Source organism: Nicrophorus vespilloides, unplaced genomic scaffold (assembly GCF_001412225.1).
Source record: "Nicrophorus vespilloides isolate i.1.1-1 unplaced genomic scaffold, Nicve_v1.0, whole genome shotgun sequence".
NCBI lineage: Eukaryota > Metazoa > Arthropoda > Insecta > Coleoptera > Silphidae > Nicrophorus > Nicrophorus vespilloides.
The window spans coordinates 266,389-336,317 of NW_017095559.1; the positions used below are offsets into that span (position 1 = coordinate 266,389).

A 69,929-nucleotide genomic window follows, 5' to 3' on the forward strand; every position below is an offset into this window, starting at 1 on the left:
TTTTTTTTTGTGTGTGTGTTATTGCAAATCGGATTTTCATTAATCGCAACTTAAACCGACTCCGCCGGAAAAAGCATTGGTTCGTAATCAACACTCCGCAGCTTATTATTAATCCTGTTGCTAACAAAATAATTCATTATATTTGTTCAATCAACAACTGCCAATTCCAAAATAATGTTTTCATTTCAATTATCTATTTCCAGTTTACTTTCATTGTAAATTATAACTAGTGGTGGGAAAAGCCGTAGCAAGGAAATCTTTCGTTTGGGGCTAAATATATAATTTGCGCCCCTACGCTTCATGCGCCTGTGGCCGTCGCCCCTATCTTTACTACGGCTCTGGATGGAAATAATGTTTTATTAGTATATATCTAATTATAAATATTTTTTAACAAATACACTTGCTAATTCTTACCTAAAGTAATGTTAAGTGTAAGTTAACTTATATAATTTAATTTCTTGACTAATCCACTCAATCAATGCAATTGACTCCAATATATTACATCATAATATAATTGATGCAATCATTTTAATATGATTTGGCGTAGCAGATGTGCCACCACTATATCGTAGTAGTCTATTAATATATGTCACATTACGTAATGACGATGGTGACATATTGTGGCGATAATAACATTTATTATAAAAAAAACTTACCTCAAATAATCCAATGCAATGTGAAAGCTTTTACAGCTATCAAATCTTCAAGTAATAATATTATATTGGCTTCAGATAAAAATCCAGTAGTTTCATCATATCATCAAAAATCAAGAATAGAAGTAACCTAAAATAAATCAATACTTTTATTTTGCAAATTAGCTTAAATTAATTACTTACGATTTATTGTTTTACTTATCAACGGAGTTTTCTAAATTTTTATTCGATTTTCTTATTGTTATTCAAACTGATTATTTTCGTTACTTTTGTTTCATTAGTGACATAACATAACAAACAATTCACGTAATACCAATTGTATTATTAATAATTAAAATACTGAAGTTGTTAATATGGTTGCCGATGCATTCAGGAATTTATTAAACGATTTAATGGAATTAATTCTATTTTGTTTTATAAATTCATTAATTAAATTTTATTTTAATTAAATAAATTGTTTAATTAAATCAGATTTTTTTTAATATAATTTTAATTAAATTTTTTACTACTTTGTAATAATTTATTATAACAAATTTAAAAAAATCTGAAATTGATTTTGTAGCTAAGTTAGAGTTAAGAGTAGTTAAGATAGAGAATAATTTCTTATTCATTTCGTTTCTATATACTGATTCAGTTTTAATGGATTTTCTTTATTTTTCTTCTTAAGAAGGAGACATAATGAAATCTCTTGTTTTCCCACAGATTAAAATGCTGATGTCGTTTCAAGTTTAATGCAACAATTGAAACCAAAACGAAGACGAAATGAAAAAGAAAAGAAAAAACCTATACACGGGTCTAAAATAAATTTCTCGCAAAGTGTTTTTTAATTCGCGTCCCGCGCCGGTACAGAAATTACATTCCGCTTGTTTCTTTTTCCCCCTTACTTCTTCTTCCCATCGTTCCGTATGAATAGCGGAGACTTAACGTCTCCCCCGGGGAGAAAGCGGATTACGCAACAGAAATTCAGTGCCGTAAGGGCAAATTAATTTCGGAAGCAAATTAGAGTAAGACGAAAAGAAAAAAAAAGTGGATGTTAAATGGCACCTATGGCATGAAGTAAAAAAAAAGAGAGAGAAGAGGAAGGCAGATGTTCAAAAGGAATATTAAATTTGATGTTGGGTGTAGAGAGAGTGAGGGTTTTTAGAATTTGGGGGAGGAAGAGATTCCATTTTGCTCCATCCTCCGCCGATATAATCCTTTGTAATGCAGAGCCCAGACGTACCGTCATCATATATTTATAGGAACACAAGAGATTCGCTAATTTCGCTGCTTCTGCTGTTACCGCCGCCCTCACGAAAAATTGGAGGATTCGATAAAAGCTCGCTCTTGCGCTTAGTTAAAACATCGCCGCCGCCGCCGCCGCCTCTCCTATTTAGTATTGCAATAATAATAAGTCTTTTGTATCTTTTGTGCTTGAGAGAGAAAAGGGGAGGTGTTGGGTCCTATTAATTTATGCACGTTCCGTTTGGGGGGAGGCGGATGGGGCGCGCCTGTACGTGCGACGGCGGCAGCCAGAATCAGTAGTCTGAGCGTACAATCCAGCAGTAATAAGTGGATCCTTGTTATCGTAGTTATAAACATAATATAATAATCAGATTTAATCAAGTTTGGATTGAGTCGAGTGAATTACTATGACAACCGGGGATCTGGGGCACACGGCACCAAAACCCCTTTCCATCCTTTCACAACCAAAGCCCCCCCCCACCCAACCACCCTCGTGCGCTCGCAACAAACCACCTTATCATGTACACACACAATGTATTTTCAAAGGACGACGTCGCGGCGCACTAATACCAACCCCTTCGAGCGAATTAAACTACCCCCCAAATACGTAATGCTCACTCTTTCCTAACTCCCCCAACCACCATTTCGTCATCTCTTTCGCAGATCAACGGCAACTGTTAGAGCGGCAGAGAAATATCGAAAATCGGGAGACGATTAGGTTTTGAGGACAAACAAGAAAACTCCCTGTTTGTTTATTTATTTATTTATATTTTTTTACTCCATCTCTCTCGCTCCCCTTTTTTTGCAGTCTACTGTTTTAATCCGCTCTTTGTAAATTCTTCCATCCGCTTAAACCCCGGCGCCAGGAGGGTGGTGTTGGTGGAAAGGGGTTTTTGGGGGACGGCGGAGCCGAAGAAAAACAACAGCAGCAACAAGACGGCTTATTTTACTAAACTCGGTGCGATATCGTCCCGTTTTATTTGCCCCAAAAACACACGATTTAACCGAACCTGATTCCACCCTCCCCCACAAATACAAGCAATTCAATCCTTTTTTTTTTCTTCGGTTCATTTGAAACGAACCCCTTTTACTTCGACGATTCTCAAACGCTAAATCTCTCGCTTTCCACTTCACAAATGATTCTGGATATTTTCACAACAGTTAAGACATTAAAAAAACAAGAAATATTACAACTTCAATTCAATAATTTAATTATTATCATTAGAACTAGTTAATACTTTTTACAGTTTGTTTTAAACCAAATTAAAATGCTAAATATTTTGATTTAAAATTTACAAAATATCCAGATTTACAACAAATAATTAAAAAAATTACATTATAATGAAAGAATTAGTAATTATTTCTTGAAAAGAAATTGATTGTAAATATTATTATTATAAGTATAACTAATTTAATTAATCACGTAGAGAAAAATATATATTTGATGTATTTATAACGTTTGAAGATATTTTATATTCAATAATTTAATTATTACCATTAGAACTAGTTAATACTGTTTACAGTTTGTTTTAAACCAAATTAAAATGCTAAATATTTTGATTTAAAATTTACAAAATATCCAGATTTACAACAAATAATTAAAAAAATTCATTATAATGAAATAAGAAGTATAACTAATTTAATGAATCACATAAAGAAAAAATATATATTTGATGTATTTATAACGTTTGAAGTTATTTAATTTGATTGAGATTTAGTGTAAAATAACTTAAAGTAATACCGATTAAAGAAACCTTACTGCTAAACAGGCTTTAAAGGTATTCCACATATCATATTTCAATTTACAATTAATAAGCGATAAACGTTAAATGCGATTTGACCGAAGCCATACATCTTCCACATTATTCACATGAAATCAATAAAAATTACTTTACTACACGAAAACCAAATTTATATTTTATGTTTATTTCGATTCAACAACAAAAATTAATATATTTAAAGTCTATGATTTATTTTCAATGTTTTTTTTTGTTAGTTTTGACAAATTATTACACGAAAACTGTGATTACCACAAAAACAGAAATTAATTTCGTTCCGATTTACGGTTACGTTCCAAGTAAATGTTTATCGTTCCAGATTCGGTTTTGGTTCGTCCAAAAAATTTCGGTTCAGTTCTGATTCGGTTCCGGTTCAGTTCTTTAATTTCATTTAAAATCGAAAAAAAGCAATTTAAATTGGTTAGTTAAAATTTAAAATCTAGTACAATATCAAATTTTGATTTAATTTTATTTACCTTACTATTGATTTCATTTATAAAATTGCTGTTTCTTCAGACATGATTACAGTAATCACTTTCATTTCAGTTTCTTCTAATGTTAGTTGCGCAAGACTTGTGCTTGCCCTTTCTTCTTCAAATTTTCTCTTTTTAGCCGGTGGTTGATTGGTGGTGATTGAACATTTATTTATATTGATGATTAAGCGTTCCCACGGAATTCCCCTATTCCTTGATGGTTTTGTATATTATGTATTTGTTTATTTGAAAAAAATAATTCGTAGTATTCAAAGAGCATACATGAAATAAAGCGATTATGAATTAATTTAATGAAAACAAAATATTAACTGAAATGTTTACGGTTTTTGGTTCGGTTCCGGTTCGACTCTCAGGTTTTAATATATAATCTATTTATATTAGTTTTCTAGTAATTAAATAAAATGTGAAGATACTGCTTATTTGAAAATTATTCAAATATCCTTACTTTTGTCTTTAATACTGATAGTAAGTATTTAATCTAACTTTACTATTAGTTTTACAATAATTAAATAAAGTTAAAGCTTATTTTTAATACGACAAAATATTACAGCAAATTTATATATTTTGGATGAATTAATTCTATTTTTCTATAGATTTTTTATAGTAAGATGAAAATGGATCATATTACACAAGTGCATCTAATATAGTTTTTTTTTCATCGATTCAAAGAAAATTGTCTTAGCAGAAGTGAAGGCAATATGAAGCAGCAGTTGAGATGTCGCAGGGTACTCCAATTGCAGAAGAAAATTGCAATAAAACCGTACAAAGCACGAAGATGCAGACTGTAAAAAGCGACGCGCCGGAATTGGATTGAAAAGACACGCCATGCCGGTGCGCGCTACAAAGCGAAGACCGATTGATCCAATACCATCCGGCATCGAAATGCAACAACGTTAAAAGTGTTATTCTAATAACTAGAAGAAGAAAAAAAAATTACAAATTTTGTTTACCAACGAAATCATTCAAGTTTTTCTTTTCTTGTTGTTTTATGCGCGAAATTAATTTGCTTTTAAAGCATCAATTCGTGTAACGTAAGCCGGGACGGATTTCAAGCTTTATTATACCGGGGTGGAAGGGAGGTAAAATGCGTGGGAGGTGGAACAGAAAAGGGTGGATGATGATGTTGATGATGATGAACAATGAAAAAAAAAAGGAGAATTAAAAAATAAAATAAAGCAGGAAGTTAGTGCAACACAGAGGGCTTCCGCTCTATCGGATTAATTACGATCGATTATTAATTCATCCGTTTGTAAATTATCGCAGGAATATTAAAACGCGTGGGGGGAGGGTGGTTTGTTGCAGACGCAAGCGCGTATCATCATCGTCCGGCCTTTCCCCAATTATTTCCTGTCTATAGCGTTTCCTATAGTTGTTTTCGCTACTTTTTATCGGATTGTTCCTGCATCCTCTTTTTTTATTTTGCAACCCCCCATTCTGCACATGCACATATATCCCCTTGTATTCTCGTTTTAGTCCGTCCGGTTTTTTTTTCTTTTTTTTTGTAAATTTCGTTTTTATTTTTCGGTTGTGTCAGAGGGAAAGGGTCAGAGGCAGTATGCAATAATGGAAATTGGCGATGCCGAGTGCGAAACGGTAGAAGCGACGGAGCAAAGGGAAAACCACACCACTGATTTTCTAATTAGATCAAATGATACAAATGGAAACTATGCGGGGTGGTTTCTGTATCCTACTACTACTACGATCCTCATTCATTCTCTCTCTCTCTGCCCTTTGCATATATCTTCCTCTCCCTTTTCAACGCACGCACATGCAAACACTCTCTTAGTCTCCGGTGGAACGCAAATAGGGGTTTCATCCATCCAAACCACCCCCCATTTGCAGCCTTCGGACATATTTTACCGATTGCGCTGTCCCTTTGACACACGAAACTTCCGACGTTTAACACCTGACACAAGCGTTCTGGATCTCAATTATTATTCTGACCCCGCACATCCACACCTCTTCTGCAGACGCACTCTCTGCACATACGGCATTATTACACTGCAGCGCGATCTCCACTCGAACAACTTTGATGATTATAAGTTTCGAATACAAAAGAAAAACCTATCTCTCGCATATCGTTATAAATACCGTAACGCGAATTTCACTTTACATTTGCGACAACAAATTTATTTGTTAATTAACGCATCCCTTGGACACCTGAAAGTTCGAAATCCCAATGGTCGCAAACCGAAAACACAGGATTTGTTGACAAAACAAGTTTTAATCATCATTTGCACAGTTTCATGAATATACCATTTTTTTAACAGGTTTGATCCTCTGAATTGGTTTAAATAATAATGGTTCTCGAAATGACAGCTGTCAGCTTGTGTCAAAGTGAACAAAGTTACGTTACAATTCAAGCTTATTGAATATAATAAGTATTTTACAATTTTTTTTTTTCAATTGTGCAATTTTACTAAAATAAGTTTGTCATGAAAAGGAACTTTATTAATATATTGTTGAGAATTTATTTTTAATACTAATTTCTTCTTGTCCTTGTAATCTGTTATAGGTGGTTGCGAATTCCCGAAGCAATGGGCCGGCTGGTGGTTCCAATCCGGAGTACCTCAACCTTTGCCCATCAACTCGACGTACATCGAGACGAAGGGCGAATGCTACGAGGAGCAAGGAGACAAATATTTGGTCTACGACAGGTAAAAACAAAAATTTCTTTTATTCGATTGAAACAGTTTTAGAATCCTAAATTAGTTAGGTTCCTCGTTGTGTCTACAAATTGTTATCGCTTGAGCTTAATTAATAATTAATCTAATCGAATTTCATTTAAGTAAACAATCGCCACCTAATCTTACCTAATGTAAACTAATATCGCTGCGGCTTAATCTCAATCCGATTTGGGATTAATTGAAAATCAATGCGATTTAATTTAAATCACGATGCGAATGAGAGGGGGCTGTGGAGAGTAGGATGGACCATTAATTCTATGATTTCGATCGAAATCACGACTAATTATCGTCGATAATCGCAGTTAATATTTACTAATTATTGTTGTTTGTTTTATGTAAAATTTGCTATGTAAAAATTGTATCTTAATTTTCTATAAAAAGTCCAGGAAAGAGGAATTACAACAATCTAATCAGCAAATTCATTAAATTTTTTTACAAATTTAACTCCTAAAAACTTTTATTTTAGTTTATAACTTCAGGAATTTCTGTTCCTTCAAAGAGTTAAATAATTCTCATTAGTTACAATTTCATGTTCAATTATGGTGTATACATTAATTGAAAGGTTTTCAATAAAACTGATGAAATTGGTGTTATTTGGTATTTTTTAGGGCGGACAATTGCTACAGATGCATGGCGATTCACGTGAAGCACTCGAGCGTTCTGCAATATAAAGAGAGTGAGTGCAAGAAACGAAATGATCAGAGGTTTCAATAACTAATTGCGTTCGTTTGCAGCGTTTTGCGAGAGCAAAGCTTCTTTGCAGGAGATCTGCTACGGGATAACAGGAGACGCATCTTTGTACAGCATGTTTCGAAAGTCACCGGAAGCGAAGCCCGTTCCGTGTCCATTCAAGAGTGCTCCTTTTACCTTCTCCTACAATAGGGGATCAGGTGATTGCAAAGATCCACCGAGCAAGGCGGAAAGCTGCACCGACGATTCCCGTCTGGTCCTCAAGTATCAGGCTTGTTTGGATGATCCATCCACGGAAACCCATGGTGAGTAAAAGAAAATAAAAGAGAACACGAAATGAATGGAACGGTGTTTGTTGTATCGAGAAAATGTAATAAATTCGTTTCGTTCCAGTCGAGGAATTAGTGTGTTTGGCCACGTGGAAGGAAGGCTCCACGCGTTATTTGATCGGAAAGATATCGCAGGGGAATCGGAGGGCCCTCACCTCCGACGAGGATCAATACCGATGCTTCATTTACCTGAAGAGCACCGATAAAGGAAAGGTGGTCTACCACATCGCCCAGTCCGGCGATGCCAGCTGCAACGGTCTGCAGAGCGTCCACGAGGGCAGCAGGACGATGAAGTTCACCGCCGTCGATAACCATCATAACAGATGCAAATTCCCCACCTGGATCACCGATCATCACACCTGGCTCAGTCTGGATCACAAGAAGACCTACAAATTCTCGCAGAGAAACGCCACTCTGAAAATCCTCGACGAGGAGCCGAAACTCGGCAGGAACAGTCAGCAGACTCAGCAGCCGCAGCAACATTTCGCCTTCCAAGAGTTCGGATTCGTGTCTCAAGATCAGCACCGGCAGAACTCCGAGATGAGGGTGATCTGTCACGCGATTTTGGAGTCTAAGGAGCAGAAGAAGGTGCAGATCGTGGCGCACATCACCGCAGGATGGTACGTTGTTTCGCAAATCGATGCTCCCTTTTCGAATCGCTCAGTAAATATTTGATGTTTCAATTACAGCGATAGCGGATATGTCTGCATGGTTTTCTACAAGCGCGACTCTCACGTGATCGAGATTCAGCAATCTGAAGATTACCACGATAATCCCGACGATGCGTGCAACTCCTTCGATCCAACAACAACGCCGTTCACCACTTTGATAAGTAAGTTTATTACTTCGAGAGTTACATTCTTCAACTTCGTACTAATTCCTTCTTTACATTCAGCTACGACTCTGCACCCTAAGAAATGCCCGAACGTAGGCAGATTCACGCTCCTCGAGAACTTACCGATGACTGGAGAAAGACGCAAACGTAGACAGCAACAAGAAACTGGTAAGTTTATCCATCTGACCAAAACATATCCATTAAGCTTAATTTGAAAATATCAGAATATTTAGTCTTCGAGATTGACAACTTTATTACTTTTGTTGCCTTGGAAACAATTGTAAAGCATGTTATTTTACTCATTTTTGTTTGTTTGTTGAAGGTTTGGAGAGTATGCCGAATGCGCCGATAGCCCCAGAATGTTTGACCCCGAAATACGAAGCCCTGTCCGTCGGATGCAATTCGAACGAGCTGATGGAATTCAAAACCGCCTGCCTGCAGCAGCCCACGAACGGTACGCCATCATTTCTATGATGAAACAATTAATCAAAACCGTTGCAACCGCCCATACAAATTTAACGTTATCCTTATTATTATTTATTTTTTGCTTCATTTCTGTTGCAGCCTTCACGTGTCACGGCTCCTGGCAGGACAATAACACGTTCTACGTGATCACGTCGCCGACGTCGCGCAAGAGCGCAGATACTCTGCGATATTGTTTCATCTATACGGTGACCCATCAGGACGGAGGAACTCCTTCAACGTCAGTCGCCGGAGTTCCGCAAGGATCTAAACCACCGACCGGCGGAGGACCTCCGATTCTCAGACTCTCGGCAATATCAGAGTCCTGTCACAGGCACATCTCGCCCGGAATAGACGGAGCTTGGGCCTTCAACTTTACAAGCAACGGAAAATTCGGTAAGTTCTACTAATATTCTTAGGTTTTTATGCAACAAATTCATTGTTTTCTTCTTCTAATGTTTAGAGTCTTGCGCCGAGGTGGAGACCGAAAGCGCCGCTTCGGCCCTTCTGCCCTCGTTCATCATCCTCGTGACGCTGTCTTGGATCACCGCGGTCATTTTAAGATGATGAAGATGGAACCAAATCTATACGCTTACTGAATATTAAGGGGATAAGACAACAACTGCAGCTGCTACAAAGGAAAACACCCGACAAAAGAAAACAACACATCTATATATATATAAAGAAAAAAATAAAGAGACTCATTGAAGAAGGATTAAAAAAAATACATAATACGCTAGTGCGAATTCCCTCGAGAAGAAAATTGCGAGTATAACAAAAATAATAATAATAATTTGTATAGAAGAGTATTAATCTCTCCACGAAAGCCCAAAAAAAAAAACTAATAAGGAACCTAATAATAATATTGTCGACCCTACCTAACACGCAATGCCCTTAAACCTAATTGTTATTAAATATTGTAATAATACGATACGTGTGAAATATGGGAAAAGATATTTATTCGAAAGGAAAGCGAAGAAAAAAAAAGAGGAAAGTGTGTCAAAGCGAATGTGCTTTTATAACTGTATTTCTTTTGATTTTCGATTGAGGTGGCTTCAGCTGTATCGCTTGATGTGTGATTTTTTCGGAGATGGACAAAAAAAAAAGAAACCTAATATCAAAAAAAAAAAGAAAATCCCCTTTAAGAAAATAAAAAAACAAACCCTCTCTCAGTCTCCGACAAACTCGGTGTTTATTCATTAAGCTTTAAGCCACTAACAAAAAAGAAAATAACCAGAAGGAAAGAAGGGACGTGTTCTTCATTTTGTACATATAGTGAAATGGGTTATATATATATTGTATTGTTTTCCCGGGAAAAGAAAAACAAAAGGAGCGGATTTCCCGTATTTCACCAAAGAAATAAGAAAAGAAAAAAAAACTTTAAGGCTCTAAAATGTTTGGTAAATATATAAAAAAAGAAAAAAAATTAAATTAAAAATGGATATAAATATATATATTATTATTATTATTATATATGAGGAAAAAAAAGAAGGTATATTATTATAGTCAATTTTTTAAGTCCAAAAAAAGAGTAATGAGAAAAAAAAAATCCAATTTTTGTATTTTTATTAAGAAAGAAAAAAGAATTAATTAAGAGACGCCGAGGTGATGATTTCGTTTCGTTGCTTTCGTCTTCGGTTGAGGTAAAATTGAGGCGTTTTTCTTGCAATAGAAATGAAAAAAGCATAGAAAGGACGGCATCTATTTTTACAGGGTTTTTTGTTTTTGTTGTTGTGGCGAATTGTTCGAATGTATACGAAAATCGAGAAACAATACACAAATGATTACAACAAGCGAATTAACAAGAAATAAAAAATAAATAGAATTCCCTCAAGCAAAGAACTAATTCTTTTTTTCAATATAAATATATATTTTTTTGCATTTAATTACGTAATATGTATATTTGTTGATTATTTTTAATTTTTCTCCTCCTTATTTTTTTTCTTCTTTTTTTTTTTTAAATATGTGGATCGACCCTGTATATATATATAATATAATAATATTCTGAATATTGGATAGCCTTTTTCAATGTTTTCTGTACAGAGCTTTTGGGTGGAAACTATTTTACAGTTGATGTGTCACACTTTCAGTTAAAATTTTATTAGTTTTTTTTATTAAATAATTATTTAAATATATATAATGTGTATTATATATGTGTACATAATTAAATGAATTCCCGTATATATCAATATACTTTATTTTTCTTTGATTGTGAAGAAAACTAAATATTTTGGAAGCTTCGTCGTGCGGACAACGAACAGTTTTTTGGTTCCTTTATCGGTGGAAGAACAGGGATAGACGAGTAATTGAGAAAAAAGACAAAAAAAAATACGTGGAAATACCAAAAAAAAAACAGGAAATGATAAGGGATGAGAACGGGACGGAATGTTGAACATCACAAGATTGTTGTACGTAAAACAGTTTTAACTCAACAATGCTTTTTCAATTATTAATCAATCAATTACTATTTACTTTATTTTGTTCTCATTTAGTTTAAATAAGATATCTCAACCCTTTTGTTATTTAATTTTGTAAAGAGATGAAAGAAAACAGAAAGAAAACGAGAAGAACTTTGTAAATAAAATATCGTGTATTATTATTATTATAATTATTTTTTTTGATATAATATAAATTATGCCATCATTTAAAAAAAAAACAAAAAAAACACAGCTGTAACCTTTTGAGTGTTTTAATTTATCTCGATTTATTATCTATATTTTTCATTTATTTTCTTTCTTTGTTTTTATTATTGTTGTTTGTTTTGATTTGAAAGAGAGAAGAACTAGAGAAATTAAGATTAACTTAAAAATGATAAATAAATATTTAAAGTGAATAAAAAAAAAGTAACATTGTATAAAAACTGTGATGATGAAGTGCAAAGAATGAAGAAGTTGGGCGGATGAAGGAATTTTTCGTAATAGGCGTCTATAATAGGGAAAATGAAAGATAAAAAAAATGAGAAGGGAAAAGAGCAGATGAGTAAGATGAAAGAAATTTGAAAATAATAACAAACAAAAGCCGGAGAAGGGAAAACAAAACAGCTGACGATGATTGTGGAATTGTCCTTTTTACATATAAACAAGAATTTTAGTGTTTATATATATATATATATGATATATGAAATAATAATCCTATTTATATTTTTTAATCGATTGAATCATCCTCCAGTTTGTTTTCCGATTTCTTCCCTTCCTATGTTCTATTTTGTTTTGTTTTGTTCTATTTTGTATTGAATCTTTTTTTATTTTTCTTTTGTTCTTTATTAAATTGTAAATCTTCGATTGATGATGACTCGATTCGTTTTCTTATTCTTGTGCTAAGACTTATTATCTTTTGTTTTCATTTTTATTTTTGAACATGTATGTTTCTAATGTAAATATTTTAAAATATATTTATAATGCAATTGAAAAATTGAGTGTTTACTTTTAATAAAATATATTAAATAACATATATTAAACATTTTTATTTTATTTCCCATTTCAATCTAAAAAAAAAAATAATTTCATAATTTCTTTATAGTAAATATTTTAATAATTGACATTAAAAAAAATATCAATAGTTATATTAGTTTGAATGCATTATTAAGAGGCATTTCCGTAAATAATAAAAAAAAATGGAAAATTGGTAAAAATGTTATCAAATTACATAAATTATATAAGAAAATACATTTTTCTTTTTAAATTCTCATGTTAATTCCTTATTGTATATAATTTAACAAAGACAAACAGAATTGTAATGTTTATTTTGTGAGATTCTGTTAATAAATTTGGATATACATTACATCATAGTTTTTAAACTACTAAAAAAAATATTAATTAAATGTTCTTTTGTATCCATTTTATGAAATTACGTATTTATTCTAAATTAGTATAGTTTATAAGATTTCCAAATTCTTGTTTTTATAAATTAAAATCATTATATAACAAATTGATGTTTAAAGTACGTAAGCTATGTAAAGAAAAAAGAAACTATGAATGGTTTTACTAAAATGTACACTAGAGAAACTTTGGTTGCCTATAGTGTCTCTCAAGAAACTCCACTTTTTTCGATTATTTCTTTGTATGATCTGATACAAATTGGCTAATTATAACATATTAAACTATTTGACGATAAATTAATGTAAATACGTCTGGATTATCAATTTTGAAGAAATATAAAGAAATATAATATAATTACAAATCTTCACTAACATAAACCCGGCGCATCCACCAAATATAACAAATCATAATTAATTGGTAGATCTAACGAAAATATGATTTTGAACTACTTAACATGAAGTTACGTGAAGTTAACATGAAATTTGCTCGAGTAACAAATTACAATTAATACTAAAATATTATGAATGAAAATTGGAAGAATTGTTGTTTTTTTCGTTGATGTTACATTTAATGTTGATTAAAATTGATTACTAAAGTATTAGGAACGGAAAAAAAGAGGAAAAAAAAGTTGATTTGTTTTAAATTTTCGATATATTTATTTTTTGTTTTATTTTCAAAGATCGTCTATATTCTAAACATATATGTACACACATTGAACATGTTAGAGAACAACATTTACTCAAGTTTACACGAAACATACAATTTCTATATGGGATATCCAGAAACAAAAGAAATAATAATAAAAAAAACGCATTACCTGTTTTTTTTATATAGCTTGATTACATGTGCATACACAAAGTAAGTAGTCATAACATTAAAAAAAAGGAACGACGACAAAACGTAACGATCCTAGAAAAGAACAAAGAAAAACCAACAACTGTAAAATCAAAATAGTCCAGAGAAAGCCCTAAACTAAATCACATCGAATGCTATAGGAATACAGAGATCCTATGACACGAAAAAACGAGGAACATAAACGTTTATCATTATAAATCGTTACTTATATTTTGTATTTTTTCTCTCTAAACATCCAGTGAACTAAAGAGCGGAATCCAAATGTCTTCTTCATCTTCATCAACGTGTGTGTTTCATTTAATTATTTTTGTTTTGGCATCGAATCTCCTCTTTCTCTCCCTTCAACAAAGACATCTGATTTCCAAAAAAATTACATATTACAACGTTTTCATCATTTATTTTATCGAAGGTGAAAACCTTTTTAAACCCTTCACAACCACGTCTAAAAACAAAACAGATTTCTCTCAAAATCATAATCACGTTTATATATTTTTTTTCATCATCATCATTATTATTCATAGTTTTTTTTTTAATTATTTCACTTATCAGGCACTACTTTCATCTTTTTTTTTTAGCTAATTTTTAAGTAACTAAGTTCTGGTTTTAAAGTTAATTCATTAGTTATTATCGTCCATTGAAATCTAAACCGTTTCGAACAAACAACAATCCTTAGAAAACAAACGAATCCCTTTTTATCGCGCGATTCGATCCATCCCTTAAAACTTACAATATATCTCATAATTATTGTTAATAATAATAATAATATTAATAAATATTAATCATCAATTAATTAATAACATACAGCTTTTCGTAGCAAATTTGAAATATATTACAATAGATTCTCAATATATTTATAATATTTAAGATTTAACAATAACATTCTCTTGATTCATTCGTCAATATTTTTTTTTTGTATCTTGTAAGTTAGAAGTTACGGTTCTCCTAAAATCGGTCGGAAAGTAAATTTAAAAAAAAATCATTAAAAATGTGAAAAATAAGGATTTCTCTTTGTCATCTGAAACGTTCAACAATAGTTTTTTCTTAGTAAACTCGTGTATATATATAATATATATAATAATAATATAAATCTTTTTTTCGCGTTTTTTTTATTCTTCCTCCCTCATCTGCTTTTTATTATTCTCTTTATGTACAAATAAATATATATTGAAAAAATAAATTTCCTCTTCTCGCCACGTCCACGTTTTTTTTTTATTATAAATAAATAAATTCTTTCTCTATAACATCCGTTTGTGTTGTATGTCCACGAAAAAATGATAGTTTTCTTTACTTAATTTTTTTTGCGATGTGTACCTTTCTCATATGTATGGTCTGATAATCGAAGATATGATGAAATTGCACGAAAAACTTTGGGGTGATTATTAAATATATATATATACTTTTTTTTTCATATAATTTGAAGGAAACAGGTAAACGTTTTCGTCCCAAAGTTGCATTGAATTCATGTAAATTCAATAAGCTCCTCGAGTATACAATTTTTGAATATATACTTCAGTTTCCTCTACATATTTAGATTACATTTTTATCCTTAAATGAACGATAAATAGAACTAAATTGAACTTAAATGAAAATACGGAAAATTCATCGTTATTGTTACAATAATAAAGCGCCTTCCTTGATTTCAATCTCTTCATATATCTAAATATGTATTTTGTTTAGTCATACAGGGTGTTTAATATAAAGTTGACACACTGTATTGCCGAGTAAATATTCACTATATGACTAGAAATATTTTTTTCAATTTTTTTTATATAGTTTTTTTTTCTTCTGTTGTTGTTCATCTAAATACAGTAGCGAAATGGAGAATGTCGCTTTTATTTTCCCTAAATACACTCGTTTAATAATAATAATATTATTGTTGTTATAATATTTTATGTTTTAAAGTTTTATTAATGAATTACTCATTAATACAAAATATATATAATTTTGAAGTGGGGAATTTGAATGAAAAAGAAAACTGCTCTAAATACGATTGGCTTTCACTAAATTGACCACAGAAAGCTCTACGAAAAATAACTAAAAAATAATAAGCGTAAAAAACACATTCCTAGATATCCCTTTTTGCTTTAAAATCACACCACTTTCTACCATACTAATCCACCAAATTTAGTAAAAGCCAATTGTAGAAGCGACATGTTTGTATGAGATTTGTTTTTTTTTTAAGGTTTGGAAGGATTAAATTTACATATTGTCTTCATTAGATTTTCTTGTTCTTTCTCATATTTTTTTTTAGGTATATTCCAACGCTCCAAGGTAAAGATTTCTTTTGACATCTCAAAAAGGTTGTGCGCATTTAATTTTTGTTGTTGTTGTTTTTGTTGTTGGCTCCTTTGCGATATTCTCCATTGGCTAATTCACACGCACTCCTGTCTCCTCTCTCCCTTTAACAGCCCTTACAAATATTTACCTTACACTCTAAATGGTAAATTGTAAATTTACATACAACGTTTTATTATTTTTGTTTTTTGTTTAGTTATATCTCTTAAATATTCATCCACTGATCATCTAAATCGTATCACAAAAAATACTGTCAAATATTTTTTTCTTTCTTCTCTCTTTCTCTCCTCATTCCAATTATTTTTTTTTTGTCACGAAACAGGTCGAGTTAGGAAATGAACAAAATAGAAGGTAGGAATTAATCCTTCTGTACTTTTTTTTTCACTGACCAGCTTAAGCTAATATACATAAAAATAAACAATTTCTGCTCTAAATCTACTGAATAAATTAATAAATAAATACAATTTCTATTCTCGTCCTCTTCATTTTCTCATCAACTTTCGATTTTCCTTTCTCATCTCATCCTCTTTATTCTGGCTTGAGCCTGTGCCATTGCACGATGGTCTGACGTGGCTTCGTGATCATATCTTGCCAATGTTTGGTCTCGGATGCGCCGGATCCGTTTTTACCTGAAAGTGGCGTTAAGAATCAACACTTAAGAGGAATTTACAAACAGGTCCAGTTACTTTTACCAGCTAACAAAATCCTTCCAATCAACTCGTTCCTCCCGATGTTGTCGAAGTCCATGACCATCACGTCCAGCGAGCATTCGCGGATCTTCTCCCACGGTACGTTAAAAGAGAAGGTATCATTGAAGACGGGATTCAGCGTGCATTTGAATATCGCCGTCTTGCGTTTCTCTATTCTCTTGTCGCCGAACTGAAGCCAAACTTTCACGTACGGATCTGAAATACAAATCATTTCATTTATTCGTTATCAATATTATTATTATAGGAATTTACCTGATTTTCCGTTAATATCTTTGGCTTTTAGGTTCCTCGCCTTTAGTAGGGTCAGAGTTAGGATGCTGTTGCTGGGGTGGTAACAGAGTGAAGTCAAAAGTTCGCCACATTTATCCTTAGCAGGAGGTTTCAACGCTTTCCAGAACGAAGGTTTCTCGCTCAAATCCACCTAACAAAATCATAAGTTACATAGAAAATGAGAAATAAGCAGAATAGAAGATAAGCAAATTAGATATATTGGGTATATTTCTATATGTGTATGAATTTTTGTATTCATATTAAATACTGTTAGAAATTTAATATTTACTAAACTAACGAAATTTAATTGAATATTTAAATATATGATTATTTGGCTTAATTATAATAATTAAAATTCTTAATTAAAAAAAAAGTCTTCAATTCTTGTTTTTATCTTGATTATGAATTTATAAAGATGAATATATATACTTATTTATTTTGATGTAAGTGTTGCATTATTATGTTTTGTTAGAAATAAATACCTGACATAATGGTAGAAATACTTCGCCGATGGAATCGTCCCTGGAAAACCTGTCGTAGTCGAAGACGTGCAAGTGTAACACCCGCGACTGGAGCTTCTGAATGGGGAAACCTTCGAAGTAGAAAGTCTCGTTCCATCGGGGATTCAATGTGCGCCTTTTGATCTTCGTCTCTAACCGGTGCTTCTTGTCCGGAAGCAGAGTGACTCTAACGTAGGGATCGCTGGTGCCGGAAAGATCCTTTGCCGGTAATTCTTTACCCTAAAAACAAAAAAAAAAAAGCAAATTACATAATCTGATTTATTTAAAAATCGAATTTATCGTAAACTTACTTGAAGGATTCGTAAGATGAGCGTGGTATTTTGGAAGTCATATTCCAGAGAGAAATGGATTTGTCCGACGTTCTCCGAAGGTTCTGAATTGTCGATGTACATGTCGACCAGCGAGATAGAGCGGTTCTGTAGGAAAGCCATCTGGAACAGTATCGAAATTGATGTTCAAAAACACCTTTTCTACTGAAAGCGCAGCCAGAACTAAAATACCATGTTAATGGCACGGGATCGAATGACGAACTGATCTATTCGAGGGAGAGATGGTGTGAATGTCTTAAGCGAGGCGCCGAACGTCTTAATCAAACAATTAGCTCGACCTTTCAATACTTTGCCGGCAACTTAATTAAAGCCAGTTTAAAAATAAAGCGCAAATATTTGTTAGCTACAGGTTAGCTTCGATCGATGTTTATCTATATGGCTGATATGAAAGAGAGAGTGAAATGAACGCGATTGATGATGGTGGAAGAGGAAGGGAAAGAGAGAGAGTGAATCCTGGGAGAGGCCTTTACGTCCCTACGGCGATTCGCTATCGCCGGACAGGAAATTAATGGCGTTCGTGTGCGGAAGAGCAGATAAGCCCGAAAGCAAACTACCATCGAAAAGCCTGATGGATGATACGCGGATCCGCAATCAAAATCTTCGGGCATTACCCATTAGCATATATATATATATATTCCTCGCTGGTTACTCACCGATGGATGGTCTCCGGCACCGCCGCCTTTGACATTCTGCAGTTGCTTGTTTGCGGGGGCGGTCGGGGTGCGGGCCTCCGGTGGGATGGCCCCGGCGCTGCTTCCTGCCGGAGACTTTGCCTGCGGACTTCCGGTTGTCCTAGAAAATGAGAAAGAAGCAGAATAGAAGAACGCTGTTACATAAGAATAAAAGAGAGAAAAAAAGACAACATTCCCTTTGTCAATACATTTCGTTTGTGCAATCAGCAAATTAGATCAAGGCTGACTTTAATTTTGTATATTTCTATATAAGTATTATTTTTTGTAATAATACTAAAAATGTAATCAAATAATATTATAAACCACTTAACTTTTTTACTCTATTGTAATTACATAAAATTTGTATGGATATTAAGTTTTATATAAGAAGGAAATAGAAAACATTTCTTTTTGTCAATACATTATCTATGCGCAATCAACAAATAAGATCATGGTTTACTTTACTAATTGGTTACATTTAACTCCTTACTACTTCTATACAAGTAAGAATTTTTGTAATAATACTAACTACATAGTCAAATAATATCAATCACCCATTCTGTTGCTTAACTTTTTACTCCAATTTCTTTTAATTACACAATATTTGTAAGAGTATTAAATAAATTTTAATTCAATAAAAAGTTATTCATGGAATTAGTTATGGTTAGAACAAATTATAAAATATTATTGATCACCAATCAAAATAATAATGCTTATCTTTTATCAGCATTAGATTTATGTACATAATATCTATGAGAACATTAAGTAAATGTTATATGACAATAATTAAATAATATAGAAAAATGAAAAAAAAAAACTAAACACAAAACTTCTGTTTTTAAGGAAAAATGTCAATAATGACTGATTTTATATAATAAGCATAGAAAATTGAAAAGTTTGAAACGCTTAAAGATAATTCTCATAGAAAATATATTTTTCTATCCTTGTTTCATTTATAAAGTAAGTATTTTATTTTCATTACATCTGCATACATGTTAAGTAAATTTTATATAAAATTCTCTACAATTATTGAAAGACTAAATAAATATCTACAATAAATTAGAACATCAAAAGTAAATATCTAATACAATCCAGATCTGAAAGTTCGAGCTTCTTCAAAGAAATTGATATAATTGTTATTTATTTTCAGAAATTGTGAGAAAATATGTATTTTATCATATCTATTATTAAAATTAACAAATCGATTTAATATTAATATTTTCAATAAATCATATGATCATCACTTATATAATAATACATAAAGTATACTCTTTATGCGTGCGTTGACCTACATTTCAAAATTAAATTTTTCGAGAGGACAGATTGGGGGACGCAATTGGAATTGCATTTGAATTCATGCATTTTTCATAGACCACTAAGTTGCCACACTCAGTCTCCCCTTTCTGTCTTCAACTCAAAGTATACATAAAACAACATCTTATGGCATTTATATTCAACGTTGCAAAATAATACAGATTTCAAGATATTTGAAACAAAACTTACAATCGTTGTTTCTTAAGTCTTGTTTCATTTTTGTCAGTTTTAAATTATTACCAATAGTAATAAAAACATATTTTGATGTGCATGAAAACTGTATAAAAATAACTTAATTTTTAATTAGTATTAATGCCAATACTAATGAATGTTTAAATTTTCATAGATATTATATTAATATTCAATTTTTATCTAAAAATGCTTTAATAAGTAAATATATTTTTTTTAGTAATTGAAGTTAAAATATGGAATAATAAACATCATTTTTCTTGGTAAAAAATGTAAATATGTAATAAGTTTAATACATTGTAGAGTTTGCGACTGGCATAAAATGTTTAATCCAACAGTGGTTATATCATCACAACGACTCCACTCATCCACATCTTCTCTATAAAATAGAAATAATGTTGTATATTCTCCACATCTCTCGCATAAATATTTATTGTTGAAAATACGCCCAGCCATCTCCATACATATTTTTATTAACTTTAAAACTCTCTTCACACAAAATTACAATATTTCTCTACAATGTCTGAAAACCCACATTCTGTATAATATATCAATTTTTTCTGCTTCAATAAATAAACACATTATTTTTATTTTATAGAGAAAATGTGGACTCCTGTGATGATATAAACACTATAATCTCATAAAAAAATACAGCAGCGTATAGAAATAAAGAACAATAAAAATTAATTGGAAATATTTTAAAGAGTTTGTTTATATAAATAAAATAAAAAATAAAAATAAGAATTTTATACTAATCGAATCTGCAAATAAAGCTACTATTAATTTATTAGTAAAAGAAAAAATCAAAATCAAAGTGATGATGTTTCACTTTGATTTGAGCGGTCCAACATCAGGAAAGTTTCTGTTTGATGTGTATTAGTCTAGTTATTCCTGGATGCAACGTTTGCTTTCAAAACTACGTGTTGCTCCACTACAATCAATATTTAACTGCATGTATATTCCAACGAGTTGCTCCTGTTTTGTCGTCTCACGCAAACACTCAATATTATCTTTGCGCACATTTAACAATACGTTCACATATAAAAACGAGAAGAATGTGACGCAAAATCAGCTTCAAAAAGGCACAAATAGTGATAGTATTTAATTAAAAAAAGGACATCAAAGCTTGCATATTTTCATTTTATACCGTTTCGTCGCCGAACACTTTGATGTGCGGTAGTTAAAAAAAAAAGAGGATGGATTGTACAGAAAATGTCAAAAAGCGAATAGTTCTGATTGTTGTACATTTACGCTTTGTTGCGTACTGATGAAATTCCTGTTCGATTAATTTAATAAATGGAATGATTTGCGTTGAACCTACTACGCTTTGTATATTAATTAAATTATTTTGTTCATTCGAGCACTTTGATGTGCAGTAGTTCAATAAAAAACAACGAATAGTTCTAATTAATTAACAAATAGTTCTGAAATACCCTGGAATACCCTTTCGGTAATTTTGTAATTAAAAGAATTTAAGTAGAATTGCAGGAAAACGGTGCTAGTTACAAATGAAGTTGTTCTTGCAAATGAAAACCTGATTATTTAAGGTATTTATACATAGAATTAGTACGATAAACCAAAACGAGGAGACACTTTTTCGAGTATTAAATACACATTTTTTTAAGTTTTAGGGCTAATTATAGGAAAATGTCAATACTTACAAATTTAGATATACTTCAATATTAAAGCCAAAATATTTAGCTATACATAAAGTGTTCATACATAGAATTAGCGCAATTGGCTCTCTAGTAATACATCAAAACATGCAGACATTGCTTTTATAAGTTACAAAAACGTTTTTCCTAATTTCGGGCTAATTACATTGTTTTTTTTTTGTTTAGATTATTAAAAAATGACATTGAATTAGAAAATTACCATTAGCAAAAATATGTATAACTGATATTAGAGGTAGATAAATCATTGATATTGGTAGAAATTAAGTTAATTTTTACTAAATAATAGTAATCTTGTTAATCCTTCAGTTAAACTTCTTTACTAAAGTTTATTAAAATATGTACATCAAAGATTAAGTTGCTATATTTGCTATATTTTAAAGTAAACCTTACAGACTTTTAAAAATACGTAAACCCAGTAAACGCAGTACATTATTGACTAACTACACTTTGATAAAGTTGAAAGTTAGCATCTGCTTCCTCATAAAATATGAAACTTATAATTGAAACAATATGGAAAAACCGCACCGAGAATCACTAAACTATTTTAATAAGTATATATATATATATTGAAGCTGCGATGATGGTAAAAACGTAAATAACAAGAGCAGAGTGTGATCGGAAATCTAATTGGAAGTTCTTGAAGCTTCGGCGCTTCCGCAAAAACTTTTAATGCACTCATTAGCATTCAATTCGTCCGTGCTGGGAAAGTGGAAACTGCACGTGAAAAGTTCAAGTTTTCTCTCGTCTTCAGTAAAGTACACGACGCAACAGAAGAAAGTATAATCTTCAAAAAGAAAAAAACGTTAATTAATCTTACGATAAAACCGCTAATTGTAAGCGTGCAGGAACAATGGGGTATTCGTTTAATGCGGGCTCAATGAAAGAAAGAAATAATCTGTTTGATGTGATGAAAGGATGAAAAGTGTGTGAGGATATTGTGTGTTTGGATCAAAGAGTTACGACCCCAAGGAAACGAAGCTAAGAAAAAATTTGGCGGAAAATTTCTTTTAGTCTATGGCGAATCAAATATGAAAGCGTATTATGGAAATGTTACATTTGCAGTTATGATATTTCAGGTTTTTCAGAAATAGCTGTTATGCCATCAATCGAGCTCCTATTTAGAGAGATAAGTGAGAAGTAGATAGGAGTGAGCAAGGAGACAGCTGAAGTTGGACTGCTGGAAAAATGACAAAATAGTATTTTTAAGGGAGTTTAATCCCAGAAATAGGACCCAACATTTCCAGAATCATTGTGAAATACCACCAACCACATAGCAAAAAAGGAGCATAGAAAGTGCTCGTACAGCGAAGAAGATGAGAACCCAGAACGATGTTGCAGGTGGACAAAGATGATGTACGAGGCGAAAGCAAATCTTGGAGAACTGCTAGAACTGGAGACATTCGTTGATGAAATGCTGAAGAACCAAGGAAGGTGGTATATTAGTAAGATATTCATTAGCACTCCTCCACTAAGAAAGATGAAGAGCGGAGGCTGGAGACGATCAAGGAAGACCAACAAATGTCGAAGTAAATATCTGGAAGTGGACATATTTTTGAGGAATATAAATTGATAATAAATTATGTTTGCTACAGATTTACTACAAATTATTTAGAAATATTAATAAACTGGCTGACTACGTTAATTACGTAACAAATTAGTAAATGAAATGTGTTTGCGTTGCTGCGGCTGAGGTGCAAATGTGTGTGCATTGTCTTCCATAATTCATGTAGGATTGGACGGATGCTCCATAGGCGTCGGCTCCACCAGAAATATTAACAACGTCACGCAACGTCTCTCGTGCCGCCGCCGCCCCAAAAAAAAAAAACCCATCAACAAAATGTAATATTAATATTTTAATCTTCATCCGCAAAGAATTTATGGATGCTTTTAACACGCCTCGTGCGTGGAAAACCCTACCATTAACGTAATCGTCCCTTTTACTCTCTACATCTGGAATATTGATGATTCTGAAGAACAAAAATAAAACAACGAAAATGAAAAATTGAATCAGTCAAAAAAAAAAACATTCATTATTAAAGAACGATTCTGTGATATGTTTTTTTTTCCTCTCTCATATTTTTGTGATTGTCTGATGAGTTTTTCGCGTTTTCATCGTTTCCAAATTGCTCCAATTAATACGTTTCATATTTTTTTTTTGCTGTTGGATGGAGTCGCTTGAAACGTAATGAATTGACAGACAAAACGACGTGCACTTGTCTTTTGCGAGGGTCGTGATGGATCCTTGAATTAATCAAGGGGTCGGAAGATGGAGTATCTAGGTGGCTCTTTGTGCGCAATGAAAAATAGGATCTAATGAAATTAATTATCCGCGGGTGGAAAATGTCAGAGGGAGAAGGGATGAGGATGAAGAGGAAGTCCGGAAAATCCCCGAGGACTTTACTGTTGAAAAATTTCAAGAAATATTATCCCCTCTCCCAGAAACGGAAATTAATTTCATGAAACGGTTTAGACTGTATGTACTAATTCTTTTTTGATTAAAATTTTGATATATTTGTATTGCAATTTCATTTCCATGTCTCATAAATGTCTTTATATAATGCCGGATTTATATGATCAATATCTAATAACCTTTTGATTCCTTGTATTAAAATTTATCAACATATTAAAGCATGTAATTAATATTTTCTTTAATTGGAAATTTAATTAATATTTGCAGATATGAATATAATCTTCTAGTTCTCTTTTAAACATAACTGACGAAAATATATGTGTTACATTTCCTGTATTACACAACTTTGACAATCTTGTACCTCAACTTTCCTTCATCACGTAACATTGTAAAATCCAAATCTCAGTCGCAAAGTTCTCTGTAATTCTCACTAAACTTCTCTCGTTTAACATGTTTTGTATTATCATCTGTATTTTTCATTAATAAAAAAGAACTTAATCACAATCTACAATTCATTCAAATTTCGCTTCATCTTAAATATAAATCAATTAAAGTTAATACAATTTTCATTTCACTTAATTATAAGAATTACAATATATCTAACTTTTATTAAATACTTTTAATGTTGAAGTTTTTCTCAATTCCTATTAAACTTTCTTCATGTTTTGTATAATTATTTGTATTTTTCATTGATAAAAGAACACTTTCATCTCAATCAATAATTCATTAAAATTTTGCTTCATCTTAAATGTTAATAAATAGAAGTTACTATAACATTTTCTTTAAATCATCCAACTTTCATTATATTATTATTTATGCATGTGTAAGTTTTTTCTGATTCCAATTAAACTTTCCCAATTTTTATATTTTATAAATAAATAATCATAATCGTTGAATTATAAATTTTCGTTTTACCTAAAATATTAATATTTTTTTCTTTAAATTCAGATTAGTTATTAAGTAATAAATTAAACCGTAATATAAATTAATGAATTAATTTGAAATACATCTGACTTTTATTAAGTACATTTAGTGGTTTTCCATGCTTAAATATTTGGCTCGATTCGAGATCAGCAAAGAGAGGAGACGAATGCAACGGTGATTACTTAGTTAAGTTTCGGCATTGCCGATTCAAGGGCTTAAAAGGATTTACGAGTTTTCAACCGTAGTCGGTTTCATTTCTTCGATGTGTAATTTATATGACCACAAAAAAACTACAAACATTTATTCTAAATCCAAATTTAACCTATTTTGTAAAGAAATCAAACAAAAGTAAACATTTAAAAGTTTATAAAATCTATATTGTCTATTACTAAAATTGTTATTGTTTACTTCTTCATAATTATCAATGAATATATTTTCATAATAATCTTAGTTCTTATTTTAGCTAAATTTAATGTTTTGTTAATTAAAGCTAGATAAAATTTGTAGTTGTTGTACATAAATTAAATGCTGTTAGGTAATAAATTATACGTTTTCTCTTATTTAAAAACTCGTAACACGAGAAATTTATGACCTACAGCAATTATAATTACATCTAAATTATGCAACGCTACGTAGTTTTTATGTGTTATAAATTATTATTTTTTAATTATCTTCTATATTTATTGGTAAAAACAGTAAATATTAGTATTTATTCGTTTAATAACCAAGATTATGGATGTGAAATAAAGGAAGAAATTAATAAGAAAAAGCTAAATTTATGAATATATTATTTGTTCCATAAGATTTTTTAAGTGTACGTTTTTCTTATAACAACTAAAGTATAAAAATCAATACTCACTCTAACTGCGCCCTGGAGATTTCCAAAAAAATGGTAACATGAAACAAGAGAAAAAGCACAATATTAATAAAGTTGTTAAACCTTTCGGTTAATAATTCCGAACAATACGGATTTGCGTCCATAAATTGTTTAAAAACTAATTTACGGATGATCCCATGTAAAAGTCCTACGAAAGTAATTTACATGAGGTTTTCGGTTGGGATAAGGAAACTCAAATCCATTCAACGCCCACTAAAAAAACATTATTTTAATTAAAAAAAAAAACGAGAATTAATGTTATGTGCACGTCGATCATCAATCTTGGGAGCGAAGATCGTCGTCTTTAAGTTTGCTGAAAAATTAATTAAACTGGATTTATAAGGTTTCGGATGGAAGATGATGGGGAAAACCTTTTCATTCGTAGCTTAATAATGGACAATCATCTGTGCGTCCTCGCTCGCAAACAATTAGAACAAATATTTCGAACGGTTTAATTGCGGCCGCAATTAACGGTGTGCAATTAGGCTAATCGTCGTCTATATCTGGTATGTATAAGTGTGTGACGCAGATACAAAGGGCCGACGCGGATTTGAATAATCCTCTCTTCTCGTCGAGTGGCGGAGCGAGCGATAGTGTGTTATTAAGGGAAAGGATCGGTGGGAGGTGGAAATGGGAAGAGCTCAAGATTGCCTTCGCCGCTACTGCAAATTCGCGATTGCATCAAATTTTAGCTCAGTTAATTCCAACAACGACATCAGCTAAATGCGAAAATTATAAATAGTTGCATCACAACAAAAATATGTATGAGAAAGAGAGAGAAGAAGAAGGGAATAACTAAAGCTCAACTCGTTATGCAGTTGCAGATTTTGTTTGCTCAACATTACTTTGATTGCACAACTTCTCTGCACATATTTTTTTTTAAATAAGCTAAATCATATGCAAATACTATTCAGCTTCCGTTCGAACAAATTTTTACTTTATTTCCATTTATAAACTATTAATTTTAATTAGTACAAAATACCATTCAGTTTATTTATTATTTTTATAATATATTAAAGACAATTAATGAAATCAGTAATTATAATTAATCAAAATAATAAATAAAAATAAACAACAAATTTCAAATTTACTTTGATTTTAGTAATTACACTTTTAAAACTTATACCAATTCATCAATAATGTTCTCATTGATCTTTGGATATACTAATATAATAGCATTGATTCTAATGGTATTAAATTACGCAGCTTGTTATGACATCTCTGATATGAGCTGAAATCCCGGGAATACTAATTGATTCAATTACGTAAGCAGTTTACATGACTAAAAGTAATTCCATAATGTCATAATTATAATAATTATAAATAAAATTACATAATTGTTGCCTATACATAATTTTTCTATTATTTTTAATTTTATACATTGTATTAAATTTCGTTTTTTCCTTATTAATATAAAATCTAATTTAAACTTTTAGTAACTTTATAAAGAAAATTCAACAAATATATTTTAAAATTTTAAGAAAAACACATCTAATTCATTGATTTTCTTGTCCAAAATAACTTTATTTGAAATGACGGCCTAGAAAATAAGTAGATTCAATTCATACATTACTTATGGTTACATTAAAATTACATAAATTTAAGAAATGTGTAAATTTCTTTATTTTTTAAATTAAAAGTTTTTTTATGTGAAAGAAAGTAAATATTTGTCGTATAATTTCCTCACCAATAATAATTCTTTTAAATTGCATCGATTCACTTCGGTTTATTTCAAAATAATAACAATAACAAGTTATTGTTTATATAAAAGTCTATAGTAAAATATTTCTTACAAAAATTTCTACTAATTTATATTATATAAATTTGATGTGAAACAAAGAACAAATTTTCTTTTGTTCTATAATTTAATATAAAGTTTCGAAAGAAAACATTAAATTGAGAAAACGTACATTTCCTCCCCAACAATATTTCTTTTCAATTACATCATCTTTTTCATTTTACGCTCATTACAAAATAATAACAATTGCAAATTAAGTTCCTGTAATATCAAGGAAAACCCATAAAGTTCGGAAGTCGTATAAACTTCTGTGCGGAGCTAAATAAAGAAGGCGCGTACAATTTTTTTTTTATTCGTCCATTTCATTCGAGTTGCTTAGCATGAGGGATGCTGCTTCCCAGTTCACATCTTGCACCCTTCGCATTTCTTCCTCGTTTCTTCCTTATTCGTGGCATTCTGGGAACGCAGTTCCTCCTACCTCTGCCTCCTCTTTTCCAGCGCAGTTGCCACCAACCCCTCCCCGCAATTTATTTCGTAAATTAGAACGCGAAACACCTTCGAAAACCCGCTTCCATCCTACAACTTGCGCAATTAAGTCCCGGGACGTAAGTTGCTAGATTGCGAAAACACAGGAAGAATTATTGCGATTGTAAATTTTGTAATTATACACGAGGAAAAAGGGAAAACACCTTCTCACGAAATCTAGTCTCGTCTTATTTCGTAACACAGTTCTTTTTTTAATAACACCAACGGGATAATAAATTCATCCTGATGATGTTTCGCATTCTTGTTTATGGTTAATTAATTTCGGACCCTTCGCAACGTCCATTTTCTTCTTTCCTTTATCCAGTTTTCTTTCATGGAGGAGAAAACAGAAATGATTTTTCGACCTTGTCTTAATTAAAATGTGCTCAAATGTAATTCACTCAGAAGAAAAATTTAGTTTAATTGCATCCATTAATTAATCATTTCCAGCCCTGAAGGATGGAAAAAACGCCGTGTGCACGCAACTGAAGAAAGCGGCGAAACGAACATTCAAATAGAAGAGTCCCATTGTTATTTTTAATTAGTTTGTAAGAGCTTTCAGTTGCAGGTATTACGTAATGTAAAAAGAGTATCTACTGACTTTTTATTTTGCTATTGACTTTGATAAATTATTTATAAAAGCGTTGGTTTCAATGCTTCCGTTTTTTTAATATGGACGTCGAAGATGAGACATGTTCTGATTTTCCAATCATCTAAAATGTTGATAATATCATCCAGAATTGGCCAATAGGAAGAGTGTTGTGTTCCATCAAGCCATCGCCAGGCCGTACACATCTTTAAAGATGCGCCAGAAGCTCCGAGAGCTTGAAAGGGCCGCCATATAGCCCAGACCTGGCACTAATCGATTATCACCTTTTCAAGCATTTGTAAAATTTTCTTGATGGTAAAAAAAATTGGCCTTAAGAGAAGCTTGTGAAAATGAGCTTGTCAAGTTTTTTACCAATAGAGACGAGGATTCCTTTAATCACAACATTATGAAATTGCCTTCAAAATGGACAAAAGTTATCAAACAAAACGACGAATATTTGATCTAAATCCGAAAATTCTAACTTTGTTAATTTCATCATCGAAATAAAGAGAAAAAACGCTCAGAACTTTTTACTTCACCCAATAGTTATTCCATAAACAATATAAATTAAGGGCATTTTTATAGCAAAATTTCGGCTTTACAAAATTTTCAATAGATTTAGTTATAATAAAAACTGTTACAACTATAAAAAATAAATGTTACGTACTATTTTTTTTTGTATTTTATGAATGAAAGAAAATGCTTTTATGATGATTATTATAGCTGTTGCATTTGGTCTATATGAATGGAGCATCTTTTCATTCTTCTCTTTATCGATGATCAAAGGATTTGAAGGAGAATTCAAAGGAGAAAAGAATTCTGTTGAACACAAGGAATGAAATGAAATACTTCCTTTAAAAAAAGGCCGCTGCAGTAGGAGGAATCAAATAATGTTGTTTAAAAGATCAAACGAGCACGAAACTTCAAAACTGAAGGGATGATATCATTATCAACGGGCTCGATATCCAACGTCTACTATATTATAGTCGTTGCATTCATATCAGAAAGCCATATTTCTTAAATCAAAATGAAATTATTTTTTCTATTTATTAATTCTACAGAACGTTTCCTGCTATTATCACGTTATCCTTTCTTGATGAAATAGAGAGTGAAAAAAAAGAAGCGTTTTTCTTATTATCCTTTTTGGGTGTCCTCATATAATGGATAAATCCTTGTCAACAATAGAATCCAATAACGAGACTCTTTCTTCAGTATACAAGATAATATTGCTAGTTGTTTTTTTGGTGTTGTTTATAGTTTCTTAGGTCTCTTAGTCTCAATACTTTTTGGTTGGTTTGGTTTTATAACATTATAAAACAAAAAAAGAAATAATTGTCAATCATATAAGGCCCAGCAATTTCTATAATATTATACAACAAAAAATAAATAAGTTTATAACATATATTTGTTGTCTCTTAAAAATTATTTAGATAAATAAAAAATAACAACAAAATTCGGTGTATAAAACGCAGCTTCAATTTCAGCAGTGTCTCATTATGTTGCGTAATTAAGACAACAGGTTGTTGTTAATAATGTTTTTGGCTAATTAAGTTCACTCTCGTATCACGTTGTTTATGTGTTTTAATTTCGCGAACCCCTGTTCTCCCTCGTCTTGTGCGTCTTCCTCCTTATTGTAATTATTGTCTTCCCTTTTATTAAATGTAGGTCGCACCCTTGAATCTAAAGCAACAAAAAAAAAGAAAGGTACACATACAAAAAGGGGGGAATTGTGTTTTTCAATATATTTGAACGAAGGATGAGCAACACTGAGAACCAATAACCATTAGTGTAATGAATCCCGACGTGAATGCACCGAGCCTCGATATCAACGTAAACACGGCCCCCGGACAATAGACATCTACGATGGAAACGTGTTACGTAATATTATGTCTCCATTCGTCGGCGACACAAAAAAATTAATTGAATTGTTTTTCTCTACGTCGCGTTTTACAGAAATTAAAATAGATTGAGTTTCCTTACCTATTGTATTTTATAATAACATCAATGTTAGTTTATGTTATTGATTATTAATTATTTCATTTTTAATTATTTTGTATTATAAACTATGTTTCATGAGAAATGGAAAAAAATAGTAAATTCATTTTGAAAAATCGTTGCTTCATTTATATAATTTGTAAAAAATTTAATTAGAATCATTAGCACGTTATAATTAGTACTGCTGAAGGGAAAAATATATTTTCAGGAAAAATAATATTTAGTTGCTTTTAGTTTTTCGTCATTAAAAATTATTAAATTAAAATCAAATATCATTATTATATAATTTAGAATCAATTAGGTTGTGTTTTCTTAATCCTTCGTTACTCGCACGGCGTTTATCAGACGCCAGTTGACTAAATATGCTTAATCTAATCACTGATGATTAAGCACTTAACATAGTTAATTATATAACTTCAATCGACATATACGTAAATTAACATTTATAAAACATGAATACATTGTTTAATGAAAAAAAAATCGTAAAATATTTACTCGTTTCAATTACATAATTATTTTTATTTTTCATGTAGAAGGTAAAATTCTAAAGCAATTCGTTATATTATTATGCACGGATTTATACTGTAGATTGAGTGTAGGGAAAATTTTAAACTAAAAAATGGAATTGTAAAAGGTTGTATTATTGTTGAAGGGCACGCTCGAGCATTTGCATAATGCATGAAATTCCATAACTTTTTCCTTCGACCAGAAGAAAAGTTCCGGGACTAATGAAAAGAGCAGACAAAAGCCGGAGGGAAAACGTTATTATTTCCATACGTTATTCATGACGGCGCAAGCGATGCAAATATATATATATATATAAAAATAAACGCAGAATCTCGGGAAACGATGGCAGAAATAGTAAATGCACTTCACTCAATTAGGGAGCTTTCATCGTTTTGTATATATACAGGGTGCGCCATAAATAACTTCTACATCTCCAGCAGACGACGAATTGTATTGTTTTCTATACTCTTCAATTTTCAGACGAATAAAATTTTCAACCATGTTGCAGTATTAATTGGATTGGAATTCACAATGCGGGAGTTATTTCTGCTGCACCCTGTATATGCGACTGTAGTCAATCATTATTATTTAAAAACCAATGCATTTTTATTATTCAATGCACATGGGAGAAGTGAAGCCAATAACCAATCATATTGGATTTATACTTTGTTTCCTTCCTTTTCGTATTTTCTCTTTTTTATTTTATTTTTGCTTCGTGTTGTTGCTATTATCGATTCGGAGGTAGTCAACAAATACGGGATTTCCGTTCCGGAAATATCGTTGTATGCAAATGGTCGAATCCCATATTGGCTGTGCACGACTCATTGCATGCATTTAAATTGTGCATTTCCGTGAGCGGCGTTTCTTATTTGAGATAGACGCCTCTGCCAAATATCAATTGGAATTACAAGGCTTTATCTCGACGACCCATGTCGTCCGGAATGTTAAATTTACTTGATTCATCACAATTTGCAATTGGTAATTTCACGACGTTTATTTACTACCGATATTCTTCTTTATCACCCGTTTAACATGTATTGAACTCTTTTGTGAAAATCAGTTTTAATTCGACTATATATTCAGACACAGTGTTGTTGAATCGGGAATTCTCGGGAATTTTGGAAAAATATATTGTCTCGATACCCGGGAATGATCGCTAAATTTCAAAATTGATGATGGCACTAAATAATGTTTAAAATATGTTGAGAGATTACTAAAAATAAACAATTGTGTTAAATAATATTAAGATTAATTGATCTTAATATGGTTAAAGAGAAACAAATATTCTAATATAATCCTTTGGATTAGAAGTTATCACTCATTTGAAAGTAGCAATGGAAGCTCTAATGAGAATTCTCGGGAATGCCTTAAATAGTTGTCTCGTATCCCGGGAATCAAAAAATGACAAGACTGAGTTATAAGATTTCGTGAATCGAAAAAATCAGTTTTAATTCCACTATCTTTTCAGACACACTAACTTTGTTTGGAAAATGTCGTGAATCGTAATCTGAACTCTTGGAGCTAAATTAATCAGTTGTTTTTTAAATGAATTATATAATAACCATTCGCATCCACCAATCTTCATTTTCAATGTGTTAACATATGATACCCTAAATGTTTGAATTTTTATTTAAAAACTTGTTTTTTTTTTAATATAATTACAAATTCGGCCAAACATTGAATTTCAAACTAATTAAACTCGTAATTTTTCGTGCCCATCGTGACGTAGAAACAAGACACGTTTTCAAATCCATATAAAAACGGGTTTAACACGCTTGAATTTGAAACAGTAATTATATAAAACGTAGTTTTCGTGTTCATATAACAATTGATTACGATACGAACGTCAATTAGCTGAGATTCATCGTGACATAGATCGGACGTTTTCGTAATCATAGAAACGATTGTTTAGATGCACAACAACAAATATACGAAATTCACCTGCGTATGCACCTGCAGATGACTCATCAACCAGGCACGAGTTTTCAACAATCTCCAGATTTTCATTAATTTCTTATCGAATATTTAATTATTTTTCATTTCATTACAATTTATTATTATTAAAATCGCTAAAAATGTATAAAAACTAGTGACTAGTAAATTATAACTTTTAATTTATGTATTATCAACACAACCGTTTCGACGTAACATAATTTATTAATTTAATTTATTGCCCTTTCTTCATATAAACAATTAGAATTAAAATTTCTATATATATTTTTAAATATTTTATGTTATATAATTTGATGTTTGTTGGAATAAATTATGTTATTGTTTCTGATTTTAAATAATTTTTTAGTTTTTGTATACGCATACATGCATGAATTACTTTTATAAATGTTTACATAAGTAATTTTTTAAGCTTTAAAAAAATTAAAAATAATAATATTTATTGCAACAATACAAAAAATAAGAAAAGTAAACATTTTCATAAAATAATAATTCACATTATTTCTTTAGACAGACAAATGTCTAAAAAAAAATATTTTTTTTAACAAAATTTATGAACAAATTATGTGTTTGACAACTGTATTTTTATTTATAATAAAATTGGTTAAATGATGTATGCATTTGTCATAAATTTGAAATACGTGAGTGCAATTTAATAACTCATATAAAGTGATTATAATGTTTTTCGTAATCGATGTGATGGGGGTTAAAGGATGTCGTACGTAAGAGAAATGCCTCGAAATCCACCCCGTCATGTTCCATTATGCGAGATTTTTAATAATCCTTGAAATTTATGGCTTAAAAATAGATAACCATGTCTGGTACATACACATACACACACGTATACCTGGCCCAGATGCTTATCGATGCACGTAAATTACTCTCAACCATCGTCGCCAAAGCCGCCTCCACAGCGTCTCGCAAACCACCTTCCAACCCCCTTCAACCCCTATTGTTCCTCTGATCACGTCACACATGACCGACGCTTATTAAGGGTTTATAAATATAAATCGCAATCCTTACGCAACTCTAAATGTCACGTTACCTCCCCTAATGGAAAGAGTGTTGATTACAATAACCGACTCGTCCGTTTTATGTGATCAAATCACGTGCGCGTTTATTAAATATAAATTTAACGAATTGTCCTTTACGCAATTCAGAAAATCCATACAAACGTTTCCCTTCTCTGATCACGTTGTATACAGCCCAGACTATTCCCAAACCAACCTCATTTTTCTCCCCCATTCGAGCGCTTTACGCAACATTGCCACTGTTTTACGTAGGCACATCACAATCCCAAGCCGTAAAAAATGTGACATGCATATGAAACTAATAAATAAAATACGAGGCTTTCTTTATAGACTTCCACAATTCCTCACTTACGCATTTCTTCGGGAACTTTACGCAACGTGAAACGTATTTCGTATGGAAAAAAATAAACAATATGAAAATTATTAAATTACGAGAATTTTCATAATTGTGTAGTTGAAGAAAGGTAAATGCAAACTTTAATTATACGCGTTCCTCAATCCAATTATATTTCCTTAATTAAAGCATAATTTCTTAATTAAATTGTAAATCTTACTTCCTTCTTCTCGTATTTCTTAAACGTAGAATTACGAATTTCAATGTACAGTAAAATATATTTATTTACACAAATAAATTAATATTGAAAATTTAAGAATTATTATTTTCAAAAACAAATTTTATTAATAATTACTGATTTTGATTAATTAATATTTGCTGTAAATTATAATGATTATCAAATAAATCGTTCAATTCTCACTACAATTATTTTTAAAGAAGTTATATAATCACTTGATATGAAATAAAGTACATTTATATAACTCAATCACTTATAAATCACGTTTCACAATTCATATTCTTTGAAAAAGTCTAAAATCCATTTATTTTGAAAAAGTTAAATTCATTTTTAATTCAATGTATTCCATCATTATTTTTAAAACTCTAAAAATTTTTTGAAATCAAATATATGTAAAGAAATAATATATTTAATTGTAATTTAATATTTAATGCAATTAAATAATTACTTTAGATTTTAACTAAAATTAATTTAAAAATAGTAAAAAGTTATTATAACAAATAACGTTTAAATAGATCAAATATGAATATAATCTGCAAAATTTAAATGTTACTGTTAGATTAACGAGCATTAAATTATGATATAAATCATTTTAATCAGCATCAATGGTCGTCGAGTATAACACGCGGTTTCTGCAAATTGACGTGCACATTGATTTATGTACATTTCCATGCATTGTCTCCTTTGTTCTGAAACATTGGCACCTCTTGCATTCTGGCATCCAACAAAACAGTGAATTCAAACCAGAAAATTACAATTGCATTCAAATAACTGTAACTAAAGTAACTGATAGTTAAAAGTATCTACAATTTATAACAAAGCTTAATTTGAACCATTGTTGAAAATGTTCATAAAAGTTAAATAAATTTAACTAATTATTGAAAATTTTAAGTAATTATTATTATTTTACTATTTAAATCTGTTAATATGTATAATTAATATAGACATTATAACAATTATAGCATTTAATAAAAATCAATCATAAATATTGAATTATTGAAAAGTCAATTTATTGTTTATGTATTTCATGTAAAAAAAAATGTGTTGTATAATACGCATAGATTGGATGTGAAAATCTGAACAAAGATATATTAAATTGGCAACGGTTGGCGCTTCAGTATTCCGTTTATATTTGAGAATCTATACGAAACTTTATATTAAACAGCGATATGGAATACGAAGTGACCTACAAAATCGTGCCAAATATGCTCACTTTAATTTTATTTTTTATTACAAACATACGAGATAAACACCATCAAGTATTTATTCTTAAACAGGCTATAAAGTTACAGAAAGAGAAAAAATTAACTATACCATTAAAAATGATGTGCATTTATATTACATAATATACAATTAAGATATTAGTTGGCACCATTCTCTAACTGCTTTATTCATAAATAATTATTTATATTTCAAAAGAAGAATGTACAGAAAATATAGTTGCAACCTTTAATTAAGAAAAAACTGTAGTTTACAAAGTTTGATAAAAAATTTTAACAACAAATAATTAGTTAGAATCGATTCCAATATTAAAATTAAAGCTAATTTTTGTTTGGATTTTGCAGTCGCATTGAAACAAATCGGTTTAAAATCACATTTTAACATATGCAACAATATCAGCGTTTTTCACTGCCAATATTAATTATTAATGTGCAGAGCAACGTCGTTTCATTGAAACAATATTCAGTCTGTACGTATATTTCAGTTATTGTTCTCACATCGGAATTGAAAGTGTTTATCGCGTTGTAATGACAATGAATATTACTGAATGCAGTATAAATAGCCACGGGCTTGTGCTTAATTAAACGGCGAATCTGGTTTATCCCATCGACAGCTGTCATTTACAGTGTTCACATCTCGCATAAAGTTCAATTCTGACAAGTAAATCAACATTTTTTCAAATTTTATGTATTTGTATTATTATAATTTATGTATGAGCAGATATAATTCCCACGTCAAATTTTGTCTGTTACTAATTGCTGTTTGCTATTCGCGTTTATATTATTCGATGTTCATTGTTGGAGATTTTTTTATATTTGTATTGATTTTGATGTAATTAATACGTTTACGTAATTGCAATTAGTAGAATTATAATTTTATCCAGAGAATTAATTAACAGTTGTTAATAAAGCATCATATTTAATAATTTTCATATATATTTTATTATTTTTACCTGCAAATAATTGTTTTTTTTTTTAAATAATGATTCTGATTTAATAGTAAATTTTAAAGGCAAATAATTTTTATTAAATAAATGAAAGTAGAGCAGATTATTGTACATTTTTTTTTATTTAAACAGAAATTATTACTTTTATTAAATTTAATTGAAATTTTACGAAAATTGTTAAAAATGGAAACTTCTTTCATATAACAATTATTGAATAATTTATGTTAAAAAATAAATTAATTAAGAAAATTGCTTTTTTTAATACTTTAATAATATTAATTGGAAATGTTATAGAAATTGCAAGAAATGAACAGAAAAATTATTGCAATTTTTGTATTGAATTCATTCATTTCTCTGAATATAAAAAAGTGAACATTTTATTACGTTTATAATTTCAAAAATACTAATTACTATCTTTTTTCAAAAAATGTATTGTATACTTAAAAATGAATGGATTTAATTGTATATGAAACGAGGCAGGTTTTGGATACAATTGTTTCACATTTTGTTTTTAATAATAAATTATTAACATTTTAATTAAATTAATTGCGTTATTTCAATATATAACACATACATTAATGGAATTTTAAAAATGAATATAAAAAGTGAAGATTTTATATTTTTTGTATTTAGAATCTTTAAAAAAAAAAATGCAAAATGCTATAATATTTTACTAAAAAATAGTATTAAATTATTAATAGAGATTTCATTATTTTAATGAATACAAATATATTATTTTCTTAATTGATCCAAGTGTTTTTCTTTAATAACAAATGTATGATATGATGTAGGTTGTGGATTACATAGATGAATTATACCTATAAATCCTAGTTGAAACTTCTTTGGATGTTATGAAGTATAAAAAAGAGATAGCAAATATTGGAACGACCGTTAATTAGGTCATGGAAGGTGTTGTTTACCGGTAGAAAAGGCAATCGCAAAATAAGGCCATCATTCAGACGCCTCGGAACGCTGAAGTTTTCCAAACCAGGATGCGGGGGTGGCGAAACGGACAAAAGGTCGTCCTCCGAATGAAAAACGAGTTGTTTGTCGTAACGGACGGCCCCGTCTTGTCTCGCTAACCACCCTCACACGTACAGGACAAAAATTGCAGGTCAAAAATACATTTCATTTAACAAATAAAATAGAAAAAAATATATTATATAAAAACAAACCTGGCACTGTAATACTCGAAGAAGGCCGCAAGTATTTCCAGAGATTTTGAAAAAGCGGCCCACATATTCACTCGTCATGGCTGTCTCTCATTGCTTACCGCACACAGATTTGCTCATCACAGCAGAATGAACAAATAACTATACCCAAAAATAATATAAATGAGTATTGCAGAAATTTCGAAACTGCAGGATTTCAAATTATTTCCGTTTTTTTTTGCATTCAACGCAACCCGGCGCATCCACCATTTGTCTACTTTATCATGAAGCGGGAGCAATTTGGTATTGGAGGAGAGAGAGCAAAAGTTGTTCGCGAAGAATACAGGAAGAGGAAAATGAGAGGAAAATAGGAAGGAAACGCGAAGGACATGGATGGAAAGGGGTCGGTCGGTTGGTTGTGCGCGAGGTGGAATAATGTTGGAAAACAATTTGAGTCTTGGGAAGCGAGAGGATGATGGGGGTGGAGGGTAGTCGAGGAAGAGACGACGGAAGGCGAGGCCTCTGGGGAAGCGTCTTTCGAACTTTCCAAATAATTGGGCATAAAATATACAGCTTGAATTCGATTTTCCAAAGCTGCTCCCCGACGTACAAAAAAAAATGTTTATTGTGAGAGGGAGAAAAATGTATGTATATATATTGAGAGATAGATGGACAAAGTGGGAAGGAAAAAGTCAATGGAAAATACGAAAAACCTTTATCGATACAATATTTAATAATAATAAAAAAAAAACTAATCATTGGATAAAAATTAATTTCACAAAATGTTTACGAAGAAATATTACTTCCTCTATAGTTTCTAGCATCAAATTTGTAATTACTTTATTAATTACAAAATTAAGCAATATCAGATTATTTAGTTTCATTAAAAAAAAAACTGATATAAAATTGCATACATAATTAATGTCCTATTTTTCTTATATAACAATTTGAAAATGTAAATAAAATTAAAATTTCGAACAAAATTTAGTAGAAAATCTAAAATTGTAAAAAGTCCATCATTTATAATCCTATTTTCAACGAAATTATATAAGGCCAGACTTTTTGCAGCAAGAGCCGCACCTGAACTTTTTAGTATAATAATTTTAAAAAAATCTCAATCATAATATAAAATTTATATAATATTTGTGTTTTGTTGTGACTCAACTAGCCACAACAAGACTCTGTTATATTGACATATTTCTTAAGATTTGTATTTGCAAGTAAATGAATCAGCAAAAAAATATGATTTTTTTTTGTATAATACACACGTGTTATTCTAATTCTGGATGTTAGATACGTTCGACGTTAATTTATTCCGCAAAAAGGGCCAATTAGATTGAGTAAAATATCGAGGACTTGATAAGAATGGGACAAAGTGGTATTGTATTTAATTAAAAGTTGCGTGTATTCGGCTTCATGAATGTTTTATTTCTATCCGTCTTTGCACGCATTCCGCATGTTAATTTACACGTACATATCCAAAAAAGAACGTATTTATTACTTATATTTTCATACAACGAATGGTTTTTCCTTTGAAATAGAATTGTATGAACTTTGTGAATTAGAAAAAAAATGTGATTTCTTACATAATACATACTTTTATTCAATTTTCATACTTATGTATTTTTTTGAACAATTTGTAATTATTTAAATGTTTTTAATAATGTAAAAAATTGAAATATTTGCTTTCATTTAATTATTAAAAAAATATTGATGATTTTATTGATTTATTTTATTCCAAAATTTAAAGGTTTTTATGTGTTTTTATTTAAGTTTAACCAAATACGTTCATATAAAAATAATAATGTAACATCAAGATATAAATATATGTAATAAGCAAATAAATTGTTAATTATTTCATATATCTATTTACAACTAGTATATAAGCAATTTGTAATACTAATTTTGTACCTTAAATAACTTTACCTAACATAGCTCAACCTTAATTATCCTAACCTCAAAGTTTACTAATGACTGCATATAAAAATCTCTACTCTAGTTTTAAAGCAAAAACAATGGCGGCAAATTTAAAATTTCAGTTAATTTTGCGACACCCTTTATTCTGCCTAATTTTATGATTATTACTAGATTTTAAAGATATAATATACCAAAATACGTATCATAATAATAAAATTATTTAGATTTTATTAAAAAGAAAATATTTTGTTTAAAGAAAATCCTATCAGCTTTAAAACTATACTTTTTCTCAGTTTAATCCAGTCCAGAATGTAGTGAAGAATGTAAGTTATTAATAATATTGACCATATTTTATCTCCACTAAACCGTGGAATTTATCTGGGAAAAACTGTTTATTGCATAACCCGCATATTTTGTTACATACACAAACTCAACGAATTTCGAAGCGCTTGTTGGAAAAAAAAAATGAAAACGTGAAGGAAAAATTTTCATCGATAAAATAAACAAACAATTACGGACGCCTGGGAAATAGAAAAATAATACTGTTTGTGAAAATACCGATAACAAAAAAAAATAAAAGAAAAACAGACAAGCCAGTATTTCCAAATTGACTTTTATTAAATACGTTAAAAAAGCAAAGTGAATTTATTTTTGTTTTTATAAAATTTACTGTTTTGTTTATATAATAATATTGAATACGCAACATCAGTATACACGTTACACAATATTTGTTACAGAAATATAAAATTTATTGTTAATGACAAGTGAAATTATGATTAACATAGTCATCATTGCAAGCCGCAATTTCTTAACAAATCCGAATTTGTCTACCCCTGTTATTGGAAATGACAAAATTTCAAGACAAACTTTTAATAAATAGCTTAATTTTAGCTACCAATAAAAAATATCAATGTTTTAAAATGAATATAATAATTTTTTAATTATTTTATGTATGAATATTTATTGTTCTGTTTATAAAACTGAATGAAAGTATGAATATAATAAAATCTTAGATTATTTTTTTAATGATTATGTATAAAAAGGACAACTTTATTATCCTATTAAAAAGGATTAGTTATCCTCATTTCTAACAGCTTAGTAAAGTCTATAATAATAAATCGAGTAATTCTTAATTAAAATTATCGATGGAATGGAAAGCCCGGGTCCAATTATTAATAGAACTTTTTAAGTTTTCGGCTAATTGAACTTTGATACATAGAGCAGAAGTAAAGGTGGATATTGAAAATCGATTGATCTATTCTGGTCCGCAACGGCTTTTATATGTTGGTAGAGTATTAAATGATGGTATCGGAATTAGATTAGTTTCGATAGGTTTTCGTATCGATGTGGCTGAGTAGCATAGTCAACGAAGTGCATATAATTCGGTCGTGGCCATTAACCGGAAGTTTATTAATTATTTCGAAACGCACGTACGTAACCCTACGTTCCCTTCGTTATTAATCCCTAGAGGAGGGAGCTTCACAAACTGCCGGCAATTTATGAACTATTTAATTGTCGATTCTAAACACCGGAAAATCAAACATAAATACTCATTAAATTCCACCCGCTCAACCCTCATCAATATCCAAAACAGTAATTTGAAATAACACACTCTCATTAATTAGAAACGTATATAGTCGTACCATATCATTAAATCTTTTATATTTTTATGTAAAAAATATCATAATTCAATATTTCTTTACATTATTTGAAGAATTTCATTCAGTCTAAATAATTCAATGAATGCAAATCATAAAAGTACTACTTTCTGAATTTTTTATTTAATTTTTCAAAAATAAGCTAAAATTATTCAACATAATTTTGAAGTTTCTTCACTTTTATTCATTTACAAATAGTTTCAATACTTCTAATTTCGATATTAATTTATGTAGTTTTTTTTTAGTTTTCACAAAATTTCTTAGCAAAAACTAAATTAACCATTAATAAATCTATTCAAAATTCTCAAGTCAATACATTTAAAAAAAATAAATAAAATCGTTACAACAGCAAAAGTCCATCAATTTTGATGCTGAAAAGCCTTTTGAAAATTTTCCCTTGGCGCAAGGACTTGATTCATGAGGCTATTTAAAATCGATACATCATCAACAGGAATGCCATTTTTTATGCAGCATCCGTTTTTTCTTATATTCCTGGCATTAACCGTATTTTTTTAATATGCGCCATAAATTCTGAACACGCCTAACCGTAAATGAAAGCCTCGGAATTTTCCTTTCGCATTTATTTTTCTTCTCTTTTTGTGTGTGTGTGTGTTTATCAGAGAAAATTCTTCGGAAAATCGAACGACCAACACCGAATCACGCATTCCGTTTAAGCAGAAAATTAAACAGAAATACGCATTGGTCTACACCAACATTTCACTTGTTGTCATACAGAATCAGAGCATGAAATATAAATGTATTGAATTAATTACTAATTAATTAGAAGTATTTCTAATTTCAAATTGGTTGTGTTATATCGTATTACGGTAATACAATGGCATTCTGCAAATTCTAAAATAATAGGGCGGATATATTCGCCGCTCTAACGCAAAGTGTTAAAATTATAGCCTAAATTAATAAAACAAATATATGTAAATAAAGGATTTACTATTCTTGATGTATACAAACAAACTTTTATTCTAATTTAAAAAGTTTCTTTGAAAAGTTGTACTTTCAAGTTTTTGAAAAAATTAGTTATTTGGTTAATATCAATTGTTTTGATATTAGTTGATTTTTTAACTCTTTGATATTAAAGATTTTTTTTTCCAATTTGATTATTTACAATAAACTCTTTACTTTCAATGTAAATTAGTGCCCTTTCGAGTTTCGACAAAATACTGCATGCATTTAGATTGTATACATCTGCATACGTATATTTTTTTTTCAAGTTAAAATAAACGAGATCAAATAATCGTAAAAGGATTAGCGTGGAATTGGAATTTAGTGGATAAACATTTCACGGTACAAGGAAGGAACGGAATAAACGAGATCACCCTTTCGCATTGCAATATTTACTAAACCGATTCATCCCCGGGGCCCTCAACCCTAGTTCATTTTTTCTCTTCTCCATCTCTCTTCGTTTTTTTTTTTTCATTTATTCCCTTCCCATTCATTTATCTACCCTTTTTTTTACCTACACAACCCAACGGCAATTCCATACGAGCCGCATCGACAATTTTATTTATTTCCGTTTTTATCCATGCCAAATCATTTATCTGATTACCCAACATTCAAGGTTCAGCAACAGCAACAAAAAACTGTCACATTCAATTAGGTGTCAAACATGTAATCCGGTTTGAAAATACCGACATGCAAAAAATTAACAAACTATGACATGAAACAATCCACTTTTTTTATATAAAACAACAATTTGTAAATGTTTCAAGGAAATAATTTAACGTGGAAATTACACAGGGTTTGAGAACAGGTTTTGTTATAGGTGAGTTTGTGGGAAAATTACTACAAAGATCAAACACTTTTACTGTTAAGGACGAACGTTGCCTAGAACGTTTACTAGAGAAAAAAAATATCTAAAGGTTTCCATCTACGTGACCGAACAAAAGGATTAAGGATTGATTGATTGCCTCGAAGACCAAAGCTACATCCTGAAATCCGGATATAAAAATAAATTATTTGTCCAATTCCAGATCTTAACCTCAACGAATTTATCAAACATAATTAAAATAGATACGAAAATCAATCAAATATTATCAAATTTGTGACATCTGTATAATAATTTATCATAAATAATTAAATTTGATACAAAACTCAATTAAATATTACCAATAAAAAACAACAATAATGAAGACATCTTTTCACTGATAAACATAATTATAATTGGTATAAAAATCAGTAAAATCTTACAAAAATAGCACAATAAAAAGTATCACAAATATATTTAAAATTGGTATCAAAATCAATAAATTGTTACCAAAAAATGCATTAATAAATATGACATCTTATTACCATTAAACAGAGATAATAGTATACAAATGTAATAAATGGTTATGAAAATGTAATAAAAGTTGATTGGATTGCATGCGAGTGCCGATATAAACGTGGAACGTAAAATTGAATCACGATCATGAAGTTTATGTATTTTTGAATAAAAACAAAACTATATACTATTACGATCACGAATTTGCGAGAGCAACACGTGAATTCACAAACGGATGATAAAGTTATTGCTAATCCTAGATGAGCCTCAAGGGATGTAAAATAATAAGCTTTAAGCCAAAAGGATTAAAACTGTTGTGGTATTTCAAAGACTACAACTTACTACACAACTTTTCTTAAAAATAATTATTTGAGTGAGAAAATTAAGTTTCAAACTTAAAATCCTGTCAATATTCTTCACTTTATTTTTTTTCTCTAAATATTTTAATGCAGTAGAAATAAATATAATTATTTTCTTAATTCAAGAAATTTCTTATATTTACAGAAAATTATATTACTTAAGAATTTATATAAACTATTGATGTTTGGCCAATAAATTATTATTATTATTATAAATAAAATATTTATTTATATTATCATAAATCACAGAAATTTTATTGAAATGTTTCATTAAAAAAAAATAGTTGATAATTGTATAATGCCATTGGTAAAATAAAATTGTGTAAGATTTGTTATGAAAAACATTAGTGGAATCAAGGAAAGATGACTAATTACGTCTCAAAAGTAATTAGTGTTAGAGTCAGTTAATTCCCTAAGCAGCTAATGCTATTACACTGAACCTAGCTAAGTCTTTAATTAGTCTTATTGTATTAGGCGCAGTTAAAATGCAAACAACTTAATCCCTTACGCAACGAATTTTAATACGCAACCCCTGATGATACGCACATACCGTGCTTTGTTTTCATCTCCGCGAAATCCTACTACAAATTCTCGAAAACTCTTCCTCATTAAATATTTAATAAAAAAAATGTATTAATATATGAATATAATTATTTATATATATAATACTACTATATCTTGTAAAATAATTAATGGAAAAACATTTTTTTCTTCTCATTAATTTAGTGAAAATATTATATTTCATCAAATTTATTGAAATTACAATTATTGTAAATTCATGCGCAAAATATATAATATAATTAAATATAAATTAAAAAAAAAACTGTATTTCATAGTGAAACTAAGATTCGAAGACAGTGATCTTGCATTTTCCTATGTTAATGTTAGGATATGGCGAATATATCCGCCGCTAGTCTTAAAATTGATAAATTATTGTAAATAAATACGTTTAATGGTCTAAGTTTACAGGATAACCAGGTTGCATAATAATATTGATTTAAAGAATACTAGCATGGAGCAGAACGCACGCAGCGCATATATTATGTGAACTAAGGTAATCAGCATTAATAATAAATATGGATACATTATGCAACATTATGTTAGGTAATCATTAAATTCGTTAATTTTCTATATAAGTAGATTAGTCCAGCTAATCTACAAATATATACAACAGTAAAAATCTATTTTTCATAGTGAAATACTAAACTATTGATATAATCAAATTATTCTTATGTATTATTTTACTATCATTATCAAATTTTTAAATATATTCATTTAATAATAAAATTGAGATATTTTCAGGTATTTGATCAGAGATACAATTGAATATTATAAACTAAATCCAGGACTATTCAAGATTATTCCATTTACGGAAATCCCACTCTAAATAATCTCACTGAAGCTGAGAGTGCAGTTCAATTACGAATGTAATAATACTAATAATCCCTGAAACAATCCCTTTAATTACATATTGTTTGTACCATATTCAAGTCGTATTTATTTAAATGAAATATACGTTTAAATTTACTTGTGTTTCCTTCTAATTTTAACGAAAATCACAAATTTCATCCCATTTTATTATAAATAATAAAATTTAAATAATAATTTAAATATTTATTAACTTTTATAATTATGTAATGTATCACTAAATGATTTTTATTAATTCACTTAACAAAATCCAATAGTATAGAATATAAAATGAGTCGTAATAATAAAAAAAAACAAACAGTTAATATTAATATTATTAGGTCAAATAATAAATCGATTGTATTTACTTATAATTCTAAGTATCACCAAATAATCAATATTCGATGAGAACGTGGATAATTTTCAAACTAATTTTTTTACACAAATAAATTATTTTTATTTACATACATTTAATTATGTATATAGAATTTGGGTAATAACAACAAAATTATGAATTAGGTAGGTTTCATTGCTAGTAACCATATATTATGCAATAAAAATAAATAATTAAGTTATTATATTGTTACATTTAGTTATGTAATTAAATAATTAAAGGAAAGTTGTAAATTGATAATTAAAGTATAAATTGGAAATATTTCCGTTTATAGTATTAATAAATAAAAATTATTAATTTAAGTTGGTAATATAAAAAAATATAGAAATTTTGCACTAAAAATGGATAAACTGATGTTCTTTTTGCATTTTGTTAATTTTTGTTGTAATAATAATAATATTGGTGAATGCGCCGGGTAATTTGCGTATTAAATGATATTTACCTATACGAAACACACAACTTTAAAATCACAAATTTACACTATACAAATATCGATTAAACTTTTCAAATTGTTAAAAAAAATGTAATGTTTTATTGCAGTCTTAATTATATATTTTTTTTCTTTTTGTCTCCGTCTTTCACACGGTTCTTTATGCGGGTTTTGCGTGCGAGACACCTGTGAACGCGATCGAGCGGATTTTGCGTGCTCGTGAAGCCACCACTTGTGGCTCGCGGGGGTGGTTGTAGACGACTAACGGCCAGAACGATGTAGCGGCGGCCGCGGCAGCGTCGGTGAAGGCGGCGGCGGCGTCGCGGCGCTATCGCATGTACCGATCCCGAACACTTTTCGCACATTCTCTCTCTTGCAGCCGCTCTCGCCCGGCGCCAAACTAAATCGATATCTCCATAGAAACATAGTAGTACTCGCGGTAGTTTAAACGCGGCCACACTCTCACAGACACATACCTATACATGTACACACTCACACTAATACCATTGGGTATAGCTCACACCGATCGCTGATGATCATCATAGATCACGGATGACACAATTTTGATTTGTTCCTCCCTGGTTGCAAGGGGAATCCCCGCAATCGAAGCGTTGGAACGGCTCCCCGAAGGATGTGATTACAATTATATTGCCAGCACTATTCATTCTACTTCGACTACCATGCCTTAATCACCTCACCTATCACATATATATATTTTCATTTAGTTACTCTAAACTCCCTAGATATAGGATTAACAATGAAAAATGCACTTAATTTATTTTCCTGTAACAAATTTACTGAATTTCATTATTTACACAATAATCCATTTAGAGGCTACAAAATCCAATTGAATTATTAAACTTCTTTAATGGAACTAATGCATCCCGCTTAATATCTATAAAAAAAAATATAAAAAAAAACTAAAATGATATCAAAAGTTGCAATTCAAGTATCATGAATTTATAAAGAAAAATTACGTGTAGCGTATCTGCTTTGGACAGTTTATTTAATGGAAGTTTAGCAAGAATCATCTATAAACTACACGGAAAATCACTTCATAAATAGTGTATAAGCCATTATTTTTACGTGCAAAACCTGTCATATAACTTACATACAATTTTTAAACTTATCTTATTAAAAAAAACTAAATATTGTTTGTGATTTGTTATAATTATTCAAATTATTAATTTCCTTCAATTATTTTAATTACTATTCTTAAAATTTTCATCTTAGATACTTCAAAATTTCTTTAATTCAAAACATGTTTGTAGTAAATAAAAATAAATTACATATTTATATTTTTCGTTCGTATTATTAAATTTTAAATTACCATTTTGGTGTAGCTATTTCAGTCATATCTGTTGTTGATGTCTTCTATATGAGCACTTGTCCTATACTTTGTTCAGACCAATTCGTATTTGGGTCAGTTCCTTTCGGATATTGCAGCGCTCATTGTTTGTTTCTCTTTTTTTTTCATTAGCTATCTTTTCAGTATCTATTATTAGATGTTTCTCTTTCTACTATTTATGATTGTCTTCTTATATCTTCGTATAGTATACTTTCCATTTAGTTCCAAAGTATTTGATGAGATTTTGTTGGTTAAAGTCTCATAAATATTGTTCTTATTATTGTATCTTATTACTATTTTTTGAACAAACATGAAGAAAATTTATTGATATAAATATATGTACGAGAATGTTAGTATTATAAATGAGTAAACCAATTTAATAGACTATAGAGAAAAAATATTGACGTAAATAATTGTGAAATGTATACTTTATTTTCTTTAATAAACACAAAATTATTAGGTAATAATACGTGTAAACAACAATTGCTTCCATTCTCACTACAATAAGCATTTATTGGATGCAGAATAGGTTTCCATGTTTCAACTATATAAAACAGACAAACTTTGTAAATGCTCAAAACTAATTATAATTCCTAAATAGTGCAATAAAAGTAACTTTGTAAGTATCTGCATTTTGACCATTTTCCACGTAAATAACTTAATAAGTAGATACTTTTCAAACTAATTATTGGATTACATAATACTTTACAAGTATCTTAATTACCGCGTTAATACTTGCATTTTAGGAACTAACTTAATTTTAATAAAACTTAATGAAACTAATCCATAATATTTATTAAAATAAAATTATATTAACCTTTTACGAATGATCGGCGGATATATCCTCCCAACTTTGTACAGTGATAAGCAGTGTTAATATAAAATTGTATGTATTGTCACTATGGAGGTGCAGTCTTTATATCTTAGTTTTAATAACTTAATTGAAAATGTTGCTTTAGTAAACAATACTTGACATACAAAAACTTTGTATAAATATTTATCAAAAGCGACACTACAAACACTTTTTGGATGGATTTTTATTCGAATGCGAGGCTATTTTCGCATTCGGTTGGCATTGGCAAGAATCTATACTTGTTATTGAAGTATGTACACGTCTTCTCTGAAAGTGTTGACGCAAGGAGAAGTGGGACAAATTTTATTTTTTTTTGTGCAAGTACGTTAGTCCTTCACCTCTTCGAAGGTCTGCACGTTAATAATTTCTCCTTTGTAAAAATAACCTCAAGATTAAATACACTAATATAAAGAAAATCTTTAAAGTTACACAACTTATTTCAAGTATAAATACAAAACAAAATGCACGTGATGATTCGCATGACCGATTTACAATGTAAAAACGAAACGTGCGCAACTTTATTACAGGTTTGTAATACTTGAGAGTTGTAATAGTTTTATAACTTTCTTTAATAATTCATTCCTGTTTGAATATGGAACGAAATCGAAAATGACTTCATTTTCTTTAGTATCTTCAAGATCACTCTCTTAGTAGACTTTGTTCTTTGAAAACAAGTTGATATTATTTCATATTCTATTATATAATTATAATTAATTGAATTCTCAAAATGTAAAAATATTCGTAAATTTATGAAAAAAAAAATACAAAAAAAAAATAATTAAGTTGGGTTTAATATATTATATGTATGACCCAAAATAACTCATCATCATCCAATGTATCCCAAGGAAGCTAAAAGGTCGATATAAATATTTATGGTATAATTGTTCAAAATTTTAAATTTAAATCGCTCTTTGCATTTTGAATAATTCAAAGAAATAACGATTTGAATATTGCAGAAAGAATTCACGGATTTCACAAAACACACACACAGAATGTGTGTGTATGCTTATTTTTATCAGTTTCATTCAAAACATCAAATGTGTTCATTACAAGTTGCCAGTACAAAACAACAGTATAAATCTGCTGCAGCAGGTATCTTCAGCATCGCCTCCGAGCGAAATTGTTATGCAAGTTTTGACCTAAATTCCCGTCGGTGCCGCTGTTGTTTTCAAGTATAGAATATACGTGATAATTCAGTGCGACCGTATCTCCCAGTCAAGACTCATTGAAATTTCAAACCGTAATATAAATCACATATTACATAAATCGTATTATGGAGTGCAGTTGCGGGGATGGTTTTCAGTCAGCTCTTATATTTCACGAGGCTCGCATGCATGAATATGCCATCAGTATCGTAATTTATCCACGTGAAACCATGGTCCAGAATAAACAAAAAGCAAATTGTGGTTGCGCAAGGATAGAAGGAAAAAAAAAGAGAGAATGATATTGTTTCGCCAAAGGGCGCAATCGATAGATCCTTTTCCTTCTGGTCGTGAGATGTGTGTGTATGTGTTTGCTGTAGGGTCACCTCTGTGTACCAGGTTTTCCACGAACCAGTGGAAAGTTGGGTGTCACGCGTTCACATATTGATTTCCCCGTGACCTGTTGCTGAACTTGTTAACAGTTTAACCTCCTGCAGAATACACACATCCTCGTACATCTATCCACATGCGAGCTGTATTTGCTAGACACGTGTCCTATAATTATCATTGTCTGCGAGTTTCCCAGTTTCGGTAATGTTTGTTATATAAATCTTCTCCGGATTTGCACAGCTACCGTATCGCATTATTAATCTGATAATCAATACTTTCCAGCAGATTTGCATACATGTATGTACAACTTCCAACCAACCAGAATAAACAATGACACCAACTATCTACTAAGTTTAGTTTATTTCCTGCGGCGCAGTTCCAACATTTGATAACAAGTTAGAAAATACCGAAGCAATTAGTAAACTTTGTACATGATTACCATTACCATTACCATTACCATTATCAATATAATTGGAATTATAAATATTTACATTTTGCAACAATTGAAGAAATAATTTAAAAAAATATATATTTTATAAAAATAAAATTTATATAAATTAACAAATGTAAATGAAAAAGACTAATCAACTTTATAAATTTACCAAATATTTGATTGTTATTACATTACATTTCAGAGAAATAAATTACCCTATTTAAACAGAATATATCTAAAGTTTCAGTAGTTCTATTGGAATGATATTTATCTGGATTGTTAACAATAAACTGGACTGTAATTACCCCAAAGGCTAGAAGCTTCAAAGCACTCAGTTTTTCAAAGTTGTTGCAAACGTTGGAAATGTATTTCTGAACACGTTATTTCCATAAATTGCACGGAATTGCGTCATTAGACTTCAAATCATGATCCACGTAACAACAGAATTATACTCAATACGTAATAATTTAATTAAATTAAATTCTGCACGGATTCCCCATTTGATGAAGATGAAACTATAGAATTTGATATAGTTTTAATTAAATCAGAAACGTATAATCATTATTACGTTTTGCTTTAGATGTGTAATTGTAAATAATAATTTAAGTAATTAATGAAATATTTGTACAATTCTTTGTGAACTTATAAAAGTTAAGTAATCCTTATAGTGTACTACAAGTGGATTGGTGATTGTTAGGAAATGAATTTTGATTTTACATATAAATAATATAAGGCATTAGTGTTTCACGTGTTCAGAATTATTGAATTTAATTAATTCACTTTTCTGAATTTGTTATTTTTTTAATCAATTTAGTAAAACGCATGAATGTTTTACTTTATATAAAATTGTGTAATTATAAATAATTATGTAAGGAATTAAGGAAACATTTTTAAAGTTTTTTGACAAAAGTTAAGCAATCCATATAGTGTAACACAAGTGGATTGGTGATTGTTGAGGAATTAATTATGTTTCTACATATAAATGACATAAGAAGGCGAAAATGTATAAATAAGAACTAGATTTAATGCATTAACCCTATTCATTTACATTTAAATAACTACTTAATCAAAGCAAAAATAAATAACGAAATTCAACATGGCTAAAATATATAAATATTTAAAATTAAACTGTAATTAAAAGGAAATATATGGATTGTAGAAGTATATCTCATGAAGTAATTTCCATGAATTACACGAATTTAATCAAGACCCGAACATATATAAGGTGAGTGCTAATTATAGTATAAATCCCCCATACTAATTTACACTTTAATGGTTTAAAGGCAATCTCGGAAATCCCGGTTACTTTATTCCTCTTATATCTTTATTTTTTGATGTCGCTCAATTTATATACAAAATAATGTTTGTAAGTTGAAAGCGAAGCAAGTTGATTTTATTACAGATAAAAGCGTAAAGCTCGCTCGTATTTCTCTTATATTCAAATGCTATTTGCTGGATCGAAAAAAAAATGCAAAAAATGAAAGAAAATCTTGATGCCGGATATTTTCAATGCGACGCGAATTATAATAGCAATAATGGCAAGGGGAAGTCCCGTTCTGTACACGCTACATAGCATGAGGCATTTTATAATGAAGGCGATACTGATGAAAAAAAAAAGCAATTGTTTAAGGTTTTGCTTAATTAATGCAGGACGATCGTTATGCAAAAAAAGGAAAATTCCTTTGTGCCAACTTTGCACGCACTTAAGAGTTTCCCTATTATACGCTTACTACAAATAGAAATTGCGAGATTGAATCTTGTAGTTTTCCCTACTGAAATAGGTTGCATGATTTTAATTGAACTTGTATATTAGTTTTGGTCCTTGCGTTTCTCGGTTTTAAGCGAAGCGTTTGTGCGTTATTGATACTACGGGTGGGCGCAAACCGTTTCCTGTAAATTAATTAAAGCTCTCTCCTGAGAAGACGTGTTAAACTTCCTCCAAGGACCTTGAATTGGTGCTCGAAGAGCGCACAAAAATAAAATAAAAGGAAGTGGCGCATCTACAGAGACGGTGTACCCTCATTTTTTTTTGTTTTATATGTGCGGAATAAAAGAAATGCAAAATGAAAGAGGAGAATGGAAGAATTTAATGGAAGAGTCGAGAGCTGCTCAAATATTGATTCATTCCGATGCCCGGCCGAAGATGCACATCGGCGGGGAGGTTGGAGGACGAAGGTTGTGCTCGATCCACTCTTTCCTCCTCCTCCCCACCCCCAAATCCGGGGACATTTCGGAATTTCGCTGGGGAGAATGGAAAAAGAGGATTAATTTCCATTTAGGAAAGCAAAAAAAAAAGTGAATGTTGATATATATGTGAGAGAACGGTGATGTTCTGTACAAATTTTCAACTTAATTTGGAAAGTTATTAAAAAGTTCTCTGCTGCGCTGTAACCTCTCATTTCGGATATATTCATCAGAACAATTAAATTAACGAACTCACCGCTACGGAATCAAGAAAATATTTTAATATTGAATATAATATTATATAACTTTTGAGTTAGAAAAAAAAGTTAAGGGAAAGTTTCAAAAGTATTCTTGAAATTTCATTTGGAAATAATCATTTTTATTTTCATGAATTTTCAAATTCAAAGAAAAATAAACTAAATTCTAAACTACATAAATCTAAACTACAATACTTACTTTTGTTTAGAAAAAACTAAGTTTATAGAAAGTATACTGAAATTTCTTTTTTGTAACATATTACAAAATACAATAACAGAATCTGTTTATTTCTTTTAATTAAATCCTTTTTAAATAACATTGTTTAGAAATAATTTATTTTATAAAATATATGCTCTTATTTTTATACATAACTAATGTCTCCTATGTGTCTTGATAGTTAATCACTTTCACTATATATCTTCTTCAGATAAAGGATGTCATAGAAGAGGGGCGCATATGGTCCAACATTCACTTAGGCTTGGACTACATCCTTCGAACGCATTGTCCCAGCTGTGTACTTTTAATATAAATGACAACATAATTACAAAAAAAATACGGTAAATATTGTCATTCCCAGTATATTAAAGTCCTTGTATTTTTTATAAAAACAATATTTCATTTTCATAGTAAATTTCTCAATTTATTTACCATTAATTATCAACAAATGTTTTTTTTACTATACATCCACGTTTCAATTTATTTTATAGTAACATTTCCAATTATCACAATCTGTCATGATTTTCATATATTTAATTAATTTACATTAGGTTTTAGTATTTTTTTTATTAAAGTTAATATAAAATACTCTTCGCAAACTTTAATATTTTTATCAATATTTTATGACTTGATATATCCCTCGTTTCAGGATGTCATCAATCACCAAAATATCAGTGAAAAACATTACATTTTACAGCAACAAATGTATCAAGAATATATCATTTTTCGTATAATAATTGGGGAAAATTATATCAATTTAAAAAATATGATAAAACGTTCACTTACAATTAAAAAAAATATTAAAGATAATAATTAAAATTATTTATAATATAAAATGTTTTGATGGTGTTAATAATGTAGAATTAATAAATTATTTAATTTAAAATTTATTAAAAAATAATCTTTTAAATTACCAAATGAAAAAAGGCTGAGTTAAGTTCAATAAATAATAACTTTTGAACATAAATATATGCAATGTGTAGTAAATTAAAAAAAAATAAAATAATGATAGATTTTCTTCTAATTAATTGATATTTTTTGTTAAATATTCTAAAATATATTAGCAAGTACAGAAAATGAATTTTTTAGTCCAATTAATTTAATTTCAAAGAATCATATAAACGTTTAAACCAAATGAAATTAAAATATAATGAATTATTAAGAATTAACTAACATTCGACATATTGCTAGAAAGTGTTGACAAGTTGTGAATAAGTAATAAAAGTTATAAAAAAAGAATTAGCTAATTATATATAACAAATTGTAATTAATTACATAATTGCTATTAGATATTCAAGAATCCGTTTAGAAAATAGAGTATGCGAGTAAATGCGACCTGCGCTCGGTGATGTAATGAAAAGTGGAGTCATTCCAATTATTATTAGCATCAGTGCAAGTGAAATTGCGTTAGTTAAAATGAAAATTACTGCCCTTCTCATCCCTCTGTGCGCTTACTGGGCAGAAGAGAACCTGGTGTAATTGCATTCCACGGCCCTTTTAAAGGGAGTTAATTGGCGAGCAATTAGCTTTCCGAAAGTGTAGAGATGCAAATGAAATAGGCGATTTTTGCTACTATGTACATGTACACTTTAATTTCTCTTCCATATTTTTTTTGTTATTGCATGTATCGATTTCCACTCCGCGTGCAGAGAGAAATTGTTCGATGCGAATTAAAATTGAAAGGACTCTAAAGGACTCAAAGTACATCTCATTCACTATATTGTGCTGCATTTCAACAAAGCAACAGGAGAATCGGAAGAGCTGAGTTTCATGAATGCACCAATCATATTTGAAGTCTCAATGCATTTCCTCATTGATGTTTGAATAAATTGGATTCTATTTTAAATACAGAAGTGAACATTTACAACAATTTTTATTTTTCTACTATATTTTAATAAATTAGACTTTCCTGGATTATACAATCTAAAATTTAGACTTATAATTATTAATAATTTTTAGATTTTGAAATTTAAATTAAAATTCGATAGAACTTTGACATTCAAAAAATATAAGTAAAACGTGTAAATTAACGTTTTTTTTAAATTATTTTACAAAGCAATCTATCTTTGTGTAAGCTCAATTAACGTGTAACTTTTTTTTTAAACTCAACTTTTGATCTTAAGTTATGTATAAAGTTTAAGTATGTGCTATTCATTTCTACATTTACATGTTTAGCATTAATTTCAACATGCAGTTAAAAATTGTTCATGAAATAATCGGCGCACACACAGAGTAAATTTTATAAAATTTTTAGCTTTGTAGTTTACATAATGTAATGAAACCATTGTAGCGGCACTTTTTATAATTAATAAAGTTTAACTATGTAATTAATTTGGTAAAAGTTCTAAATTTCAACTATGAAATTTTATATTATTAACATATAGAATAGTCATTTCAGGAACATATGATAACTATGCACTTAATTCGGTAAAAGTTATAAATTTCAGTAATTTCAGGATCATAAAATGCTTCAAGAGAAGTAATAGTGTGTTTAATAAAACTACTATTTTTATAGTTTAATATTAAAGTTTTTTCTATTATTTCTGTAATGATGTCATTCTTCTTTCAACAATTATATAAACTTTAAAATAAGAGAAAATTTTAGTTTTTAGAAATTTCGTTACATTTTCATAATAAAAAAACATTGAATACAATAGAAATATTACAATAATAAAATTATATTACTAAATATGTGAAAATCATGTTTGAAAATCAATGAAAAATTGTTAATAGATATTATAAGGAAGAAACCGTTAAAAATCAATTGAGGAAGAGAGCACTGAATGGAATAGGTAGCAGAAATGGTATCGGGTAAATAAATAAGAGAAACGGTTGCAATCAATATCAGTATCATACGTTTTCCGAACACTTATTCCCTTTTTATCTGCTGCTCTCGCCGCGATTACTCCGAGCTTTTTCCCTCGGATCTTGAGGGGTAGGTAAATAAAATAACGGGAAACACATAAAATCCTCACAATTTACATAGGGAAAGTAAACTCGGAACGTTTTAGGGTCGGAGTCAAGTTGAGTTTGAGATGTACAGTATAAAATGCAGGGGACATAATCGAAGTGGGATTAAAACGTTTGATTGCCTAGGCCCGAGGCTCTTCTCTTTATTTCCTATGCACTCACTCACGAAGACGCACATGTTTGGAAGAGCAATACCTTTTTTATGGACCCTGCAGAAGTTTCGTATCGATCTCAGGATTAATACTAAATACACACGCCTTCCTCTCATCAAATAGAGAGAAATATATGGAGGAAGGCTGGTGTATCCTTGAGAAGTTCCAGAAAAAAGTATAAACCTTCGAGAGAGTTAGACTTTTAAAGGATCTCATCTGTGTAGTATTTCAAACAAAAGCATAAAATTAATTAGATTCTTTCTTACCGACAATAGTGTAGATTAATAAACAATGCTGATTACTAATATTATCTTTAATTAAACCAAAATTAAGATTTGTTTCGTATTCTATTTAATCATAGCTAAAAATAACTTAAAGCAACATAAATACAAAAACAGACAAATATGAATAATAAAGAAAAGGATGTCAATTTTATTAAACAAATTTTACTTCAGTATATTTCAATTATTTATACGCACTAATTTTCTTGAAATATTTTATAAATTATAATAATAATAGCAATATATTCTTATATAAGATTAATAAATCAATACAAATTATGTCAAATCAAACCAAGTATTTTTTTGTCAAATAGATTTGAGGCTAGAAATGGGTACGTTAAGCCTATAAGATTAAGTGATTGTTCCACGCAATTAATTGACTAAATCGGATTTATTTGAAATTAGTATTGCTCAGACGTCTATATTATCACATTTACAGCTGTCAATATAATCCAGTCAAAAATCAAGAATGAATTTGTCAAACATTAATACCTATTTTTAATAGATGAATTTTGTAGAAGTTTATATTTGTTATTAACTCAAAATTATTTTCAGAATAACATTTGTATTAATTTTTGGTAAAAAAAAGACACTTTTTGGAAAAAAAAATTGTAAAAATAAGTTGAATTTTGTAGAAGTAAATATTTTTATTTACTATAAAAAGTTTACGTATTATTAATTATAATATTAATTATATATAACATTAATTAATTTGATCTCTCATTAATTAATCTAACTATATACACAAAATTAAGTTGGGAAATTTTAGTCTAATTTTACAATTTAAAAAGGGTAATCAAAATAAAGTAGTAGTGATTACAAAAACTTGCAGTTTTCTCAATTAGATTTAGTTTGGATAAACTTAATTGTGTTCAAATAAAAAAAAATCTTAAAGAAAATATCCAATTTCATTTTCGCTGCGAAAAAATTCTCTATTTTGGTCCACAATGGACCAATTTCATTTTTTATATGCATAAAACTAGAAATTAAAAATTTCTTTAAAATTATTATAAACACAAAATTTAGTTGGTAAATTCAGTAAAATTTTACACTTAAAAAAGGGCACTTGCAAAAAATATAAATATAAAACCATTAATTTCAAAATGCGCTAAAAATGAGGAAGTGATTACAAAAAAATGCCGTTTCCTCAATTAGCCAGTAAAAATTACTTTGGAACAGGTTTAGTTCGAGAATACTTAACGACGTTCAAATACGAAAAAATCTTAACCAGTTCCATTTTCTTTCAGATGAAATCGTACTTTCAAAAATATCTTTAAAATTATTATTAACACGAAATTAAGTTGGGAATTTTAGTGTAATTATTTATTATAAAACCAACTAATTTCAAAAAGTGCTGAAAGTAAAGATGTGATAACAAAAAACAGCAGTTTTGTCAATTAGCAAATGAAAATTGCTTTGAAACAGATTTAGTTTGGGAAGACTAAATGACATTCAAATACGAAAATCAAAAAGTAAATATCCAATTTTATTTTCGTTGTGAAACAAATCTATTGTGGCCGACATTAAAAAATTCCATTTTATTACAGATAAAAAAGCTAAACACCTTTTAAATTATTGTTTTAAACTTAAGGGTACTTGCAAGGACTACAAATATAAAATCTACCAATTTTAAGAAGTAATAAAAATGAAGTAGTAGTGATTAGATAATTGCAGTTTTCTCAATTGAAAATTGAAAATTGGATTAAAACAGATTTAGTTTAGTAAACTTAACATATTTCAAATACGATAAAAAGAAATATCCAATTTCATTTTCGTAATGAAAAAAATCTCTATTATAACCGACAATAGACCAATTCCATTTTCTTGCAGATGAAAAACTAACATTAAAAAAAAATCTTTCAAAAAAGGAAACCTCAACACCCGGAATTTCAACGAGAGTATGAGACTTCCTCCTCTTCAACCCTCTTTCCCATTTTCCACGGTGTTCCCCATGCGGCGTAAGTGGATCGATAGCGGCTGTGTCCATTACATTATCACGCTCAGCACCGGATCTGTTTCCGGTTTAATGCATCCCCCCCGGTTATCGAAACTGCCTCGGATTGCTGAAACATCCAACGCACCGCACAAAACGATCGCAGCTTCCGGAATGGACGATCGCATCCAGTTGATTGAAAATTTATGGTAGACAAACCGCAATTACCAACGAAATCGGATCACATTTCGACACAACAAAACTTACTTAAGCAATCAAATAAAAGTTTAAAATACAGGGTGTAAAAGTAATTACGCTAAGCTATATTAAAAAAATACTATTTATAATATAAAAATAAAAACAATAAAACTATTCTCACTACTGTTTTATCTTACAGTTAAAAAATTGTTACTTTTTTTTCGATTTTTATTTAAAGTTACCTTATGATCTGCTCGCAGTTATTTACAACACTCGACATGAATAAATACATGTTTGTTTGAAATGTTACTCTTTCGTCTGTATTTTTATAAGTTTTTGTATACTCAGCCGTTGATAGGTATTTGCTATACAGGAGTCAGCGTTATTATTTGTTTGTTGGGTGGGAAATGGCGGTGGATGCGCCGGGTTTCGAGAGCGAGAGATGACCGGAAATTAAAATTGAATCGAAATCAATGCCCGATCAGGATTTAACAAAAAAAATAAATAGTAGTAACGTACAGAAATTTCACGACTCGCGCGATATTTAACCGGTTTCGTTTTAATTGAACAACCAAAAAAAAGGTTGTTGTTTAAACGTTAAATCGACATAGACACCGAAATTCTAATTAAAACCTGTTCGACTCTTGCTTTTCTTTTACCGTTAAAATCTATATTTGCTGAGCTTTTCGAAATTTACATATAAAAAAATACACGACGTGCTGTACTGTCGTTGTTACGCAACTAAACGGATGTTGGTTGGTATTTGGTTTTCGATTGCGATGAACTTAGAGTTTTTTTTTTTGTAAGGGCGGAAAAGGGCTGCGTGTGTGCAGCCACTCGCCGTTCCCGGGTTGAACTGAGGTATCGTCGCCACAGCCGCCGCCACCTCTTCCTCCTCCACCTCTACCTCTTCCCATCGGGAGTCCCGGCGCGCTCCAGCAGGTGGTTGTCACAATCACCGACTTACGTAACGGCCTCCCCTGCTCTGGATAAATGAGGAAGGTAAGTACCTTCCTGTCTTCCTACGAGCACAAAAGGGGGGAAGAACAACCAGCACACGCACACACAAAAAGCGGATGCGAAAAACCGGGACGAGAGACGTAACAGAGATATTACATAAATGGATCTCCGTCCGGGTTATAAATATAAGCTTTTTCTTCTGTATTAATTATCCCATTTTTCCTCTCAGTAATTAGTTTTTATTTAATTAAAAGTTGTGCAACGTAGTATTTACTTGAATTATACTTTAAAAATTTCATAATATAATGATAGGTTGCAAAACAAAGTAGTAAATACTTTTGTTATCATTACACCACATAATATCAATCTAAAACATAAAATAATAGTAAACAGTTTCTTATGTAAAATAAAAAAAATATGATGTATTGAAATTAAATAATTATAAAATAAACATACTTTTATATTAATTAATTACATTTTACAATTATCATAACAATATTTAATACCGTAAAACTGTAGCAATTTACTTAACCTTCCGTTACTCGCGCGGAGTCTGTGAGACACCAGTGGATAAAACCAACTATAACTTTTAAAAGTGGAAACGTTGGGTAACCCCAACCCATGTACCTTCTTTATACTGACACGACATTTTAGGATAATACCTTGAAAGATTAACAGCAAAATATTCTTAGCAGTCTATCAGATGCCACGCGAGTAGTTCTTTTATAAAATTTTACTATACCATTTAAGGGTAAGTTTTAGAGTTTAATGTATCTAAAGTTTCTAAAGTTTCTGATCCAAAAAATGAACCCTATGCAGAGATTTTACGAAAATTAGCAAAGGAATCACACAAAGACAAACAATCAGAAACAAACGATAGTAGTGATGATGAAGATATTTTTTCTTAGTTTTATTTTTATAAAATATATATGCTTAGAAGATAATATCTTTTACATTATAAAGGGTGTTCCAAAATTAAAGCAAGATTTGAATTTGCCGCGATTTGTGCAGCAACCCCAAAAATAACCACAATCTAAAAACTAAAAACTGTGTTTTCTATTTAATTAAAATCTTGCGTTAATTGTGGGACATCCTTTATATAAATTAATTACTAACATTATCTTTTAACGGAAACGTCACGCGAGTAACGAGTAATTGAAAAAAACAGTAAATAAACTATATTTTTATCTCAATTCAATTAATAAAAGTGATTCAATCAATATTAAAATATTTTCAATAGATACATTTTCAATACTTATTATCACTAAAAAGTTATTCACAATTTTTGCTTTGAAATGAATAGTTTACTAGTAAAGCATTGAATTTTATTTATATTTCACATTTGAAGTATACAACTAACACGCGACAATAATCCAACCACTGTGGATAGATTCAATGCAACACTTCGAACAATGATGTTTCGCACACAGAAACCGTTGATTGGATTTTTCGTTTATATCGTATTCAATACATACGATAAAAGTTATTCAACACGCAAAAAAAACAATGCCTTTTTATGTAAACTTCAGTTATATAAAATCAAAGCGTGGAACGCAAATACAGACTGAAAACAAATATAAAACATATGAATATTTCGTGCGGTTCATACAGATATATTAAAAGATTAAATTCCATACAATTTCAGCCACATTTTAATCAGCGAAGATTAAAAACATTTTTGTTTGAATACCGACGAGACATGAAAAAGATGCGCAATTTCATAATTATTTTTTTAAATATTAACATAGAACAATACAACAATTCAAATTGCCTAAAATATTTGTTAATATATTTTTATAAATGTTTGTATAATAAAAGTTGAAAATGTAAATCTTCTGTAAAATAATAGATTAGATTATAACAAATCTTATACTGTAGATCAGTATTCTCCAACCTTTTTATCGCCGCGTACTGGTCAACGTTTTATAATTTTACCGCGGCTGAGAGAGATTTTACTGTCTGAGAGGGTGACGTAATTTAACATTTTAACTCACTAGAACGCTAAATCAACGAGACGGTTCCATCTGGAGGTTGTGGACCACCGCTGTAGATTAATGGATTTAATGCATGATATTTTATTTTAATGTATTTCTTGACATCCATTATTGTAAAAATATGTAAAAAAAAATCCTATTTTTTTTATTATATAAATATTTTTTATTTATTTATACGAGAATTAAATAATAATTATAATTACTACTTATACAAACTATTTAAATATGAAATATAATGATATATTGACATTTATACCATATATAAACTGACGCATTTAATATGAAATTATATAAACAGACTGTGTGTAAATCATTATTTGCAAATGTATTTATATACATTATAACGCTCAAATCAAACAAACAACATTTAATATTAATGTACATATTTGTAATTAAAATATATTTAGTTTAACTATAAAAAGTGCAACAACAGTATTTGAATAATTCATAGCATTGAGCACAAAATAATTTTATATGTGTTAAATTTATATATTTAAATAGGATACAATCAATTATTTAAATAATTCATGAATTTATTGAAACATCCCAAATTAAAAAAAATATATATTGGATAGATTTTGTCAAATTTTCGTCCTGGTAAACTAAAATTTATCTGTAGGGTTTAAGTCAGGTTGAAATTATTTAGGTTAGGTTAAATAATATTTAAATGCAACGATGATGTGTTTTTCATTTTACGAATTTTCACTTTACGAATTATTGATATAAATTATATATTTATTTAATAAATATTTAATAATTTATATTTATTTAATAAATACATAAATTAATTTCGATCCGGTGTACGGTTATGTTCTAAGTAAATGTTTATCGTTCCAAATTCGGATTCGGTTCTACTAAAAATTTCGGTTCAGTTTCGTTTCGGTTTAAAATCGAGTCAAATATCAAATTGATTTAATTTTATTGACCAAATTCCCTTCTTACTTCTGTTTTCAATTATAATATTTAAAATGCATAAGAATAAACCTCATTTAGTGACTAGTTCAAAATATGCACTTTGTAATGTTTCTTCGGTCATATTTAGAGTAATATCCTTTTTAATCATTTTAATTTGAGTTTGTTCTAATGTTAGTTGCGCAAGACTTGTTCTTGCTCTTTCTTCTTCAAATTTTCTCTTTTAAATCGGTGGTTGTTTAAGAGATTTTTATTTTTGAAGTTCTTCATATTCGGCGTTACGAAAACGCTCAAATGTCGTTCGATTTTTGCGGCGTGGTTACCGTTTATTAATAAATTAATCCTTATTATTAAGGGGTGTAAATTGTGATTGGGAGTAGGACCATTTTATATGTATTTTTTTATTTGTCTCTTATACATTGTTTATTTATGTACTATACTATATTAACCATAGACCGACCAACACAATGTCGAAAAATTATTTTTTTTATATAAATAAACCAAAACACTAGCACCTGCACACTTCCATCAAAGAGCATACATGAAAGAAAGCGATTATGAATTAATGTAATGAAAAAAAAAATTGCACCGAAATTAACCGTAATTAAAATTTCGTTCCGGTTCTTTTTCGGTTTTTCAATTGAGCAATTTTACGTTCGGTTACAGTTACGGGTCTGTTAAAAATTCCGGTTAAATTCGGTTTACGGTTTTCGGTTTCGTTTCGACTCTCTTGATGTTACTGCGCCTCCCTTAAAAATATTTAATCATTTGATGCCTCCCCCCTCTCAATTTCATAAAATAGATAAAGCTTTAGCTCACTGTGACTAATACTCGCGCCTACCCTTAGACTAGTCCGCGTCTCACAGTTTGGAAAACTCTGGAATAAGTTAATTTCTCCGTAAATACGACTATAACATGTGATAAACATTAAATTAAAATAATTTCAATTAACAAATTCTCACTTTACGGAATATGAGATAATAATTGTTATAAAATTTAAATTATCATCAACATTTTTAATGGAAGATACACCAAATCATAGTAAATCAATAAATTTTGTTGTCAATAAATTAATCTGTTCACAGTTTAAACAGCTGAAATTGTTAATTTGGCTGAAGGCCAAGGTTCGAACATAATAAATGATGATTGAATAAAATACAGCATCTGACTGAAGCAAACACCAGATTTTGGTTTATGTACATCAGATATATATATACACAATTTCGAATGGAATCCGAGTATCAATAATACCTGCAAGGGCGAATGATGTACATCCAGTATTTATAGAATTTTTATGGAGGATGGTAAACGCGAAATGTTGATGCAGCATTAAATTTTTTATTCCACCCCGATAAAGAAGAGGTGAAGTGAATATTTTTACAGCGCATTTTCGGGATGGGCATTATCCGAACAATGCATACTTTATTGAATGGAAATCTCGTATATGAAATAGGTGCGTATCCTTTTTGTTTTTTTTTTATTCAAATTTTATTGATTTTCCGGACTCTCCGGTTTCTGTGTTCTGTGATTTTTTTATTTTATTTTAATATTACCTATAAATCAACATAATTGAAACGTAAAGCGTTTTTATTTTGAACAGATGTTACCGAGACGAAATTCATGTAGTCAACAATAAATGAAAGGTATGTATGGGAATTCCTTAAGCAAGTCTCTATGTGAAATAACAGATTGCAGGTGCTTCAGGGGTTTCAGTATTGATCTATAAACAGATGTTACATCATTCGCATTCAGATCGCAGAGATAAAATAAAATTCAATTTTTACAATAATAAATGATTATTTCCATTCTAAAAAATTACTATTTTTACAAAAATATTTATATTCATTTGTTATTAGAAATTTTTTGTCCATATTCAGATCGGAATGGACCAATGAATTTTGTAATTAAATAAATAAATAAAAATAGTTTTTATATAATAATTATATAATTTCAATGTTTTTAAATAATATTGTAAAATTGTATATTAATCTAAAGAAATTGTTGTGTCTGGGATTCAAATAACTCTGGACACTCTAATACTACGGGCTAGTCAGGTCTAATTTAGGATTACTTAAGTCTAGTACTAGAGACTACTTAGGACTAGCCAGATCTAACGTGGGAGTTTTTAGAACTACTGCTACTAGTTAATAGTACTTTTTCTAAAAAGTCTAAGTTGGGTCTAAGTTTGACTTAGTATTACATAAACTTCTAATTTTAAGTAATTAACATACTGGAAGTAATATATTTGGTAAGGGAATATTTGGTCAATTGTACTTAACTATCCCCAATCTTTATGTGTCCATATGGATGTACATATATTTGTAGTCATTGGCTAATTGGCTTGTATGCATTTATTAATTTCTATATAGCAATACTCATTAAATGGTGATTAAGAATAGACATCTTTCAAAACTGAATTCCATTAGGAAGCATAAGAATATTGTTGGATTGAGTTTTTTTGTTATGTGATAGATTGTATAATAACGTACATTGTTTCTAAACTGCAGGTATTTTATACACAGTGACGGATGCGATAATAAATCAACTTTGTGTCAGATTTCAATCTGTCCAGCAACTATGTGCACATTGCGTAAATTTATTAACCTTTTATCCTTCCTCGACTTTTTTATAAAAATTTAAAACATGAAAAACATTTTCAGTATTACAAAAAGAAAATATAAAAACATGTTAATAAATTTTCAATAATAATTGATATCTTAATAATTTTTATTGCCAAATTATTTATATGTTATTAAGTAATCAAAATAATATGAAAATCTATTAATTCAGATGTCAGCTTATGATAATGATACTTTCTTCATGAATGAATTAACCATAAACAATTTCTTAATTGAAAATGATTCGAAATTGAAATTTATGAGAATAAATGATAAAATATTGGAGTTTAATGTGCACGCAATAAATCCCCATTACGTAATCTTCCGGATTTATTTCGTTCGCTTTCCGTTGTACGCGGAACGAAGAAACGATGCTCGAGCAGAAGAAACTTTTCTTTTAATAAATATCAGATTCCTTTGCATCCGCAAAAACCCACCCTCTTCCTACTAATTCCATTTATTATTTTTTTTATTCCCATCTCTTTGGTTCTCTAAACCAAAGCTGTGCCACTTTTAAAGCTCTCTTGCACACAAAACCCGGATATGGAAGTACATATAAAAGTTTGGAAGCTCATCCCCCCGAAACTGAAAACACAACTATACCATTTGCACAGGTGCAAAAGCAGCCGAAAAAAGAAAACAAGGGAAGAAAACAAAATTTACCTTCGAAAAAAAATAAAAATAATAATCACGCAGTGTAATTTGAATTATTCATAATTACATGGCTCCACCTGCGATGATTATGACATCCACTCACATTTCAACACATAAAACTCATTCGGTGACGACGCAAAGTTTTCATTATGAATATTAAAAAAGTTTTCTCTCTTTCTCTCGCATACAGATTTTCCGTATTTCTCGGGATAAATTTCCATTTCGATATTGCGCAATTTACACGTAAATTACGGCGACGCCATCCTTCGGCAATTATAATCCGTCTTCATCCAGGAACATTAAATTTGTTAGCTGATGATGAAAACAAAACTTCGTTACGCAATTATAATTTTACAATTGCTCGAATTTGAAAATCAGCTTTGTTTTATGATTTATGTTTTATAACACAATCTTATTTTAATTATATAATTTTGATTCTATAAAAAAGTAACAACACAAGTAACATATTATTTTTTTTATAAAAATTGATCCAAAATTGACTTTTTAATATGTATCTAATCGAACTAATTTGTAACAAAAATGTGTTCGAAAACCGAAATTATTGAAAAGTAATTGAGATGATTTAAGAAACTAATGCATTGAGTATTTGAATTTTTACGAGCCGATGATTTTTATGGTAATATTTGGAGCGGAAAGCGATTTTAAATTTTCATAGCCTAATTTGCAAAAGACCCTGAGAATATCCCTGAATAACGAATGGGGGAGCCCACGAAAAGTGTCGGTTGCGGTGTGAAAAACGAACGAAAGATGCAAAAAAAAAGGTAAAAAAGAAACGACGGAAGAGGCGACGGTGCAGAGATGATGGAAACCGCCCGCCGTTCCGGGTTGTATTTCAACACTCGATTTTTCCATCCGATATGTGTTGCAAATAAAAAGTAATCCTGGTTTTCCTGCAGCCTTTGCACTGTAATTTTCTCTCGGCCGCACCTCCGAGCTCTCTCCTGGTAATTTTGCAAGAACGAGCAGCCAGAAATTTGCATGGAAATATGATCACCATTAATCCGAGGGCTGCGTTCATTTCCTACACATTCACAGCTCCGACTCCCCTTTGCGAACCCAAAACCATCCCCTTTCGTTCGACCCCGTTCGACAATCCTTTCACCGCCGCCTCTAATATTTCATCTCATTCAGAGCATCCGGTACATCCGAAGACACAGACTTATACGCAGGATTATTTCGATGACGCTTGGTTGCGTTTATTGCGTAATAAACGTGTCTCAATTCCGGGACGCTATTTTCTGTCAAAATAAGTTTATTTTACGCGGAGTGGAAAAGCACTTCAAATAATGGCAATTTGGAGGAGTGCCAGAGGAACAGAAAAGTTCAACTGATATTTACCACACGTTTTATGATTATTAGATTTTATATAGAAAGCGAGAAAGGTACGAAGAAGAAATGATGAAAGGGAGAACATAGTTAATATTTCCAATCCATCCATCATACTTTAACTTATTTTGTTCATTCACTTTTTTTGATAATTTCTTTGGACATCTTAATTATGTATTATAATTAGACTAAAACAAGAAAATTATAATTAATGTTGTCAGTTTTATCCTATTTTTTTTGCTCAAATTACTCACAACTAATTTTTTCTGTTATCTAATTCACCTATAAGTAAATATAATAAAATGTTTTCTTTTATATAAACTTTTGTTAAAAGTGTTAATAGTCAAAAGTTAGTAACAGATACGAATTTGTAATTAGGATTGAATAAGATTTTGAAGTGGAAATTCATTGGAAAGTTAGTTAGGCAGAAATTATCTGTTAGTCGAGTTTGTGAATTGCATTCGCTCATAGAATGTGCTCATATGGTTCCGTCTGCTGGAACTGTGAATATAGTAGTAGTCCTGACACTTGCATCCAGTTGTTGGAACAATGCGTGGATGCGAGTGTGAAAAGACGAGACAAGGATGGAACGAACGATGTTGCCGCCACTGGCATTGAAATGTTGGCGGGGCGATGCTTGGTTGGATGTTTGCATATCAGTTCACAAAAGCCGCGTAATTGATAAACCGGGTGAAGGAAAGACGCAGGGGTGGCGGAACACGGGGGGGAGGCGGCAATGGCGCTCAGAACAATAAATAAACTAAATGCGGAACGCGCGTTCCGTTTTATTATCGGCAAACCATTGTCTGCCCATACACATCCAGCATTCGCCGGAAATAGCGTTTCCATTATTCGAAATTTTACGGGTTTGGTTTGGAAACGCTCTCGATACGTACGTACACACATTTCCTTTCAACAGTTAGTACCAACCACAAAAAAAAGAACTTTTTTGAAAACGGATTTTTATTTTCAATCTCTTCGTTTGCACCACACACATTCACGGAAAAGGAAAATCGATAACTAATTTACCGCCCCACGGCGCCCCATTTGCTTTGTAAGTAAAGGAAACAGGCCGGGGAAATTAGAAATTAATATCCAGAAGATGGCGGGAGGTGGATGGAAAAAGTTTGCAATAAATTTCAAGCGAAAAGGAGACTTCTGAATCTCTGTTGTTACCGCGCTAACGAGGCCTTGAAATTGTCATGTCATCATCATTACCGCCCCTTTCATTCCCGGACGCCATCTTCGTTCTTTCAATCTTCCCTTTTTTTTTCCTCCCTCTCGGCAGATCAAAACTGCCATCGGAGTGCGCTAATTGCTTCCGGTAGGAAGAAGATTTCTCATATTATAGTTCCCTTCGAAATGGATACAAGAACAAAAAAAAATAAAAGAGGCGAGAAGCCCTTTAAAAGGAAACTAGTCCTTTGAAACATCTGCTACAGTTGATGGCGAATATTCAAAACGATATTTTTTTATACGCGACAGTCCTAAACTTTATAAATTTGATATAAAACATTCTCTAAATAAATTTGTTTTTAATTGGTTATTAATAATTTATTCAAAACATCTAAAAATTACATGCAAAAAATAATATAAATTCTGTTTACTCTTTTATTCATCTTCATTATATTTGACTAGTGATTTCCATACATACAAAGAAATTAAAACAACAAAATATTTAAACATTCCCAAATATGGTCAGGCAACGTGAAACACCTGCGATAACACCTGCGATTTAATTTAAACCTACGTGAACACCTGCGTTTTAATAAAACACCTGCGTTTTATTTGAATACCTGCGTTAATACCTGCAATTTAATTTAAACCTACGTGAACACCTGCATTTTATTTGAACACACGCATTTTAATTAAAACCTACGTGAACACCTGCGTTTTAATTGAAAACTACGTGAACACCTGCGTTTTAATTGAAAACTACGTGAACACCTGTGTTTTAATTGAAAACTACGTGAACACCTGCGTTTTATTTGAACACCTGTGTTTTAATTGAATACTACGTGAACACCTGCGTTTTATTTGAACACCTGCGTTTTAATTGAAAACTACGTGAACACCTGCGTTTTATTTGAACACCTGCATTTTATTTGAACACCTGCATTTTAATTGAACACCTGCGTTCTTATGGAACACAATTCTTATTTGGTCACTAAAATGAGTGCGTTTTGCACATTTGCATAATTCATAAGAAAACAATAAAGAACACCTGCGTTTTAATTGAACACCTGCGTTAATACCTGCGATTTAATTTGAACCTACGTGAACACCTGCATTTTACTTGTACACCTGCATTTTAATTAAAACCTACGTGAACACCTGCATTTTATTTGAACACCTGCATTTTAATTAACACGTTGACGGACAGTAGAAACAAGTGAAATTCGAAAAT

The 69,929-nt window shown here is 30.1% G+C and overlaps 2 protein-coding genes across 6 annotated transcripts in view; one reads left to right on the top strand and one right to left on the bottom strand.

Moving 5' to 3' along the window:
• LOC108556627 overlaps window positions 1-9,994 on the top strand; it is a 91,102-nt gene extending 81,108 nt beyond the window's left edge. The window contains exons 2-10 of the mRNA XM_017912812.1: window positions 6,665-6,806; window positions 7,445-7,512; window positions 7,571-7,831; window positions 7,920-8,475; window positions 8,545-8,687; window positions 8,751-8,858; window positions 9,013-9,144; window positions 9,255-9,548; window positions 9,616-9,994. Coding sequence (XP_017768301.1) covers window positions 6,665-6,806; window positions 7,445-7,512; window positions 7,571-7,831; window positions 7,920-8,475; window positions 8,545-8,687; window positions 8,751-8,858; window positions 9,013-9,144; window positions 9,255-9,548; window positions 9,616-9,719 — 1,808 coding nt within the window. The 3' untranslated portion in view covers window positions 9,720-9,994. The remainder of the gene's footprint in view (window positions 1-6,664; window positions 6,807-7,444; window positions 7,513-7,570; window positions 7,832-7,919; window positions 8,476-8,544; window positions 8,688-8,750; window positions 8,859-9,012; window positions 9,145-9,254; window positions 9,549-9,615) is intronic.
• Window positions 9,995-15,907: 5,913 nt separating this feature from the next.
• Window positions 15,908-59,874, bottom strand: LOC108556635 (synaptotagmin-7). 5 transcript variants are annotated; one of them, XM_017912834.1, is made up of 9 exons: window positions 59,697-59,874; window positions 38,261-38,398; window positions 25,994-26,005; window positions 18,604-18,742; window positions 17,912-18,052; window positions 17,583-17,840; window positions 17,083-17,251; window positions 16,807-17,025; window positions 15,908-16,749 (listed from the first exon to the last, which is right to left on the bottom strand). In XM_017912834.1, exons 2-9 carry the CDS (start codon window positions 38,323-38,325, stop codon window positions 16,649-16,651), a joined length of 1,104 nt encoding a protein of 367 aa, XP_017768323.1. In that variant the 5' UTR covers window positions 38,326-38,398; window positions 59,697-59,874; the 3' UTR covers window positions 15,908-16,648. The 5 variants fall into 5 exon arrangements, with proteins under 5 accessions (XP_017768323.1, XP_017768344.1, XP_017768314.1 ...); XM_017912855.1 differs by lacking the exon at window positions 59,697-59,874 and adding an exon at window positions 46,692-46,793 and having other exon boundaries at window positions 17,912-18,037; XM_017912825.1 differs by lacking the exon at window positions 59,697-59,874 and adding an exon at window positions 46,692-46,788.
• Window positions 59,875-69,929: the final 10,055 nt, after the last annotated feature.

Bases quoted from the DNA above. Each gene is read 5' to 3' on its own strand.
- LOC108556635 (XM_017912834.1), bottom strand. From the start codon at position 38,325: ATGTGGGCCGCTTTTTCAAAATCTCTGGAAATACTTGCGGCCTTCTTC. The intron at 18,053-18,603 runs GTGAGTAACCAG...ATACTGTTCCAG, and splicing joins GTGCCGGAGACCATCCATCG to ATGGCTTTCCTACAGAACCG. The intron at 17,841-17,911 runs GTAAGTTTACGA...TTTTGTTTTTAG, and splicing joins TCATCTTACGAATCCTTCAA to GGTAAAGAATTACCGGCAAA.